This window comes from Rhea pennata, chromosome 20 (genome assembly GCF_028389875.1).
Source record: "Rhea pennata isolate bPtePen1 chromosome 20, bPtePen1.pri, whole genome shotgun sequence".
NCBI classification, from domain to species: domain Eukaryota; kingdom Metazoa; phylum Chordata; class Aves; order Rheiformes; family Rheidae; genus Rhea; species Rhea pennata.
This window is the reverse complement of record NC_084682.1, coordinates 237,786-307,715: the sequence shown is the minus strand read 5'-3', so window position 1 is coordinate 307,715 and position 69,930 is coordinate 237,786. Positions and strand designations below refer to the sequence as shown.

General features: G+C 40.4%; 5 protein-coding genes across 12 annotated transcripts in view; 3 read left to right on the top strand and 2 right to left on the bottom strand.

Annotated features, from left to right (window-relative positions):
* Positions 1-34, bottom strand: part of XAF1 (XIAP associated factor 1) — a 7,905-nt gene extending 7,871 nt beyond the window's left edge. For all 3 annotated transcript variants that reach the window (XM_062592528.1, XM_062592527.1, XM_062592526.1), the window contains exon 1: positions 1-34. This exon is cut by the window's left edge and continues 29 nt beyond it. In XM_062592528.1, the coding sequence (XP_062448512.1) occupies positions 1-3 (3 nt within the window). In that variant the 5' untranslated portion in view covers positions 4-34.
* A 5,115-nt stretch (positions 35-5,149) lies between these two features.
* Positions 5,150-20,675, top strand: SLC13A5 (solute carrier family 13 member 5). Its single transcript, XM_062592804.1, has 14 exons — positions 5,150-5,217; positions 5,949-6,033; positions 6,288-6,395; positions 8,835-8,963; positions 9,895-10,031; positions 11,300-11,508; positions 13,452-13,623; positions 14,856-14,978; positions 15,535-15,747; positions 16,542-16,663; positions 16,926-17,044; positions 18,312-18,473; positions 19,745-19,882; positions 20,541-20,675. The coding sequence occupies exons 1-14, from the start codon at positions 5,150-5,152 to the stop codon at positions 20,673-20,675; spliced, it is 1,920 nt and encodes a 639-aa protein (XP_062448788.1).
* Positions 20,676-41,841: 21,166 nt separating this feature from the next.
* Positions 41,842-46,684, top strand: MED31 (mediator complex subunit 31). The gene is made up of 4 exons (XM_062592697.1): positions 41,842-41,971; positions 43,733-43,810; positions 44,461-44,557; positions 45,206-46,684. The coding sequence occupies exons 1-4, from the start codon at positions 41,962-41,964 to the stop codon at positions 45,396-45,398; spliced, it is 378 nt and encodes a 125-aa protein (XP_062448681.1). The 5' UTR covers positions 41,842-41,961; the 3' UTR covers positions 45,399-46,684.
* A 426-nt stretch (positions 46,685-47,110) lies between these two features.
* Positions 47,111-49,403, bottom strand: TXNDC17 (thioredoxin domain containing 17). Its single transcript, XM_062592698.1, has 4 exons — positions 49,208-49,403; positions 48,413-48,494; positions 48,041-48,116; positions 47,111-47,397 (listed from the first exon to the last, which is right to left on the bottom strand). Exons 1-4 carry the CDS (start codon positions 49,347-49,349, stop codon positions 47,329-47,331), a joined length of 369 nt encoding a protein of 122 aa, XP_062448682.1. The 5' UTR covers positions 49,350-49,403; the 3' UTR covers positions 47,111-47,328.
* A 202-nt stretch (positions 49,404-49,605) lies between these two features.
* On the top strand, positions 49,606-69,371 carry KIAA0753 (KIAA0753 ortholog). Of its 6 annotated transcripts, none has more exons than XM_062592504.1 (17): positions 49,606-49,750; positions 49,975-50,116; positions 50,863-51,475; positions 52,208-52,311; positions 52,598-52,660; positions 53,523-53,738; positions 54,871-55,081; positions 56,442-56,665; positions 57,714-57,883; positions 59,246-59,359; positions 61,142-61,229; positions 61,631-61,711; positions 62,040-62,210; positions 63,273-63,354; positions 65,857-65,977; positions 66,146-66,373; positions 69,125-69,371. In XM_062592504.1, exons 2-17 carry the CDS (start codon positions 50,024-50,026, stop codon positions 69,237-69,239), a joined length of 2,694 nt encoding a protein of 897 aa, XP_062448488.1. In that variant the 5' UTR covers positions 49,606-49,750; positions 49,975-50,023; the 3' UTR covers positions 69,240-69,371. The 6 variants fall into 6 exon arrangements, with proteins under 6 accessions (XP_062448488.1, XP_062448489.1, XP_062448487.1 ...); XM_062592505.1 differs by having other exon boundaries at positions 61,628-61,711; positions 62,040-62,147; XM_062592503.1 differs by having other exon boundaries at positions 61,628-61,711.
* Positions 69,372-69,930: the final 559 nt, after the last annotated feature.

Here is a 69,930-nt window from a genome sequence, read left to right as displayed (position 1 = left end):
CATAATTTTTCTCTTTATCCTTCTCAGTTCCCTTTCTTCAAGAACTGTGAAGAAAAAAAAATAAATGAAACTGAAAGTATCTGTGGCAATAAGCCCATCCCAAACAGCTGCTTAGCCAAAAGATTTTTAAAGGAGACATAGCAGCATTGCCAGACAAGTACTAGTTATTTCTGTGAGTTTAGGTACAGCCACGTGCAGATTAGTTCCCTCGTCCTCCGAGGTCTTGGGGAGGTCTCCTTCCTTCTTTCCCAATAGTTTAATTGCAGTAACTGCCTTGTTGGGCAGAGAGGCAGTTTTGCCCCCGGGCCTGCCCATGAAGGAAGGTGTCTGGAGGCCGGCTGGGGTCAGCCAGCACTGTGCCCCATGGGGGATGCCGGCCCCGGCCCGTGGGGGAACCGCCCGACCGCACGCCACCCCGCCGGCCAGCCGCCTCGAGGCCCTCTCCCACGCCGATCCTCGGCGAGGCCGCAGGGAGCCTCCGGGCCTTGGCCTGCCCTTCCCGCCAGCGCCCGCGCCGTCCGCCGAGGAGCCTCCCGGACTGCGGCCGGCTGCTGCAGCGCGCTCACCGCGGATACCGCTCCGCTTGCCGCTGTGACATTGCCCGCAGCAGGCCTGAGCCGAGGTGCCAGCGCCCTGGGACACCAAGGAGCGAGGCGGCCCGTGCCGGGCGCTGCGGGAGCGAGGGGCCCGGCGCCAGGCGCTGCCGTGCGGAGGCTCCCGGGGCCATTGTTGTCTCGCCGCCCTTTGTTGCGCGGCCGGTTTGCCGGGGGGATGGAGAGCAGGGGCGCGCGGCGACCACCTCTGCTGCAGCAGCCACGGCGGCACCCGGCCTCCCAAGCCCGCTGTGGCCCCCGGCGTGCCGAGGGCCATCCCACGTCGTGAGGAAAGCGAGCTACAGCAGAGAGGGCACGGTTGCCCACTGCCGCCGCTGGGGAGAAGCCAGCCTTCATCCTCTATCTCACCTCACTGCGCCCCACTGCGTGGCTGCTCAGCCTTGCCCCAGGGGACTCCCCGCTGTTTCCCCTAGTGACCCTCAAACCGCTTCAGGATATTTGAGCAGGAGCAAGGTGACACCTCCAGCCTGCAGTAACCAGCTCTGTCTTTCCTGCCTGCAGAGATCTGGCCGTGGTTGGGACTGACTGACATACCTCCAGAGGCCACCGGTGCAGGAGGCGCTGCCTGTCGCTGGATCTCAGGTGGGTCTCCAGATGTCATCCCTCAGCCCAGCACAAAGCCAGAGGCTGCGAGTTCCCCATGGCTGTGGGAGAGGGGCTGTGTCACATGCTGGCTTCGTTGCTTAGGGATAGAGAAGCTATGCAGCCCCTTTTTTTAGAGTTTAGAAAGTTTTGCAAGCTGGGGAGAAAGAGGAACAGAATTTCATGTCTTTGTTTCAATGCCAGTATCATTATATTCGGGATTCTCTGACAGAAGGGCTAGAAATTCCTATATCTGCTACTGCAGCAGATCTCTTACATCAGTGCCAAGTGATGAGCTCTTCTTTGATGTACTAGACCTTGCAAGGTGGGGTATAATGAGATACAGGAGGTGAACTGACCTCAGTCTGTAGAATGGGGACAATAATACTGGTTCTTTTACTTTGCAGAGCTATTGGGAGAAATCATTCAGTAGGATTTGCATAATGTATTGTAATACCATATACTATAGATGTCCCAGATGTTGCTCAGAATTTGGCTGTCAATTCAGCATGCTCATTCTCCAACCATAAAGCCCCTTCTGGCCCCTGTTTTTCTCCGGGAAAAATAAAAGGAGAAAAAAAAAAAGAAGCCACATAACCCATCTAGACCCGGGAATAATTGGTGGTATTTTTTTTTTTTTTTTTTTTTTTTTTTTGATTTTGTAACACAAATTATGTAATGAAGCAGAGAAAAGGCTTTTGAACAAATATGTTAATGAGATGGCAGCTAAAGGAGAGGATTATAGAGTTGCCAATTACAAATCAAAATTTTAATGTGATTTTGTTTTGGTTTTGCTTTTGTAGTCATTAGCCTGCACAGTATTTGAATGTGCTTTAGGGATTCATGCAATCTATATGGGAAATACCAATTCTAGGGCAAGAAAGCTTGATCACAGGCTGACTGAGAAAACCCCACAGACTCAAAATTCATAATGAGGGCTTTCATGTAGAAAGTTGTAGTGCACCAGGACTGTACTGAAAGAATGCTCGTTCAGAGTTTCAAAAGCTTTTCTTGGAAAAATATCAGATGCTCCACTGGGAACTTAGTTGAAGGATACTCCTAAAGCGACACAGTAGACCAGCAGCAGCTGTGAAAGTACTGACTGGAGGGAAAACAGCAGGTAACAAAACAATGTTGTTCACTGAATGCCAGTAATAACTCTTTCTATTTACATCCCATGTAAACCTTCCAGTGCATAACATACTGTACAAGACTCTTTTAGGCATCTTTTCAAGTCAAGCATCACACAGAGGTAAGTTCTGAACTTCAAAAGGCTGAGTAGAAGAATGGTCTTTTTCCACTAAATCCTAGCGCGTCTCAGGATCAGTTGTTTGGTTTTTGTTTCTCATTGTCAAGTATCAGAGTACTTATAGTCTGTCATTAACAAAATTTTGTTAAAATTTTGTATCTCTGGGTGCTGCATGAAGTCTGCAACACTGTAATAACTTAAAGAATGTGAGAAGGATTTTTGTCTTGATGGGAGATTGCAGTTATCTAGGTCAAACAGATTGCTTTTACACAGGCAAACAAGTTTGTAATTGTGTGGTTGGCCAGCATTTGAATTAGAGGTGGAAAATATTTATGTTTGTAACTAAATTAATCAACTGCTACCTGTAAAGCCTTCTTGCCACTGAACATTCCTATCCAGAGATAACAGCAGCAAGTGGGGTTGTTGGCTTGTAGTGGATGAGATGCATCAAAAAAGAAAGCAATTTTGTGGGAATGAGATGCATCCAGAAAAACAATTTTGTGGGAACGAGACAGACTCTACTAAAATCTTTCTGATTTTTCCACCTAGCCTGACAATCCTGGAATCCCTGCTTACCCAAGGGACTTCTAGTCCCTGTCCACTAACCCAGACAATACATGTCAGCATTTGTTAACTAGTCTCTGGTAGTGTCCTACTTCTGAGTGCTTGTATTGTATGGGAATGACATTTATTCTGGTATCTCTTGTACAAGAGGGAAGATCGCAAGGCTCCGTGTGTGGTTTCATAGCTCTGCTAAGCTCATCTACAAACTTGCTGCCTCTGAAAGGAGCAGCCATGACCATCTCACCCATCACTACTCCCACCTCAGGCATAACTGGCCCAGCCTCCTCTGCTGGCTTTGGTGCTCGCTGGACACTTCATTGCACCTATTCAGCTCACTAACTCAGCCAAAAACATTCTGCTTCCTTCATGAGTGAGTTTTCTACCAGTTCAGTCAGTTGAGGGAGGACTCCAGTAACCACCAGAGCCAGTGGCTGGGAAGCTACAAGATGTCCAGGGCAAGTTCGCGGGCATGGTACCTCCCCTGGTGAGTAGCAGCAAGCTGCTAGGTGGGCTCAGCTCTGGTGCTGCATCACACCCTTTGGAAACCTGAATTCTTCTCCCATCTCTGCTGCATTTTATGCGATCTTGAGAAAAGACTGTCGGCACACCCTCAGGCTCTAGTGTAACGATCTATGGAATGGGAACAGAAGTCGTAAGTTATTTCTGAAACTCACTGGTTACTGTTCCTGAAATGCTTGTGTTTATTAGGGTGGAAAACAGTACACACAGCAGCAAATGGGAGCTGGAGGGCTGGTAACTGGTGAAAGGGTTTGAGATACAAGAGACTTGACTCAGCTCCCAGTTCCACTCCATGTCACTGCCCCGTGCCTAAGTCTCCTCATAACACAAAGATTTGACATTCTTTGTAATGCAATTTGAAAATTACTACCGAGAAGAACTCTGTAAGAGCAAGATACTATTCAGCAACGGGGTATCAGAATTTAGCCCAAAGGCTGCCACAAGTTTCAGCTTTCAAATGGTGTCTGCAACCAAAAGCCGTTTTCAGCTCCTGCCTTTAAAGCAGTAGTTAAAGGCTGTGAAACCACCTATCTCAGTCTTGTAAATACTGCTCTGGTCTCTGCTATATTCAGAGCAGTACCGACTAGAGAGAAGGATTTTTCTCTTGAAGGCCTGCAGTTAGTGTTCAATTACCGTGAGCTGAATTTCAGACTGTGGGAGATTTTTGTTTTAATGCTCTTTTTGAACCCTCTAAAACTTCTCCTGCTGAAGGCTTTATAAGCATGATGGTCTCTGCAGCTTCCTTTTGCCTGCCTGTCAGACTAGTTCCGGAAAGCAAGCGACCAAAGCTTTGTCCTCCTTTCAGCCCCTTGGCACACCAATGAGGAAGTTCATGGGCAAGTTACGTGAAAAAGTTGCTGTTTCTGTAGTACACTCTGATCCAGGCAGCACCAAATGTATCTGAGCTGTATGCACAGATTTGAGGGGGACAGAGAACTGCTGAAAGACTTGCCAAATCGAACACAGTCCTCTGTAGAGGAGGGTGTGCTGGAGCATGCTGAAACCTTCGAGAGCAGTGCCCAGCCTCAGCCTGCATTGTCACTGGTCTCCTCCCCCATTTCATCCAGTCTTGCTCTCCCCTTCCTCTACCTCAACTATGCTCTGCACAACTTTTCCGCCTCCTCTTCTGAATGTAGACATCTTCTTTCTCATTCTCACCTAATACTCTTTTTTCCACCTATGTGGTTGCCCTGCATGACAAAGAAGAGGGCACTTCAGGATCTTTCACACTGATTTCCTAGTATGCACTCGCTTGCTCTTTTTGTGAAGCCTTTTTTTGGTTTGTTCCGTATCACAGAATGTACTTCAGATGGCACAGTGAAGGCAAGCTTCAAATAGGCTCTGCACAATAAAGAAGTATTGATTCCCTTGTCTGCGTTTGACAAAGAGGGAAACTGAGATATGGACTAGCTAACTGACTTGCCACACGATTGTTTATTTACTGCACTGCATCTCTTTAACAAGACAGCAGATCACATTTGCACTGGTCTTTTAGATAAAGTTAGCCTTAGTACCTCCTTTAGAGTTAACTCTTTGCATTTTCTGATTCAAGAGTTTGTAGTGAGTTTTTATTGTTGTTGTTCAATAGGGAGCATTTCTTCATTGGAGATTGGCCACAGGAATGCAAGTTTTGGCTGGTTCCCCACTTTCTGCTAGGCTCTACACGGGCGTGAGGTTTCTTCGGTGTTGGTAAGTTACCCAGAGGGACTGCTGTTAAAGGGTTGAAGATTTGGAATCTGTACAGATCCGGTTGGCTACTATATTTCTGAGTGGACATTCATTGCTTTTACAAACAGAACAGCCACACTGAAGTGTCTTGTTTTGAACTGTCGCTCAAGTCCCTCTGGTCAGGAGAGGACAAATAGTGAAAGCTGTAGTCAGAGCTCCTTCATTACTTAGTGGGGGATCTGCAATTCTTTATTTCTGCAAGTAACCCCTTGGTAAGACCTTATTCAGAGTTTGCAGGATCAAATTGTCAAGATGATTCCTGCCTCCATCAGTTTCAGGGGGCTGCTGACAAAAGCAAGGCACAAAATGTCAAACAATTCTTTGTCCTTGATCCAGCTTTCAGTCCCTCCCTCAGTGCCACGAGCTGTCCCTTTCTGCCCTTCTGATCAGGCTTGCTGCCCTTTCAGTCGCCCCACCACATCTGATTGTGTGGCTGTGCTATAGACCAAATCACTGAAATTTTGAGCTGGATTAAAGATAACCTTTGAGTTAACTTTTTTGGGTTATCTTTAACCCAGATTATGGACACAGAAGCCCTCACAAAATAACAGGCCGTGAAGCACAGCCATGCGTGCCTGCCCAGACCGTCCTTGTGGGGAGAACCCCACTGTGGTTTTAACTCTCCAGCTCCCCAGAGTAGCTCCTTCCCTCCTCACCACTGCCTCAATGAGTGCAAGATCCTCCCTTGACAGGAGGACAACCATAGTCCAAGCGTGGCAGGAGCCTTGTGGCAGCCCGCTAGTCCCCCCAGTGAATATGCAGCATGAGGATCTGCCGGTAGTAGCAGCTTCCCATAAGCACTGACAACGGGGAGGACTATCTCAAAACACCCCGGCGACTGGAGCTGTAGAGGGGGGCAGAGGGGCTCGTGCTGGCCCCGAGGGGCCGCACCTGCGGGGCAGAGGGCGGCCCGGTGTCCCCGAGGGCCGGGCCGGGGCCGGGCGGGCCCCCGAGGGCCGGGCGGGCCGCGTCGCCCCCGCCGCCCCGTACTTAAGGCGGCGGCGGCGGCGCCCTGACCGCGTGTCCCGCAGAGGATGGCCCCGACGTGCCTGCGGTGCCTGCTGCGCTACCGCGCCGCCATGCTCCTGCTGCTGCCGCCGCTGCTGCTGCTGCCGCTGCCGCTCGCCGTGCCCACCTCGGTAAGTGCCCGGCGCCCCCCGCCCGCCCCGTCCGGGGAGCTGCCCCGGCGCCCCCCGCCCGCCCCGTCCGGGGAAGCTGCCCCGGCGGCGCCCCTCCCACCCAGCTCCGGGGAAGCTGCCCCGGCGCCCCCCGCCCGCCCCGTCCGGGGAGCTGCCCCGGCGCCCCCCCCCGCCCGCCCCGTCCGGGGAAGCTGCCCCGGCGGCGCCCCTCCCACCCAGCTCCGGGGAAGCTGCCCCGGCGCCCCCCGCCCGCCCCGTCCGGGGAGCTGCCCCGGAGCCCCCCGCCCGCCCCGTCCGGGGAGCTGCCCCGGCGCCCCCCCCCGCCCGCCCCGTCCGGGGAGCTGCCCCGGCGGCGCCCCTCCCACCCAGCTCCGGGGAAGCTGCCCCGGCGCCCCCCGCCCGCCCCGTCCGGGGAGCTGCCCCGGAGCCCCTCGCCTGCCTCGACCCGCCCAGGTGCCCTGGGACGGGAGCGGGCAGGGTCTGGCACGCTGCATTGGCCGTGGGGCATCGGTACCCCCACATGGTGCCCCCCCCCGCGGTGCCCCCGACGACTGCTTCGTGACCCCTCGCTGCCTTCCAGCAGAGCGTGAAACCTCACTTGGCAGTATTACAGCCCAAGAGAGTCAATTCCAATAATACTAATGCTAAAACCAAACTTTCTTCTGAAGGACCTGTGGTGTTCAGCGTGTTTTAAAGTAGCAAAAAGCCTCGTGCCTGTGTGCAAACAGCGTTGCTACTCCTTCAAATTTCCGTGGTGGAATAATGTCACCCTGCCTTTCGGCTGAACGCAGGTGCTTCACAGAAAGATTGATTTCTCACTGTTAGGGACTGCTGTGATCAGTACTAGGAAAGCTTTCCCTGAAGCTTTCCCTGAATCTGGGAAATCCCCAGATTCTCCTGAAGAATAAGCTTCTCTTCAGTTTTCCAATATTTGTGGGAATATTGTGTCACCACTCTAATCTGGGAAATTACTGTATTTCACAATGGGAGCGTAACGTTTCCATCAGCAACCACTTTTTCTGCTCACAGGGAGAGGGCAGATCACTGTGTTTCCTAAGAACTGTCCAGAGATGCCAAAGAAACACTCTGTGACTGTCTGGCTGTCTCTATATATATAAAATCACAGTTATACATATATTTTTAATCATAGAATTTTGGTTGTTTGAATTGGCTGCAGTTGTTGTAGTTTATTTATAAGCATAGTTGTATTTTTGAACTTTATGGAAATTATTTATTCTCCACTTTACCAAACAAGTATTTCTTTTGTGTTCTGTTTTATTCAAAAATAGTGTTCTCTTTTAGGCACTTAGAATTGTTTTGTCTTTCCTAGTGGCAACAGATGAACCATCATCAGTTCTAGCATTTAATTACTGTTGTACAGTTTAAAATTGTATCATAAGCTCATCTCACATTTATTATGGGAAGAAACATATAAATTCTGTCAGATATCTTCTAGTCTATGAAGAAATATTCCTTTCAAAACATGTCCTGTAATTAATTTCCTCTAAACCTGAAAAGAAATCATATTACTTACCATATTTTCTATTTCCTTAAAAAGCTTCTCAACAAAAGAAAGGAAGACAACACTCCTCTTTATAAATGTCACCTTAGAGCAGCTTAAAAGTCACTTTACCACTATTTATTGTTGCAATAAAGTCTCATTTGCTGCATTAGAGTAAGATCCTATAAACACATACTCTAAATATGAGCAAGTTGTGAAATAAAGTACACTTGGACTTGAGCTCTAAAACTCTGTTTACTCTTAGTTGATGAATGCTTGCTTCTCCTAACAATTTTAAAAGTATAAGCCAAGGAGGGCTAGGTAACAGAAATAGCTGATCAACTTGTGTTGAATAAGGGAATTCCCTTATTCAATAAGCGCAATGTCATTTGGGAAAGTAATTTAATACTAAAATGTGCTTAGCCATGAAGAAAAGGTAAGAGAGTTCCCCAAGTGCTTCAGATGTCTGACCAGATTCACCACAAGGACTCATGAATTTCAGACAGTCTAATCATCCACATGGGTGAATTTAGCCATCCATTTTAAAATAAATACTCAAAAGAGAAATGCCCAAATCCATAAATGCTATTAAAAGTTCTTAGCTCCTAGGACTCTGCTGCTTACACCAGCTGTCAAGGGGCAGCTTAAAACTCAGCAGTGTACTTACCTGCCTGTGGAAGGTGTGTTTCCTTCACACCCAGCATTCCATATGGGTGCATTAGAACAACCAGTGAGGCCAAACAGATCTTTTTAAGCATGTGATTTCATAACAAGACTTAGAATATAACAGTTTAAATCCTCATGTCCCTACTGCCTATTTCTGCGTACCCTGTTAAGCTGCAGACAACAGAAAGTTTGGTCCCTTTATAAGAGATAGGAGTGTGTTTCTTACGTTTAAGAACAGTCTATGCTTAAATGTGTCTTCCATTGTATTGCAGGAAGCCAAATGTGCATATATCATCATCATCATGGCTGTGTACTGGTGCACTGAAGTTATCCCGCTGGCTGTTACTTCCCTCATGCCTGTTGTATTTTTCCCTCTACTTGGAGTTCAGGACTCTAAAACTGTAAGGATTAATTCAGATCCAGTACAGGGTAGCTATTGCTCTGATCCCCCAGCTAATGTGCAGCAAATAAGTTTAATAGTGAAGTCTTCCACTTCTGTGGCACTGTTCTTGAAAGTATTAAGCAGTATTCAGCATTCGTGTGTGTGAATATGCTGAACTAAATGATCTTTTGCCAGAAAGTAAAGGGTGTGGGGCTTGGGGTGATGGCGGAGAAAGTCCATCTCTTAAGTGTGGATCCTGCTGACGAACATCCCTCTAATGCCAGCAGCTTGTGGAGTTACTCTTGATGCAGTAGGAGAGGTCTGATGCTGAAGCTTGTGTGTTCATACCTATCTTATGAGATGTGTGCAGATGTGTCCTATGGGAGATTTCAAAATGCATGAGACAAACTTCCTCTGAAAGGGTAGACAGCGTGCTGCCAGCAAGCCCACTGTCCCCTCTAAAGCTCATTCTACTAAAAGATGCCTGGCTGGGAGTGCCAGTGGCAGGGTAGTGCTCTAGTCCAAGGGAAGGAAGCTGTTCTTAGGTACTGTATCTCAGGCTTACGACTGGCCAAGAAGGCAGTAAGGAAGGGTATGAGTGCTAAGGGTGCTGAGAAATCTGTTTTGGAGCTTAGGATCCCTGGTACCTACGCAATACTTTAAACCCCTAATAATCTTTTAGAAAACTGCTGTCACTTTGTACTTTATTAACTCCTAGTGATTCCAAAAAGAATGTGTATGCTGTAGTAAATCTTTGTACTAGCCAGTTCAACACCTAAACAAAGAATCAAGAGTTTGGGAAATTGGAAGTAGCTCTGAGGCTCCTGCTGCTGATGCTGGTATGGGGCCTGGTGTGGTGAATGGCTTTAGGAGTGTAGAAGGCAACATGTGCTGGTGAGGCCACCAAGAGGCTACGTTGAGGCCCCTGACCTACCTTTTCTGTGTTTCAGGTGTGCTTGCAGTACCTAAAGGAAACAAATATGCTTTTCATTGGGGGGCTGATCGTCGCAATTTCTGTTGAACAGTGGAATCTCCACAAAAGGATTGCGCTGAAGGTCCTGCTGATGCTTGGGGTGAAACCTGCACTGTAAGAGCATTACATGACCTCTTTCTATCCTGCACCAACTCAGCTGAGGCCCAGGGAGAGTGTGCAATGGTTGGCACAAAAAGGAAGCTCCAATAACTTTTTTTGTTGCCCTTACACAAAGTTACCAGGGATGAAATCTGTCTGCAGGAACAGTTTATTGTCTTGTAGCCAAGAACAACATTACAGGAGAACACTTGTGAGTAAAGCATGGCCAGGTGTTAGCTCTGCCCTAAGTTGAGGAGCATTTCCACAGATTCAATGTGAACTGGTTCAAGCTTGGAGTTTCTCAGTTGTCTTGAACGGATTTAAAATATTTTTATATTAATTTCAGCCCCTAACTGTAGTCTCCTACATTTTCCACTGAGTTCATGGTTTGATCCCTAGATGAGAGTGTTCAGATGGAATTCAGTTTTCTAAACACAAGCATTCACTTCTGATTCAAATAGCTAGTCTGTGCAGTCATCAAAAAGGGACAGGTGTTTCCAGAGATGAGGTTTATCTCACCTGAAGCCTGATATCTAAATAGGGCAGATGATTCATGCTCAAAAAGTGCCCATCAACTGCAAAGCAGTACGTAGAATCAAGGTACCTGTGTTTTTCATGTCTGAAGTCAGCTGAGATAAATCCTACCGGTGCTCTCTGTTTCAGGCAGAATCTCTGTAAAACTATGTTAACTGCACTATTGTTACCCAGCTGACCTATTACTGAATGTGCTGGCTCTCACTGTTTAGGTGAATGCCCTCAATCAAGGCCCCAAGCCATCAGTGATGCAGGGTCCTCCTCACCATCTCTGTGAATGGAGATACAGTCAGCACCTGGGGGATGATTAAGTGGTGCCAGCTCTGTGACTAGAGTTCAGTCTAGCAAAGATGGTGGTGGTGAAGAGCATCCAGTATCCATTATTTTGCATTTAGAGACAAAAGCCAAATTTGCAAGATCCTAGTGTCATTTTCTATCTTAATGATAATCATCAGAGAAATAGTGTTGTTTTGTGGTTTATTCTTACAGAGCTACCATTTTATTTTATTTTAATCTGGCTAAAATCTAGGTGCTTGCCATTGGGCATTAATCACGTGCAGACCAAGGAATCAAATGCCTTTCTGGGATTCCTTCAGTAAAGGCAGCAGAGCTGTCCTGGGGGGAGTCTTCTCCTGCTTCGCATTGCTGGAGGCTACACACATCCCTGTCTGGGCTCTGCTTTTCTAGGCCATAAAGCCTAGCCGGGTGTTTTTTTCTCCTTTCTCCTCTGCCTGTTTCTTTCTTTTCAGCCTCATGCTGGGATTCATGGGAGTCACTGCTTTCCTCTCCATGTGGATAAGTAACACAGCCACCACTGCTATGATGGTTCCCATTGTCCAGGCTGTCTTGGATCAAATGGACAACACAGATCAGGATCAGACAGAAGAAGCAAGCGGGCAAACTAATGCAGTGATTGAGCTGGAGGAAAAGGACACATCTGATCCCACTTCAGTGCAGGGTAAGGGACGGCTAAGGAGACCTTTCCCAAGGAGAGAGAATGGTAATTTGAATGAAAACCCTGAAATGCATCACATTTAGGTTTTCCAAAATGGCTTCCAATTTTGGTGGCTGTCATTTTGTTGTGCTTAGTTCTAGATCCAACACAGATTATTATGTTCTTTCCCGCAAGCTAAGCTCATCCCCTCACAATTTCCTTGCAATTAACTCCCTGCTTAGGGGTGTGAAAAGCATATCCTGTGAGAAACGCCCCCCAGCACCTCGCTTTCTGAATCTTGTGATTATTGGTGGGGATTGAGCTCCTAAATCATGTAAGAATGTTTGAAAACCTATGTGCAATCTCAATCTATTTTGTTCCTGATGTAATAAATATTCCTGTATTGACCAGATTGTTTGTGAAGATGCAGGGAAGAAGGAGAAATACTTCAAAAGCTATGTATAAGAGAGGATCCAGTGTAATTTGGCCGAAAGCTTTCTCTTCTCTTGGTAGATAAACTAGTCTTTGGAAAACTTTAAAATATGATCTTACCCTTATGCTTGACACCTGTCTGTGCTCTGACTCTGCAGTAAGTTTCACTTGTCTTGAACCACACACACATTTGTTCCCTCTGATCTTGCTGGTTTGCTGTGCTGGCACAGAGGGCTGTGTTGTATCACTGATAAACAGAGCTATGGTGCTTTTTTTCTTTCAGAGGAGGAAGGATTGTCCTGGGAATTTTCAAGGAGATGTGATTTCACTGAACTAGCAAGTTAATCAGCCATGATTCCCTGTGTGACTGCGCAAGAATGAGTGCAAATGCTGGCAGTGCATACTATGTCCCATAATTCAAGCCTGGGACATACCATTCCCTCTTGTGGCTCACATGTCCATTGAAGACAAGTGCGGGAGAATGGCGCTCGTGTGTGGCCAGATACTGCCCTATTATGAGGCTGTCACAACTGCCATATGCATTTGGTCCTTGAAGCATAGTTTAGATATGACCTTGATCTTCTCTGAATTCATTTCTTACCTCACTTGTGGAAGCAGAATGCACTATGATTATGGGAAGCTCAGGCATCTTACTTATGTGAGATGTGTGAGTCTACAAAGATGCAAGTTGGTCACAGAGTGCTCTGTAAGGTTGCTAGCTTCTAGCTTCTGAACAGTTGTATTGAAAATAAGTTCTCGTTTTTGCAAATGCTCTTTTTAGTGCTGATTCTTGACTCCCCAAAACAGACTTCTACTGTCAGACCAATAATAATAATTTTGTTGGATTTCTGTCCACTTAGAAGTAACTGCTTGGCTTTGCTGACTAGTTTATCCCTAATTTATAGTAAAGGTAACCTGTGTGTGTAAAAAATGCTCTTTAGCATTGTTGAGTTAGTTGTAATTGCCAGAACTGAATTGTCCTGCACAGTTAGTCCAGTCAGATTGTTAACCTCAGAGAACAATGGACATAGCAGCAAAATTCATATTTGATGTAAACGGGCATACCATACCGACTTTAACAGTTATGTCAGACAATTTTTTTCTGTTTGTTTGTTTGTTTTTTCTGCCATCTCTACAGTTGTTAAAGCTAGTTGGATTCTTACTCTGGTATTGAAAGAGTTCCGGTAACTGCAAAATCTGCACAATGTTAAGCTGCTCTGTGAAACAGGAAATTGCTGCTGCTGGGGAGCTGTGGCACAGTATCCTTGAGTCATGTAGACCAAGGCCATCAATCTTGCACTAGCACTTTAATGTTTAGACAATCTCTGTTTTCAGCTCCTCATGAATGTGATCTAAAGCATGTAGGGATATTATTTTGGGTTTTTTTTGTTTGGTTTGGTTTGGTTTGGAGAGGTTTTTTATTAATTAAAATAAATGACAGACAAACCAGAAACACTGAGCCTGTAAGATCCTGTCTTGAACTCTCTGCTTCCCTTGCTTTTCCTAAGACAAATTTTTTGTGTGTGTTCGTATAGTCATAAGCAATGGACAAGTCCCTGATGATTCCACATCTCCTGAGGAAAAGGAAAGGAGGAAACGTATATGCAAGGGAATGACACTTTGCATATGCTATGCTGCCAGCATTGGAGGAACTGCAACGCTCACTGGAACAGGGCCAAACTTGGTGTTGAAAGGCCAAATGAATCAGTAAGTTGTTCTTGCTTTTTCTCCTGCTTACACTATCTCACTGTTTCTCAGACCAACAGACTAAAGTCTTAGTTGACAGCTTCAGTTGCAAACTCTAAGCAATAACCAGCTGATGAAGTGAGAGTGAGGAATGTGTATGAAGTGATGGGCCTCATTTTTCTGTTGCAGCCTTTCTTAGGCAGCTAGGTGCTGGTATTGTAGGTCTCCTGAGGAGCTTGGAAATACTTGCTAGTAATCTGCAGAGAGCTGGTTGATCATGAGGTATCTTCTGCCTCATCTTTCCCAATTAAAATGCAGCACATCAGCAGAGGAACTGCAGTGAGGAGCATGAGAAGAATGTATGATTAACTTTTCTCGTAAGCACACCAGAGAGAGCTAAAAATAACATGGAAACTCCTGTAACGTTATTCCTCCATGCTGTGGCTGTGGAAATTGCATGGATCCTGTTGTAAATGAAAGTAGGTATGCACAAAATACTCTCTTGCTAAGATGAGCTTGAGAATTGAATTAAATGCAATCATCTCTGCAGTAGAAATTCTACAGACTCCACCAATCCCTCAACATTGCTTTCTTCTGGGGGACTCGAGTCTCAGCAGCCACATTGGTTTTAACCAATTGGTTAACCAATTTTAACCATTGGTTTTAACACCTAGCTCGCCAAAATGGAACTTTTAAGACCCAGCTGAAAAATTGCTAGTGATATTTTTCCTCCAGATTTTATTGGATGTAGGGAGGAATTAAAAGCTGCTGCTGCTAAAACCCTGCTACTTTGTCTTAAAAGAATGAAGCCATCTTTGGCTCCTGTTGAAGTTAGCAGTAGTGCAGTTATTAATTTCAGGAGGAGAAAATTCTTGCCCTTCTTTGAGGGTTACAAACAGGGAGGAGGAAAACAACATACTGTCAGAGAAAAAATGAGTAGATGTGTTGGAAGTAAGAGGTACCTAGAAGGTGTAGGAGATCTTTCAGCAGTGTTTGCCTAACCAAGACCTAAAATACCAACAATGAGCTGCTATATGCATCAGAGTAAAATGCAATGAAAATTAACTGAGGATGATTTAAGATGTGCTCTGAAATCCAGGGCAGTCTTCCTATTGACTTCAGTAGGCTATGGATGTCTGTGATTATTTGTAATGATTGTCCTGGATTACCTAATTCTCACTAGCACATGTTAAAGAGAGGCTAGATTCCTAAACATTTTGACAGTAGAGAAAGCATTGTTCTGTTCTTTCCAGGTTGTTCCCCAACAATAATGATGTCGTGAATTTTGCTTCCTGGTTTGGGTTTGCATTCCCAAACATGCTTCTGATGTTGACACTAGCTTGGCTTTGGCTACAGTGCTCTTTCATGGGCCTCAAGTAAGTATGAACTACATGATATTGGGTAGATCAGCTCAATGAGAACAAGTTTCTGGATAAAACAAACCCAGTGACAAGTTATTCACATTATTCATTTTACAGCAGACAGCAGTTCCATTTCACAGCAACTTTTGAGGTTTGGAAACCTGTTTTCATTCAGGAGGCTGTTACACTAAGACAAAATGTTTAGGTATTCTTAATTTTCAGACAGAATCACCTTTTTTTTTTTTTCAACTCTGTGCATGAGATCTTTGACCTGAAGAGGGGGCTGAGGAAAACTAGCACATCTGTTTTGCAGCTGTTGATTCAAAACTTGACTTTTTCATCCCAGATTACTCCAAATTTGATAGAGACTTACATACATTCACAAATCCCATCCTTTTGTGAGAACTGCATATCCCCATGAAATACTGTGATGCTGTGTTCATTTCTCTGTTCCTGACCTCTGCTCTGGTTGGTGTCTGCGCCCAGGAGGAACAACTTCAGAGTGGCAAGCCTGTTAAATCCCTCTAATATCTAAATACTTACAGTATTTTCTCCTTCCATTTTCTTAAAGCTTTAAAAAAAGCTGGGGCTGCGGGACAGAGAAAACTGCTAAAGAAAAAGCTGCATACAGCATGCTGAAGGCAGAAATGAAGAAATTAGGCCCAATCTCTTATGCTGAATTCAATATCATCGCGATATTTGTTTTGCTGGTTCTGTTGTGGTTTAGCAGACACCCAGGCTTTGTAACAGGCTGGGCCATGAGACTCTTCCCAAGAGGAGATAAGTAAGTTTTTTTTTGTTGTTTTTGTTGTTTTTTTGTTTTTTTTTTTTGTTTGTTTTTTTCATCTTGTACCATCTTAGCAATGAACACATTCCCTCTCTCTTACACTCCCCTTTGACTTATGGGGCCATTTATCCCAAACTTTTCTGAATTCATATGTTTGCTGGGCATGTTCCTACCTCTCACGTGTGAGATCAGCCAATGATCCTTGACAGTTCATGCTATAATGAAGCCTAGAGACTGAGACATGGTGCAAGCTGAACCTTCAAAAGGAAGAGAAAATTCTGCAATGCTAGTCTCAGTCACACTGATGTACTCATGAACATTTGATTTGTATGATCTCTAATCAGTTGTGGTGTCACTAAACATTTGGTAGTACCATCTCTAAAAAATATAGTATATAGAGAGCCTACTGGAAAATTAGTTCAGTGATTTGAATGTCTTCTTTACCTAACATCTGTGCCCTGTTAAGAACATAACAGGTGTAATAGGAAAATCATTCAGGCTCTTTCTTTCCGCATCATTGTTTGGGCTATAACCTTTGAATCTTTGGCTTCCCCACAGAGAAGGAAGGCATCATGACCTCTATCTTTGGTTATTAATGTGTATTATAGCTGGTTTCATTTATTACTGGCTTGTGTAGTGGCAGGTCTGAGAGACCTCAGTCATGAACTAATGACCCATTGTGCTAAGTGCTGTACAAACCCCAAGCTGGATGACATAGAACAGTGCTTGTAGTGCTGGAAGGCAGCCAACAGGGTCCTGTTTTCTAACCTACCTCCTTTTTTCTTCTTTAGGTTTGTCAGTGATGCCACTGTTGCTGTTTTTATTGCCCTGCTACTGTTTATCCTTCCTGCCAGTAAACCCAAATTCATGAAATGGAATCAAAGCAGTTCTGACCCTGAGGAGACTGAAGAAGGTATTTGAAAGGGAACTGTGAAACAGTTGCCAGGCTCTAGCTAATGGTATTGGCAGAAACACGTGCTGGAATTGCATGCCTCTTCCCTCATCCCTCATTTCTTGGTCAGGGCTGGCACACGGTCCCCACTCACCACCACTACCCTGAGATGTATGAGTCTCTCAATACCATGCCCCTGCCCTCTCTCTAGTGTCTTGTAGCACAGGAGCCAAAGTCTATTCATTCCCCCAACAAGTGTTCTCCTTTTCACTTCTTGCTTCAGATTTGACAAAGCCATTTTTATCAGCCCCGCTGCTAGAGTGGAACGCAGTTCAGAGGAAGATGCCCTGGAGTATTGTGCTGCTGCTGGGAGGAGGCTTCGCTTTGGCTGATGCAAGCACAGTATGTTCTGACACACATGGGTCTCTGACTCAAAGGCAGACTTCCCTCATTTGTTATATTGTCCCATATTACTGGGCATGCATCCAAATTCAGACCCAGTAAAGATCTAAAACTGTTTGTGCCTACTTCTCAGGAATTTGTATTCTATGACCAAATTTCTTCACTGTGTCTGAGCTCTTGGAGTCTACCAAGTAGTTTGGGTCTTTATTGGCTGAACAAACCAGAAGAGCAGCCTTTCTTATTTGTGTTATTGCCCGGGTCCCAGCTTGGTCTAGGAAAATAGAAGTATAGATAACACACATGAAAATTTCAGAACCATTTGAGGTACATTTAATGGATATAAATCTTCAAATTTAAACCAATACAGAAGTAGTTAGGAAGAAATGCCTGGTAGGTAGATATTTTCCATAATTTTTTACAGTGGGGTTTCTTGAATCTTTTGTCAGTGGCTGCTGTTGGACAATGTACTGCATTCTGTAAGCCCATAGTTTGATCCAATGTTCATGAATTCACAGAAAAAGGCAGCTGAGTTCCTGAAACAGGAAAGAATCTTGAGGCCAACCATGTTGTTTCCTTCATCACTGCTATGTTGGGCCTAAATCAAAGTTTTAGGTTTCAACAGTGCCAGGCTTTTGGAAAAATTCCTATCGAAGTCTAAATTTTGTCTAGTAAGTTTTTAAAATCGTAGGATAAATGAAAGCTCTGGAGTGCACCATTTATCAGTGTGTTCAGATCTGGAGGCCACAGCCTGTGGTCCTGTCCATTCGGTCTCAATAGCAGAAGGCTTTTTAAGCTATTTGAGTCGATTTCTGTTAAAAATAGAGCACTCATACAAAGTCAGGATCTTCAGAAACCTTAGAAACTTATACTGGGAATCTTGTGAAATGTTCATTAAGTATTTGCAGTAGTCTCAGCAATAATGTCATGTTTCTGTTTAGCAAAAAACATAACTTTGGGGTTTTTTTTTACACTTTTTACACTTTGTAATCGAAGTTTGAGCAAGTATTTGAGTTCCAGGAAAATCGGGAAAGTGGGACTGAGTATCATGTTAGTTGACAAGGAATTTCCTTTAGTGTTTAGGAAAGATCATTTTACTTTCATGAATGTTGTTTCTTCAATTTGTGCGTGATCTAGCTGTGCCTTTCACATATCTGATTTCAGGCATCATTTAGGATTATTTACCAGGAATGTTATACACAGTGAGAGTTCTCTGTTCCTAAGCCAAGGGTTCTAAGCCTCACTGAAACACACTTTTTGTTCTTGTCAGGACTCTGGGCTCTCAGCTTGGCTGGGTCGGCAGATGACTCCACTAGAATCTGCTCCACCGTGGGCCATTGCTGTAATAATTTCACTTGCTATAGCTGTCTTCACTGAATGCACCAGTAATGTTGCCACAGCCACTCTCTTCCTACCTGTCTTTTCGTCCTTGGTAAGATTAAAATTACTTCCATCCTATTAGCCTATCAACTGGAAGAACAGAGATAAAGTGACAGTCTAGTGGCAAAGCAATATCAGATTTCCTGTCTTGTATGCTGCTGTGATGTTACTTGGAAGGCAAGCAATGAAGCAGTCCATCTGACAGCATAGCTTAATGGATTGCATCTTTAGCTGGTATTAGCAGAGTCAGATTTTCTATCCCTGGCATCACTGTCATATTTATAGCCACATAAGTAGAGAGATAGTGGGAATGCCAGCTTTCTCCAAACTGCCCTATCTGTATGCCTGAACCCTGAGCAACCAGCTTCTCAGAGGAAGGAACTAATCAAAGATGCCTGTCCCATTTCACCCTCTCCAAAAACGAAGTCAGTTCAAGCCCACTGCAATGCTCATCTGTATGGTGTACCCCTTGGTGCTGGAGAAAGTGAAGTGAGACTCACTTCTTTTACACAGGTCACCAAACATCAGTTACTTCTAGTCCTTTTCTATTTGAACCAGCAACTGAAAATTGAGGGAAAAAAAAATCCAGGACTTTCTATTCATTCCTTTGGATATTACTTTCATCATGTTTTTATGCTAGCATATGGAAAAGGGTAGACCCAATTATTAAAAATGTGTCATTTTCACAAAATGTCAGAGCAATTTTAAACTTTAAGGAGGGAAACCTGATAAGTTTTGCTCTAGAAGCAGATGTAATTTCTGCGTTTTCTGAGCAGAATTGACATTGAAGCACAAGGGAGAAAAACAGGTTATTTTGTTCTTTAATTTGGAAAATAGAACCAATTTATTCTGGATCATTTCATTCAGGTAAAATTACCCAGTCAAGGGTGCTGAGCTATCAGTGACTTAAATTGGCACTTAAGTTCTGAATCCCACTAAGTTTGTGTCTACAGGTGTTACTCTACAGGTGTTACTCCACATGCCTAGTAATTATAATCACATCCCTATGTTAACCTGGCAAACCCTCTGAAAAAATGGTCTGAGGTCGAACAAAAGATCACTAGATAAATTTGACCAGAACTCTAAATTATACGATGCAGCAAACAAACATCAGGAAAGGATCAAGCAGTGCTTTTAAGTATTGTGGGATAGTGAACAAGAGCAAAGTTATCTTTAACCACATGCAGATTCCACTATAAAATGCTCAAAACAGACTCTGGTGATGTAATGCTCGGGAAGGAGCTAAGCCCATGTGTCTAGAAGTTCTCTTAGCTTTCCTTGTGAAATGCCTCCAGTATGATGATCCTCTCCCTTTCACTGCAGGCCACATCTATCAAGATCAATCCTTTGTATGTTATGCTGCCTGGTACTCTCAGTGCCTCCTTTGCCTTCATGTTACCTGTTGCAACACCTCCAAATGCGATAGTGTTCTCCTATGGCCACATCCGTGTGTTGGATATGGTAAGATGATAATTGCCTCATTTTTTATCTGAAAGTCTCCATTGCACTTATCCTGAAATAAGATGTAAGTTTAATTTTCTTAGATTATCTTAGTACTTTCAAAGTACTAGGGGGCTCTTATGGGCAGTAACCAACATCAGATGTCCCTCTCTTGTAAGCCATTAATATCAGAATAAAGATTTGCATCCCTGAAGTGTTGACTGCAGACAATGCCTTCCAGTGTTTTCTGGGGAACTGGTGAGTGTAACTGAAGGCTTAACTATGATCTCTCTGGAGCTGAAAGCAGAAGGTATCAGTCAGTTGCCTTAGGTTCTGGTCATCTAATTGCCTGCCAGACCACAGTGCCAGGTTCTGTGCTCGCATGTTGCCAGTTTTCTAACTAGAGACTTGCAGGGGACAGAAGCTGTTCTTTAATAAAAGCAACTTGTACATTTCTTAAAGTTCCTGCACTAATTATACAGCAAAGTGTTCAAAGGCTTTGCACAGTGCATTCCCTGGTGTTTCCACCTAAGCAAGAACATAGGGCAGTGGCTATTTCTGTGCATTAATTTGACCATGTTTCTTTCTTATGTATGTACAAGTAGGCCTAGCAAATCTTCTGTTATTTGCTCTTCTGGTGTTTGGTTATTGTTGTTGGTTTGGATTTTCCTCCTCACAGGTTAAATCTGGCATAGTGATGAACATCATTGGAGTCTTCTGTGTCACGCTGGCCATCAACACATGGGGAAGACCTATGTTTGACCTGGACACATTCCCAACCTGGGCAAACAACACACTAAGCAGTGAGCAGTGAAGAATGCACCTGTTAAACAAGGAAAGGACTCTTCATACTAATCCCCATTGCCCCAAGTCCTAAATAGAGTCTTGTCACCATTTCAGATCCAAGGTTAGGTGTCTGCTGCCTTTTGGGAGTCAAACATCAGATACGGCATGACCAGATTCAAACTTACTGGAGCCATGCTGGAGCCAAAAGTGCTGTTTAATTTATCACCCCAAGGATCTGTGTCTGGATCACAGGCATGATCAAGTGATCCAATGTGTCTCCAATCAAGGTGGAGATTTAGAATTTATCTAGCTCTAAATAAAGTGAAGGCAGGCCGTTGTATCAAATGGGCTGAACTATTGTATGACTAGTTCATTAACACAGAACACTGGATTCATGGAAGGGCTGACAATTCATTAATTAATTCTTACATCCACAAGTCAGCAGCTGCACAGAGAAATACCTGCTGTGACTTGTCTAATGTAAGAAGGGGTTCAGTTATGTTATGTGATAGTTTAGTCTGGCCTCAGCTATGTGGTGGAATCCTTTCAAGTCAACCTCCAGTGATGTTTTCCACTGGCCTGCTTTCACTCCCAAGTCTCACTGCATTTAGATACCTTTGTTGAGGCCTGCGGTAACTTAATTCCATGCTGGCCATGATTCTGCTCCTGTCTTGGGCAATGAAGAGGTAAGGATGGCTTTATTTTTCTTGCACTGTGGCACTGGCAAGACCATGAGCCAATCTGTCTCTTGGCCTCAGGTACACGTGTATTCACATTCCAACTAGTGCTTTGTTAATGCCAACTTGGAAGTGATAGGTGACCCATAGGACTTCACATCCCGTATGTAAGTACCTTAATTAGCCTCTGAAGTGCTTTATCAATTAACTGTAGAATTCTGGAGTGGAGACAAGGCCTGAAAAAGGCTTGAATTCAAGTGGAAACAGCCTTGTAATTTTTAGGGACCCAGATCTTAGGTCTTGGGCTAGCTAACAGCAATGGGAGTTGTCTCATGTACTTTGGAGATCAAGTCCTGTGAGAAAAGTGTTTTGTGGCACCTATTTACAACTGGAGTAGCAGCTATTATTTCTGAAGCTGCAGAGGTCTGCACAAAGACTCATGCTAGGCTGGGTGCATTTTGCCAGTAATACTTGGATGCTTTTGATTTAACCCTGTAGACAAAGTCAGAGGGAGGTAAGGTAAGGTAATGTGTTACAGTGGAGAGATGTGCAGGTGTGACCTGAATTCTGCTCCCAAATTTGCTGTGCAGCTTCAGGCAAGTCAATTCACCTCTGTTCACCTCAGTTTCCTCTTCTGAAAAACAAGTTAATGGTACCTACCTACTTCACAAGACTGTGGTGGGGACATAAGGGCCAAATTCTGCATCCTTAGTAATCCCCCACCTCAAGATAAAGGGTGCAGGGTCTGGCATCTAACATGGTAATGTGCGTGAGATATCTAATAGTTTTGTTATTAACTTGACTGTTCTTTATAGAGCTGGAAAAATAATTCACATTTTTGCCTTTCAAAGTGAGGAAAGTATGTATCCACGAAATCACCAGGTGCTTTTCTGAGCAGAAAACAACTTCAATAATGATTTGATGTTTGTGCCTGTATCTTTTTTTGCTCTTTCAAGGTGCTGGGCACCATAAACTCTCCACTTACTGTTGCTTCTGGTGCCTCCAAAAAAAGTATTTTTGTCTAGCTGTAGCTGGGTGCCTGTGGTGCAGCCTGTTACTTCTTCCATGAACTGGCAGGGCCAGGGCAAAGCAAGTTAGTGACAGGGTTTTGTGGTGGATAAACACCATTCCTCATGCAGAGTCTGTCTAAGGAAGAGACCAGTTCTAGTGCCAAGAAGTGGCTTGGTGACAGATAACAGTCACCAGCTGAAGCTTATCACAATATTTGTTTGAAGGAAATGAAACTAGGGACAGTTGGGCAGTTTCTGTGTTTTGGAAAGCACCATTCAATATCTATTTACATCTGTAGGTACTTAAGTAAATTTGAGAAAGAGGCCTTTTCTGGCTTCTGTTGTCACTCATGGACTTTGCAATATGAGGACATTTCACCACTGCATGGTAATTCATGGTGCTTCCTCTTTGCCACTGCAAGCAACGTGTATGGAACATGCATTGCAGGGCTATCATTGAACTTGCCTGAGTCAGTACACACAGATCAAATCTGCTCTAAAAACTGTAAAAGTTGTAGAATAGGCACTTCCCTGCCTCATGTGCAGAAGGGAATGTTCTGAAAGTTTCTTGAAGAGGAGAAAGTGCCCTCATCTCAGCTAAGGAATAGCTTCTCTGTGTTGCTATGCAAGTAGAAACCAAATGTTATTTCACTGAATAGGCACACACAGAGATGTACTGATAGGAATGGCAGGGAAGGAGGAATGTGCATATGTGGAATAAAGAACTCTGGTTGTATTGTAACTGTTGTGCAGTCACCTCTCGGTCCTCCAAATAGCAAATCTTTCTTTCTGAGACACTTTTATGACATCCTCTGTATTTAATTTAAATGGGTGAGTTGAAGAATCAGAGTCTGGCAAATAAAAAGTGAGTAGAACTGTCTTCTCTCTGACATGGATTGTTTCCTGTGGGACACAGTGGGACACTTATTTCTGTGTTATCTTTCACTGTAGTATGGTGGTGGCTCCACCATAAGCCAAATAAGATCTGGGAGGGTACACACCACAGAGAATCAGAGCTGACCAGAGATTTGGACAACTGTTTTAAGTACTTTCAGACCTACATATCTATGGTTCATCCTCTTTCTCCAGCTGGCTGATAACTCGAGTTTGCATCTTTGAAAATGATCACAGGGGAACAAATCACATTCCAAAAGCAATCTCATTCACTTCAGGGGGAAAGATTATATAAAAAAGAAAAAAAAACATGTTTAAAAATTAATCTTGTACAAAATTTTCAGTATAATAGGCACAAACAGGCTTTTCTTCAGGATCAAGCATGCGTGTCGTCCTGTTCCCGTGCCCTGCTATTTACCTTGGGTGATGCAAGGCCCAGTCTGCTTTGTTACTGGAGCTAGGTTACATTCCTTCCCAGCATTGCAGGGTAAGAATCATGACAGATACTCATCTTGGATGGCTTTTTTTTCCTCTTCCTCAAAAGGTCTTGGTTTTAGATACAAACATTTTGGTGGTGTAAAGGCATGAAAGAATCCATTTTCCCTGGCTTCAAAACAAGCATCACTGAAGCCAACAGAGAAGGTGGGAGGATCTTGAGCGTGGGCTTTGTCCGGATGGTTGCTCTCAGCTATGCTGAATCAGCAAGCAGTTCCTGTTCTATCATATGCGAGCAGAGCATGACTTTCAGTGGCTCGTGGCCATGCCAACAGCTGGTGTAACAGTAAGCAGTGCCACCTCTAAGGAGCTAATTTAATGCTTTCCTATTTTCTGTTCATACTACAGAATATCGTTGACTTTTCCTTGCTACTCTCAGGATACCAAGTTGCTAATGCAGTTCTTACAAATGTTGGAAGTAACATGAATATCTCAAACCTGCAGAATCATGGTATGGTCCGCTGTTATACAGGGTTTGCTCATGCTAATATTTAGGACTGTGTGCAGACCTATTCCCACATACTATCTGCTAGATAGGAATGGTTACAAATGAGTTTGTGAATGCCCGAACCACAGGAAAATCTAAAAAGGGAGGACAAATGGTTTTCCAGTCTCTGTATGGAACTTACAGAGCTATGAAAGGGGGAACAAAACCTTTCAGCATTTCCCTATGCAATTTAGAAGTCACCAAGCTGAAAAAGTCATTCAGAGAGACCCAGATTCACTGTGGATGAAGAACTAATCTCCTTTTCTTTTAAGTATGAATGTGTTCTTTGGCCTCTGATCAACATCTGCCTGAGCCCTAAGTTCAAAATAGGGCTGTGTTATACAAGTCTCCTCCTGGGCTGGTGCCATCCACTGAATTCAAAGTTACAGCAGTTGATTCTACCTGCGTTCTGATCTTGGTCACACTTAGGCTTTGGTTTATTCAGATCTTGTTTTCCAGCTCAGGTCTGTTACCACGTGAAAGAGAAATAACCTTGTACCCAAAAACATTTGCTGACAATGTATTGGGATTGGACGGTGGATGGAGTCCAGCCTGGAAAAATAGATCACTAAACAGTCCTTGTTCAAAATTCAGTTGAGATTTCTTAGTTCAAATGCCCCTCATCCCTTTGTAATGATAGATCTTATACTTTTTTGACATATTTGACTTCTTTTTTTCTAAATGTGTCTGCAATATGTAAAGTGTGTAGTAATGAATTCTGAACACTCAAATCAAATGACAGGTTGTTTTCACAATGTTTTCCTGGTGTGGGTGACATGACTTCCATACAGTTCGCAGTCCACTTGTGTCACTGCGAGGTCCCCAGCACTTTTGTGCATCTGAGCAAAATGCCAACGACTCATTCTTGGACAGTTGTTGGGCTTGGAATTCTCTCCATGATTTAATGTGAATGGGCTGTTCTTCCTCTGTTGGGAAGAACTATGCCAGTGGCAGCTCTTCTTTCACATTAGAGCAGACCTCCTCTTTTATGTATCTTTGCTGGCCCCTTTGTGTATATTATGTGGTGTAAGATGACTCTGACATGCGCTACAGACTGCATCTGCATTGCCACATCTAGCTAAAACGGTTCCTGTCCTGAGCAGAGCACCTGAATCTGCCTGGGCCTGCTGATAACACACAGCTGTCTACACCACAGAAGTATTTGAAGAATACCACAACTTGATAGTGCAGCTAGCTGCACAATAAATATTAAAGACTAAACCAGCAACAATGGATAATAATGTTGTTATCCAAACCCTAAAACCAGTTTCTTAGGAAACCTAGTCTTATAATGCAGTTTCACTTAAATAACTCTGACAGAAAAGAGCATAAATTTGTCAAAAATAGGTATTTTAGAGGGGAGGTGCTAGTTTTTCTCCATCATTCTAGATAATGATTATTTAGAGATGGTTCAGAGTTCCTGAACTTGGCATTTTACAGCAGTGTGCTGTAGCTAATGAACTACAACATGAAATGACCCTTTTTTGGACTCTTGGTGATATAGTTTGTTTCACAGGAAGGCATACTTTGTAAGGCTTTCTTCTTGTTTGTGCCCATAACTGTTCCATTTTAATGATAATCCATTCCCTTTATTTTTCAGATTGAGGACTGTTGAAATCCTCACACCTAGGAACTCATCAGCAGGGTTTCTCTGACTCCATCCAGCTCCTAGTCATTTTGTTCAGGCTATTAAGGCCAGCTCCTCTTCTAATGCCAGCAAATTCTCACTGTGCTAGGCTTTGTTTATAGATACGTACACATTTATGTGGGAGGAGGTTATTCTGAGTGTTTCATGTGAGTCTAGGTTGCTGTAGGATTACTCAGATGTACTTAAGAACAAGTGTATAAGGAAGTGGGGAAAACTGTGTGAAAAGATTTGTGAAAGTGTGTATTAAAGGAAGGCAATACAATCTTAAAGCAAGGAACCAGAAACTGATATATTAATGCTTTTTTTTGGGGGGGGGGGGGAAGGGGGAGAGGGAGGAGGACTTTAAGTGTACCTTTGTACCTTAAGCAAGCTGCTTAGCTCCTCTGTCTTCATATTAAATGCTATATTTAATGCTTGTTGTCTTGTAAAGCTATTAGAAATATGTCCTGCTAATTCCTAAGTGAAGAAAGAAAAAGATTAAGTGATTTGTCCAACTAATGAATAGATCATGTTGCTAAAGTCTGTGGTTTAAATCAAATTTTATGAATTTTGCTGTGATTCTTAAAGCTCCTCTCTGAGACATGTGGGAATCCCAGTTTTTGTCTGAAGCAATATGTAAGCCTGAAGTTGTGACAGCAGGGGAGGAAACCCTTTGAATATGAATGCTAAAGCCTCAAAAACCAAAAGGCAAGTAAAAGGAACTCACTGTTTCAGTTTTTAATTACTTGGTTTTAAATGCAGACATGCAATTTTGAGGGTTTGGCTTGTGATTTTTTGCAGTGATTTGCAGTGCTTAGCAATACTGACTCCATGCTAACAGAACATGGCTTTCCTAGTCCATGACTTCCATTGATCTATGCTTTTCCCCTTGTTAAGTCCCTATCTCTTTTTTTTTTAATACATATATTTGCCCTTTAATGTAAGCCTAATACAAAAATAAAATCTATTTATCCACAGATACTTCTCTTTTTTCAATTATTTTTTGTAGAAAAATTTCCTTAAATGCTTAGTTATTTTATCTGTGATTTATCATTCCAGTGCAGTAACTATGAATTGGATGTACTAAAAATAAAATATGTATCTTGTGATTTTGCACTGCTAGTCAATAACTGCAGCTTTTTATGGTGAAGGAGAACTTGTTTCTTCTAGAAGGAAATTCTAAGGAATTGCTCTGTACTGTACAGAATAGAGGTAGCTACAGCCCTGGTCGTTACGAAGCATAGAGCAGAAAGTAGGAATACCATGCTGCTCAGAGGTGAGCAGGGAATAGGAGAGATTTGCAAGAAGAGTACGAAGCCCCAAGGTAGTGTATGGAACTGGTTTTCAGGCATGAATACAGCCTGATTGTAGAGAAATGAAAATGAACCTAGCAATTAGTAAGAAGGAGCATGCATATTTGAGACTTTCAAAGGACTGGCAAATAGCAGACCAGACCTGCTGGGTCAGGAAGTTGGAAATGGAAGTGACAAGGACTATTGGAGTTCTGTGAAACTCATTAATTGTAGAAATGAGTATATGCATAGATGGACCTACCTGGACACACTATTTCCAGTGGGAGAGTTGGGGCAGGGATTTGTCATTCTAGTCACTGTATTGCTAGTTTGGTTCAAAATGGGTAAGAAGAACGTGCAGCTGCTCAGAGAGCGTTAACTCAAGACAATGACGTTCCTTCTGTGGTGATGATACCACAATGGTTTCTTTGGGGAAGCCTGGGAGAGCTGAAGTGTATGTACCCACCCTGCTACGAAGAGCCTAAAGGTTTGGACTTACGGGAATTTTAAGCAAAGTCTATCTAAGCCAACTACCGAACAGCTTAAAGCGTGGGTTCATTTTCACTGAGGATTTCGCTCTGAAGCCACTGTCAACACTCTAGCCTAATATAGCCTAGCTTATACATAGGGATGGGATTTGTTTCTTTCCTGCTTGTGTCTACTATTTTTCTGTTTGTTGCTTTGAATAAAATAACATACAAAGCTGAATCTTCTACTTAAGCTATCTGATTCTAGGAATCATTCCCCACAACATGACCCTCAGGAAAAAATCAAGTTGATCATCCAAAGAAAGCAAAGAGTATTTACCTGAACGAAGCTAAGGATATAAAATTATAATGGGGACAGTTCTGGGTGTTGTGAAAGATTTGGGGGAGGGAGAGGAAAATGATATCCGTTTCAGAACCAATTACAATTTTTGGTGTCTTCTGTTTATGGTGTCTTGAACTCTGCACTGGTCTGAAATGTCACAGTGACTCTGGTAGCTTTCTCTTCTTTGTTTTGGGCTTGAACTTCACAGGCTGAATAGGGTAGATGTAACTAGTGAATGAAGGGATGGTCACAATCACCCTTTTCAGTATATAAGTTATAAATATGAAATGCATAGTGCTCACTTACAAGAAGTCTCCCTATCCAGTCATGACAATCTTTGCAGAGGTGACTCAGTAAAGTGAGTTTTGCATGTCCTTTCTTCCATTTACCATCTGCACAGCAAAGGTGAATGCAGGGAAGTTGTGTGCTGTGTTTAATCCCACGTGGCAGTAGTAGGGTGAAGATACTGCAGTATCCTGACGCTGCAGCTTCTCCTCTAGCTCTAGAACCGCACATGGGCTGAGGACATTATAAATGAGGAGTAAGTTATTCAGCTCCACGGAAAAGGTTAGCTCTAATGTTTCTTGAGAGTTTATCCTTGATATACAGGGGTTGGTGGCCTGTTCTCTGCCCTGCAGCATGCCACCCCTTGGTTGTCCTGGCACCAGCATTAGCACAGTTGCACGCAGATCTGGGTCACTAGGTGAAAAATAACCCACAAACTATTGTAATGTCACTGAGGAGAGGAAATGAACAGAAAAGGTACAGGAGAAGCAGGGGTAGGATTTACATCATCTTCGTCGCAGGGACACCATCAGGCACATGCTCCTCAGGCGCCCTGAGCCGCAGAGCAGGGTGAGCAGTGTGTGTGAACTGCCAGGTGTCCTTCAGTGGACAGAGAACTTTAGCCTCCAAACAATGGCAGGAGAGCCACGATTAATGCAGAGTAGGGGCAGGGAGGAGCTAAGTTTATTCTTTTGACAGGTATAGTATCTAAACGCTCACATTTCTGTATGCATCCAAATACTTAACAAGATGTTTAGTAGCTCTTCAAAAATAGAGCAGATTACACTGAATTCCGGTACTACAACTATTTTTTACCCATTTAGTTTTTTCTGGAGCACTAAGTCAGTAGCTGACCATTCATTATCGTGTAAATATGGATTGTAGGTTCTGGTCATAAGGAAGAGATTGTTTCTTCTCTAAGAAAAAAGGTGTTATCCTTCCCATGTTTACCTAGGTACTTTATTTACCCATATGAAATTACTGTCTAGCCTTCTTTGGTACACAGGCTTTCAATGAGTTTTCATAAACCATTTCAGGTCAGAATGTGAGCTTCACTACAGTCTTCATAAAACATGATTTTTTTTTTTTTTTTTTTTTAGACAAACCATATTCTTAACTGAACTAAATGATCCAGATATTAGAATAAGCTACATGTGTGAACTATTCTTTGTGAACAATAACATGAGTTGGGTTTTAGCAAATATTTTAACAGGCTAGCTGAATATCAAATTTTCCACCAGAAACAAAGTTAACAAAAATCTTTCAATTAAGCAAGGATTATTTCTGGAGCAAACACCTGTTTTTCCTCAATATTTTGTCTCATTTATGCAATTAAACAGAAACCACATTTATTTTGTGTATGTCACTAAGAATGTTCATCCTTCAGTAACTGAAAAGAGAGCTTCCTCTGAAAAAGTGTTTTTTGTTTTTTGTTTTTTTTTTTTTTTTTTTTTTTTGCTCCTCTTTGAAAAACAGAAGCTAGGAAAAAAAATTAACTTCCCTAGGAGCATCTCTCTCTGGCCTTTTCTAAAGCTGACTTAGTTCAGAGCTCAGATATGACTGTTTTCATTCATATCTCTCTAATGACATGATTCAGATCAATGCAGAGTAGATCTGAGTATGTCACTCTAGGATACTCAAAAATGCACTGCAAGTTAAAATTCACCCTCTATGGATTCATATCAAGAACTAGCTTTGCCCTTGTCTGAAGGGTGATCAAATAAATAAACAGGGAATTCTTTGGCAAGTGGTCTGGGCCAAGTTCTTTGCAGTTTCATTTTGAGGTGACTGTTAAAATATTGGTGGTACTCTCATTTAGGAGAGTAATTAATTAGGTGTAAGTGCCCTTCATGAAGCACCTCTCAGGTCTTTGCTAGCTTCTGTATCTCCCTGCAGCAGCCAGCTTGGTTCTGCAGAGTCCCTCCACTGTGCTACATTTGAACTGATCCATCAGCAGGTTGGAGGGCCAGGGAGAAGGTTGGGATTCTCTGTCTCCCGAGCAACATTCAAGGAATGGAAATGACAAAGGCTGACCCAGCTTTTCTCTGCTGTAGGTTGAAGGACTGTGACAGCAGGAGACAAAAGATCAGAAAAAGACCCTAATACAGTACTGGGTGGCATGAATGCACCTGCACTTATTAGCTTTACGCAGATGAGAGCTTCAAGTTCATATACTTTGTAAAACATTTATAAAGGCTGCCTGAGTCATTCTGTAACTAGAATACTGCACAATATAGCAACTTTTGCAGCATGAAAGTGCTGGAGGATGGAGCTCATGGAGAGCAGTTGCGGGAAAGTTGAACCAGAAAGAGCCTGCGATAATGGAAACTGGCAGCCCGTTAAATGGATAAGAGATTAACCAGAGATGTACATGGTTGTTGGACCTCTTTAGAACATCAGCTTACTGCTGAAACTCTTGTACTTAAAAGGAGAATGCACAAGATTATAAGAATCAGACTGTTCTGACCATTCTCTTGAAACTAGGAATAGTTTCCAGGAATCCTACCATCCCAAATGTGGAGAGGACATGTATTCCTCTCCTTTCTTATCACTTCTGAATGTTGCTAATAAATGAGCTGCCTATTCCTGAATGAAAAAAAAAATCTGCGAATAACATTTTCCCTCTGCTGTGCCCTTCTGCACTGGAGCCATTAAAGCCTCAGCTGGATTGTTTGGCTGCACTTGATAACTGTAGGCAAAAGACACTAGGAAAAATTGTTGCTGAAGGGCTATTATATCCTGCAAGCAAATTGCAGAGAGGCTACCATGAGAATGCTGTGATTTAAGACAAAGTTTGGGAAAGATTTCATCTTCTTCCTTTCTCTTTTTCAAAGTCCTAAAACAAGCCTTTCTGTGCAAGGAAGGCTCTCAAGGGAAGGAGATGACATTGTGATTTCCTGCAAAAGAAAAAAAATCTCTTTGACTATTGTTTTATTATTCCCCAAATTGTCATCTTATTCTGGAATATGACTCTTTCCCTCAGGAAACTTAGCACGTGAGAAACAGCAACAGGATTCAAAGGTGAATTGTAGGGAGGTTCAAGCTATGTCTCCAGTTAATCCAGTGGATTTGTTAAATGTTGCTGAGGGGCAGCTCAGCTCCTGAAAGCTCAGGAATGAAGTTAGGCTGAGGAGCAGGAAGGTCTGGGGCTATGTCTTACCTCTTTCTCTTAGTTTCAGGAGGAAAAAAAAAAAAAAAAAAAAAAAAAAAAAAAAAAAAACACTAATGGACTTCGTTTTTTTTCCCCTCTGTGGAATTTGAGCTCTGAATCCTGAAATGACCATTGAAGATCAACTGCAAGGGACAAACAGTTTGGAGAGAGAGGTGGGCCCACTGTATCTAAAGTAGATACATGAGGGTATGGCAATGCCTTGAGCAGCAATAAGGGAAGAAGTATCCTCTATCCTGCTGGCACACTTCTGCCTACCTGTATAAATCCATATGGGTTAAAAGTAGGATTCATTACTGCAAGACCCTGTAGATAATGGTAATGTTGCAATGGCTGATAGATAAGAAAAGGTTTGTGAGAAAATAAAATTCACTTTTGAAGACGTCAGAGGGAAAAAATAAAAGCCAGAATTCTTTCTACTCATTTTCAATCTTCTGTAGGGTTTTCTCATCTTTATGACAAAGCCAAGGTACTTCAACTTTTTCCTGGGAGTGGCTTTGAATAGCCTTCCCTATTTCTTTCCATCTGTACTTGCATTGGCAGCAAACCTAGCCCTGCCACAAAACCTGAGGTCTGAATATTTCTTGAACACTGGAAATGTTACATCTGCAGCTACATCTCCCAAGATCTCTTCCATTTGACAAAAAGGGGTGATTTTCTCTGCCCTCTGTATTTTTATGTCAGCTCTGAGGAAATAATTAAAAGACCTAAAACGTTTGAAAATATGAGGTTAAAACCTGGGATGACCATCTGCCTTGTAGTTAGCGTGTGTATATTACGTGGTTTGTGGTTAAAGATTCACATAAAAGAATGGTTGGTAGAAGCAGTTAGAATTTATTTTTCTTTCTTTTTTTTTAAATATTCCCTTTCTAAACATGTTTGTGGGATCATGGAAAATGTGGATTTTGATTTGTAGTAATTATTTTAATTCTGGAATAGATTTTGATCTCTGCCCACTTTCTAAGAGGCAATCTCTTATTATCACATGTAATAAGAGATTGAGGTACAGGAGTGCTGGGAAGGGAAAAAAAGGATCTTATGTGCTAAGTCTCTATCAGATGACAAGGTCAAGGTGACAAAAGTCACATAAAAGGGTCAGTGTCACAACTGCTAGTAGTAACCTTACATCTGAGCACAATCAACTGATTCTTTGGGTATTTTTATTAAGGTTCTCCCAGGCTCCCCTGCCTGGTAGCTGAGGGATCAGAAAAAAGGGTCCCTCAGATCCCAGCTGTGGCTTTGATGGAAAGCTGAGCCAAAATGTTTTAAATCTGATGTCTTAGGCTCATTGAACTGGCAATCTGTGACAGATCAGTACATCTTAATTGGCCTGTAGACATCTGAATTCCACAAGTTTTTATGAGGTCTCTACCAGTGCAAAGTTAAGGAATTTGTCTCAAGGTCCTGAGGTGAGGTTAACTGGGACTGCTCTTGGCTTCAGGCTGCAATCATATGGGGCCTGTAGGTCAAGCTGGTCCCTTAGATGACAAAGAGGAAACTGGAAACAGCGATAACAAGGCAGCATCAACTCCACGATCACTTATGTCCCTCTCTGGTCCCTACCACAGACTCTGTGGAAATACAGTTTTTGTAATTATCCTGTCCATGTGTGTGTCCAAATATTTCCAGGACCCACTGGCTGATTTCAGGCCAGATCGCTGGATGAGGAGAGAGTCCTGGAAAAATATTTATCTGGTTAGAAGAGAGACCTGGTTATGTCCTAACCACGACAAATGTCACAAGGGAACTTCAGGAGACAACTTTGATTACAGAGAAATTGTCACTAGAAATTTTGCTCATAGCAAAGCAGGCTTTCTTAGTTCTACTACTCCTAGAATGATATTGTAGATAACTTTCTTGCTATTTACCTTTCAAAATGCTAGTCTTCAGAGAAGATGCATGGATAATGTAGGTGCAAAGCACCCAGGAAAAATTCTGTGAAAAGACTAGATGGCTGGGGAGCCATTTCTAGAAAAGCAGGAGCTATAACAACAGTACACTGAGGTATCTTAGTATATTTACCTTTGTGCGGGTATAAGAAGAAAGAAAAGTAAGCAATGACCTGCAAGATCACCAACACATTCAGCTGAATGTAAAGTCAAGATGTCTGTCTCCAATGAAATGAATATTGCTCCATAAGTATCTTTAACCTGCTGATGTCTGTAAGCCTCAACCATTTAGAAGCTCCACGTTAGGAATAAGGGGTAGGCCCAAGAGCTCTTCTCACAGCTCATCTTCCTCATCAATCAAACACCAGTACAATTTGCCTCGAGTGAACAGTTGGTTGTCTTTAACATGGTTCAATTAGCTTTCCCTGTATTCCGTCTCAGGAATCTAAATACTTACTTGTCTGTGGTTAGTCACAAAAATGTGATTCAATCTAGTTAGCACTCACCTTGCACTAAAATTTCCAGCCTTCTCATGTGTTCCTAAAGTGAATCTTATAGCTGATGTGATGATTGACCCAAAACCCAGTTAAGAAAATGGAAAGGATTATACTGATTTTAACATGCTTAAGAGAAAGCAAAAATAACCAAGAAAAATATAATAACTAAAAAAAAAAGGGATCTGACCTTGAGACTTTTTTCCTTTTCTTTTTGCCAGGGTTAAACTGGAGAACTGCAAAGTCAGGCATCTCAGAAATTATAATTATAGTGATAGTTATAGTTTCACATTTCTCTTAGTTGTAATGTTCTATATAAAACTGTACATAAAAATCTTCTTTTTTTTAAAAATAAAATGGTCTAGGAAAAGGCATAGATTCAAACAGCAGTAGGCTGCTCTCACCAAGCCAGAAGAAACAGCTAACCAGCTGAGACATATTATTAATTATCAGACATGAAGAAGGAACAAAGGGACTGTAAAGAACCCAGCCCAGAGAAACTGTGCTTTTATGCCAATTAGTCTCAACATATTTTAATTAAGATTTTAAACTCTGCAATAGAGCAAGAAAATAAAGTTGAATGTAATGCAAATAACATGTCAAGATGTGCTTTATCAGTATAATTCTGTAATAATTCATAAACTCTAGATTACCTGAAGCTGCTTAAGTTTATATGCTAGACATAATTCAAGCATATTCTACTACAGTCCTGAAGTTCAAAGGTCACAGTCATTCCTTACAATAGTTATATTTAAATTTGCTTCATAAGGAATTCAATACTTTTGTTTGCCTGACTGCTGTATAATCTCAACTATAAATTGGCTAGCATGCAGCTAAAGAAAGGGTTTATATTCTTGCCAAATATTTACGTAGGCATGCATGAAACTGTAACAATTTGTGCACCACCTTTACAATGACCAAGAATTAAAGTTATTTTCATCATGTGTGGGTGAGCTTGTGGGTGAGTTTGTGCAGGATACTTAGAGTTTTACTTGCCAGCAGGAAGGAATCCCACTAATCATAACATTTTTATTACTAGTGATCATGCATTTTGAACTCTCTTTCCTTTACCTATAAAAGTAGCTGTAGTGTTATTTCTAGTACAATTAAATGTCCCTGTACAAGGTGAGGGGACAGTCTCTTAAGTCAGACAGCTGAGATGAGGGTTTAAAAGCTGGAAATAAATTGTTCTGTTTTTCTATTTAGCCCCAATGATTTCATTCGCATGACTCATTTTTTTTAGAATGTTAATACTTATGGTTAGCAGCATGATGGGCCTGGTGGCAGACAGAAATGCTTCCTGAAACGGAAGTCCCCATTCTGTTCTGGAATAAGAGGACAGGCAGGCCAATATAGAACAATGGAAATGCTTCTCTTGCTTATACTCCATATGCTCAACACTGCATTTGGTTTAGCATTTGTCCTACAGTTTGCAGTGAAACTATAGGCCTGGGACTTTATTGTTTTGATCCTCAACTGACTTCAGCTGGCAGATCTGTATGAACTTCAGCTGCTATTTTAGTTTATACCTGGGGAAAGACAGTCTTGGGGTATGAACAAGTACATCAGTATGCATTTTCATTCTCTGTTATCACTAACCTTAAAGTAGCAGCTACAGGCCCAACATCTTAAAGTCTGGCTTAGCATTACTATTTGGTTTAAGGGCTGGGATTTACCAGGAGCCCCAGTTAAGTCTAAATATCCCTCAGATCTGAGCTTGCAGCTCAGGTTCCAGCAGTTTGGCCCATTCAGTGTTGTAGGGGTGAACAAGATGTGTTGAACACTCTTGCTTGTCTACCATCTTCTTTCCTTCTCTGGCCCATTTTGCCAACCCCCCTTTTGCATTATAAATCTTCAGAAAAGGTTTGAGTTTTTGGCCACGTTCACTAGACAAGAACTCATTCAGGCTCTGAGCTGTCCGGGAAGCTCTATATCCCACAGTGCAATAGCAAACTACACATTTCTGTTGTTCATGTTCTGAAACAGAAAAAAAAAAAAAAAGTAACTGGCGGTGTAATTAGAATTTATTTACCAACTACAAAAATCTATAAAAACACCCTACTTGCTAGTCAGGTGTAGCCAAATCCAAACAATCTAAACCTAAACATCCAAAATTTACAACATTTCACAGTGTCCCTGTGTGTATGGTGAAGGAAGTCTTACTTGGCTCTTCAGCTTTCAGGCTATAGTAGGGGAAGGAAGGTGTCACCTCTGTTCTCAGCTGTGGTGCTAGGAAACTTCCTTACTTTTTAAAAACAAAAACTTATATTCTCAAGTAAGGAAAATGTTTGTTACTATGCCAGCTGGCAGAACTGCCTGTCTGTTGTTGTGATTATTAAGAATAATGCCCTCATCTGTAGTTTGTGTGAGGATCTCTATTAGCTTAAGCACTAAGTTAACCATTTGTTTCTTACTTGCTGAACACAGCCAAAACATAATATAAAATAGAGAGAATGTAGTTTTCATGAATTTCAAATGCATGCCAATGATTTCCTTAGTTTGATGCAAAACTCTTTATGATGTGTTCCATGCACCCTTCAGCTGAGTGCCACAGTAGAAAAACATAAAAATGCAATCGCTTAAAAGTGGATCAATCTAAGTCATTATTAGACTATTATTCAAAAAAATGAAATAACTATAATGGTAATCCAAAACAGATAATGGAAAATAAGAGAAAATGTTCATATTTGCAACCATTATAAAATAGATAATAATATCTTCAGTATATTGTTCTGTAAGATTGGAGAAGGATCTCAGACAGGACGTTTTGCATTCCTTCATTACTGGGAAAAAAATGTTTTTTCTGGCATATTTGATACTCAACAGGCTAATACTTCCTGCAAAACAGATCCCACTTCCCTGGTTCAGTTCAGCAATATTCCTTCATAGCATCTTTAAAAGGGCTTCAAATGAAAAACAATACCTTTCTGAAGATGCTCCTGCAGAATTTCTTGTATATTGTTACTCTCAGGGTCGATCCATATTGCTCCTGGCAAATGGCTGACTTCAAATTCATCTGCCTTCCGGATGTCCTAAGAATAGAATACTGATGTATTTTTAACCAGCTCATTAAAGTAAAATATAAAATACTTTCTGACCATGCGAAATATACAACTTGACATTTAAACTTCAAGGTATCTTTGTTCTTAATTTTTGTCCAGAGCTGGAGGAATACTGTAGTCGTATGTGTGGACAAGTCTCTGTCTGCAACAAGCAAGACTTGCAAGCCTTTGGATCACCAAATTTACAACTTCCTTTAACAGTCTTCAGATTAAGATTATTCTACCTAGGCCATCATAGGATGGCTTTTGAAATGTGCATTATCTGCCATTTTCTGAACCTCAAAAATAGAACTCAGTGAACTGTTAAGCCTTTAATTAAATATGTTCTAACAATTGTTTCAGTCAGTGATAACTATGATCTTGCTTCTATTGAGTTACAATTATAGCATTGGAGTAAAAAAATTGCAGACTTTGTACTGACTTGTTAAAAATATAACAAAATGTGTACTCCATTCTCTGTTATTTAACCATATTTAACATAGGATACTCTTCAGGCTGCAAAAATCTGTTCAACATTTTATGGATAAAATCCTTTGAGATGTATTGATATGAATAATGACAAGTTTGCTTTCTGTGAAAAAGCAGATGGTTAAACATACGAGCCAAAGGGGATGGCTTGGGGTCCAAGCATTGGGTATCAAATACTTTTTGTTCCACAAGATCACTGCTTTCAACCATAAAGCCTTGCTGTATCTTCTTTTCTTTCTGATGCCAATGCCCTGTGCTATGATTTCATAGACGGACTCTTGGCAACATCCCACTTTCTCAGTATCCACCTTCAAGATCTAATAGCCCTTCAGATAAGATATGACTGTATTTTCTCCAATGTATAATGGAATCTTGCTGCTTTCAGGTCTCAGAAGTGGCAACTCGAATGGTTGTGTCTCTATGTCAGGACAGATTTGGGAACTTCTACTGATGATTTATTATAACTTACTCTATACACTATTCCATTTTCTAAAAAGGAATTATTGCCAGTGCAGTACTCTTCAATAAAACTAAAAATGCCAGAATCTAGCCGCTAGCTTGTCATATTCTCCAAAACTCATCAGTGTAAGTTTGGCACTTAAGTAAGTGGAAAACATATTCAGCTAGAAATTGTATTATTGTTGGTTAAAACTATCCAGTGCAAAAATCAGCACAATTGACTGGGATAGATAACTTAAATTACAGGATAATAGTTTCCATCTCTAAACCCTCAAGAGGCACTTTAAATTAAGTCACAGTGATGAGCATGCGAGATCTCATTCTAGCTACAGGAAACACTTGTTATCAATTTAAAATTGAATGATGGAGCCCTGCAAAGAAAGAAATACATTAATAGCATCTCAAATATTAAAGGAGAGACATTTTTCTGCAAGATGGTGGATATTTCATTTAACAGTAGAAGAGTCTAAAGTTAATATGGCAGTTCGAAAGACAGGATAAGTCCACACATCAAAATCAAACTACTGATATTAGTAGACACATTGTGATACCTCACGGACCTGGAAAGACCTTTGGTATCTGCTATCTAGGATTTTCCTAAATACAACACTTATAAAGACATGTCACAAGACTGATTTTATCGTCACTTAGCTACCATCTGTAATTACCACTGCAGCCATGTGTCCCTTCTTGAATGCAGTTTTCAACTTTTAATAGCTAATTTACTTAATGTAGAAGGCAGTATCTCATCTGCTTGTGTTTATTAAGTAATACATCTCTATTTAACATGTATATCCATCATAATTCACAGCCAACTTTAATTTTAGCATATTCTGTCAAAATGCTTCAGAAAAAATAAAGGCCTGGCAATAGTGTTCAGATACAGCCAATAACAGCGATTGCAGTTTAATTCCTACAGAGGGATAAACTGAGGCAGGGATGTTGTCACTGTCTCACAATAATAATAAGGAAAATTCCTGGCTCACAGTCATGTTAACACCTTTCCCTGGAAGTTTGACTGAACTGGGGGGGAAAAAAAACATCTTTTCCTAGAGAATGCTCTTGGCTGTTATAGTATGACCCTGACTTTCAATTTTGTTCCTAGTTTTGATGGTCAAAAATTGAGATGTTTGACTTAATTCTAGCAAACTACATAGTAATTTAGTTCCTGTGACCTACCCTTTCATAGGATCCTCTCCTCTGAAATCAGTGTTGGGAGAGAAATCACATTTCAGAATAGCAATGCAGACACGTGGGATCTGTTTGATCTCTGCTTTTAGCCCAAAGTCTGTGTTTACTGGGGAGTGACTTGGTATGTTTTGATATAGCAATGGTTGTATTCCATAACCACTAAAACCTCGTCTGAAAAAAGCAATGCTATTTTATTAAGAAAAAATAAGTACAAATCCTTTCTGGATATTTTTGTAACCTAATTCGCGGGGGGGGGGGGTGGGGGGGGGAAGCACACTACATAGAAAAAGATAGTATTATGGAAAATTGCTAACCAAGACACCAAGAAACTAAGATAGTTTAACAAGTGAAAATAGCAATCATTTTCTTAAAAATAACCTGTTAGGTTTCAGGTAACCCTGTAAGCCTATACACAGTACACTGTGGCACAAGTGCCTAATGATACAGCTGCACTGAAGCTAAGCTAGGTTGACAGTGCTAAACCATAGAGGTTTATTTTAGCCAAGGTCTGAAAAAGCTAGTATCTAACATAAGGCAGAATTGCAGTTTCTGGAATAAATTTACAACCTCAGAAGCTGGGCTCCTCTCCAGGGTGCTGATGCAACTGAGCAGCTCCACTCCACACTCCTGGAGTGTGTATTTATTAACTGGTTTCACTCTGCACCAACCTTTTAAGCTGATAAACAATTAACAACAGAGGTTGACTGAAATTTCCTTGGCTCGTTAGGAAGTTGCTGTTACAAACAAAACAAAGTCCAGTCCCAAATCTCTCTTCAGTACCCGGAAAAAAAGTGTATTTTAGGACTGATCCCTACTTTCCAATTTTGTTTTGCTCTGGACCTGATCAACAGTGGCTGATCTACTACAAAGTTAAAATGAATGTTCCGCAAATACAAATACAAGGCCATTTTCTTTTATCCTTCTTGGCTAAATTATATGTTGATCTGGAAAAAAAATGGCATGTCTAAAACATTGCCCCCAAAGGTATTTCCTAACGGAATAGGAACAGAATTGCCTATCTGGTAAAAGCTCCCTTTCAGGACAGAACAAACCATTATTCCAACATTAATTTTCTCTACAAGGTTGTTTAGCCACATTGTACACCAAATTGGTGATGCTAAAGCATGAAAAGTTCAGATGTGGAACATGGGACCTTCCTAAGAAACCCGGAGTATTGACGATTGACTAACGCTAGCAATGACTGAAACAGAAATGCAAAGATTCTGGCAAAACTCCATGGCACACCAGGTCATGTCAGTGCCCCCCAAAAAGAGTAATGATAGTGACAGGGGAGTAGTATGAAAAATCCTGGTGTGGAGATACTCATTATGGGTTCAAGGCCATCTGGCTGAAGATACAGACGCGGCCTAGGGACAGACCCTCCTACAGCTTCCACCAAGGGGAGGCAATCGCTGAAGCGCAGCTAGCGTTTTAGACACCGTAACACCCCCACAGAAGGAAGTCACAGGAAACCTGATTTCCTGAGTTCTACTGTTCATAGAATTCCTTGGTTTTCATTTCATTTCTCTTGGAGCACCCCAGCTCAAGTAACACAATTTTAAAAACCAATTCTATTAAATTCTATCTTAAAGTATTTTGTAGAGTTAGAAAAGTAGTAACCTCTTAATGTGGATTATAAAGAGATTAGAATGGTAAATAATCATTTCTGCCTGATTTTAAGTATAATTTGCATTAATTCATAAGCACCAAATTACTTACTAAAATAAGTAGTTCTTCTGGCTTTTCCTCCAACCAACTTTGCAATGTCTCTGTAGAAACTGATTCCACATTTGGAAAAGACTTCTGCACCCATTTGATAGCCAAGTCCATCATTTCTGCAGGGTCAGTCACATTTAGTTTACGGATCTCCTCCAGAAATTCAGTTGCCATTGCTTTTGAGGCAGTACAGAACTATTACAGAACCCTCAAAATGCATGCTTAAAATGTCCTCTTATCTACTTGATGATAGGTCACATGGCTGATTTGTTATATTTGGATAACAGCCATATTACTGTTAGAAGAAATACATTTTTCCCCAAAAAAAACAAGCCTAGAAAATTCAGACAGAAGGATGATACATTTACGCCTATACTAGACCACAATGGAACTAACATTTCATACATGACTTGTTTTTCCAGAAAGTAAAAGCTTGCGAATTTTTGGTGACTGGTACACAAAGGTGGCCAGTAAAGGTTCCAGAGATCAGTTTGCTTTGTTCTCAAGGGATTGATATAAAACTGACCTTTGACTGTTGGAAAGACACCCTGGAGCCTGTACTTTGATTTTCACAGTCTCTGCCACTATATAAAATGAACTGGGCTGCAGGATAGCACAGGCTGGCCAAGCAGTTTGAAGGAGAGGTTTCTCAGGACTGCCATCAGCCCTGGTTCGCCTGTGGATAGCGAAGCCTCCAGATGCATGTCATTATGCTGCCCCAAGCGCAGGAGGGGTGCCCCCTCACAGTGAGGAAGGGAAGCGTACCACACTTAAAATTCAAGTTCCTGTCAATGTTATCTGGGCTCTTCTGTGTGGTATGATTATGAGACAAGTACTCCAGCTGTGCACCGTGTACTTTCTTCATAACTAGAAAACAAATAATTAAAATGATCCATCATTTTTCCAAGGGATGTGATATAAGTACGTAAACATACAACGCTGAAGTAGGAGCCCTATCATCGTATGTTTGAGACTGCGAATGACAAACGCCGCTTGCTACACTCTTTCACCACAGGAAAATGGCGCCAAACCAGCCACCCTCTCCCCTAGCAACGCGCCTAACTACGACGTTAGCCTGCTGTCGTGTCTTCCGCGAGCTAGGAGCCGAGCCGAGCCCCGCCCCGCCCCGCCCCGCGCTCCGAGGCCCCGCCTCCGCCGCTGTTGCCCGGGGACCGCGGCCGCCTTCCCGTCTTGCCTTGGTGCCGCTGGCCGTTGGCTTTCCGTCCGGGCGCGCGGGGTGTGGTGGTCGCCATCTTGCGCCGGCTTGCTGCGCTTCGCGAGGCGCCGCCATGGAGACAGGTGAGGGCGAGCGGTGGCCGCTGCGCGCGAGGCGCTCGCGGCGCGGGGCCGCGCGGCCAGGGGCGCCGGCGGGTGCGGCCCGGGGAGGCCGCTCCCGCAGGGCGAGCTGGGGCCGGGCGGTGCTGAGCCCCGCGCCTCGGACCGGCGCCGCTTTCCCTGGGCGCCCCCGCGGCGCGCGGCTTTGCCGCCTTTTCCGCGGGTGCCGACCGGCCTCATTTTTGACATTTCTCTTGGCTCAAGACTTGGAGCTGCAAGTCTGGGACCGCACGTCCTTCAGCCTGGCTCGTCCCCTGGCCCTGATCTTTCTGTAGAAAGCACTGGTTCTCACCTTCCTCTGGCTCTGGGCCCTATGCTCGGATAACTTTTTAGAAAGAGAAGTGTGTTTAGATTCAGCTGCTTTACGAACATGTATAGCCTGATGTTAAAGTTCGTTGATGTTTTCAGCTGGGAACTGAAGATCATTCTTACAGGCCTGTGAATGAGTGGTCTCTAGTGGTGACAGCAGGCTACAGAGAACTGAGAGCCCTTTAGTCAGGATAGGTTTGCTATTTGCTCATTATACTTGAGATCTATGAATTCTTTTCACTCGGCTTTTCTTTTTCTATGTTCTTGACTTGCACCAGTGTCACATTCTCTATTCAAGTTTCTTATTTTTTATAAGAACTTAGGCATTCCTCTGTAGTATGGAAACGCTCTTAGCTTTTAGCAAATCAATTTCATATAATTTTTATTTCATAAATTTTATAAGTATCATACCAATAACACTTCAATCCATTAGTATCCCTTTGCTGGACTTGCTCCAGTATGTCCATGACTCTTTCATACGGCGGAGCCCAGAACTGGACACAGCACTCCTGATGTGGCCTCACCAGTGTGGAGCAGAGGTGAAGGATCACCTCCACCAGCTGCTAGCAATGCTCCCCGTAATGCAGCCCGGGATGCTCTTGGCCACCATTGTTGCAAGCGTACATTGCTGGCTCGTAGTCAACTTGTTGTCCAGGTCTCTGCAGAGTTGCTTTCCAGCCAGATGACTCTCAGCCTGTACTGATGCAAGGGATTATTTCTCCCCAGGTGCAAGATTTTGCATTTCCATTTGAACTTCATGAGATTCCTGTTGGCCCATTTCTCCAGCCTGTTGAGGTCCTGCTGAATGGTGGCACAGACACCTGATGTGTCAGCCACCACTCCCAATTTTGTGTTGTCAGCAAACTTGCTGTGTCCCATCATCAAGGTCACAAATGAAGATGTTAAATGATACTGGACTCAGCATCAATGCCTTGGGAGTCACCAGTAGGGCCTGGTGTATATCGCAGTGTGAGAACATTGCTATGTTCACTCATGTACCGTATGAAGACATCATCTTTCTGCAAAAAAGTTGCCTTGCACTACTTCTACAGTTATGTAAAACTAGGATCAGTGGGTTATTTGAAGTTCCCTCTTCTCACCTTCTTAAATTTTCCCTGTAAAAACATCCCAGGCTCCTTGCTCTTTCCTGTTCCTTCACTTTAAACAAGTGTCATTGTGTTTTCCTCCATTTCTTGCATCTTGCTTTGCTGTAACCACCAAATTTATTAATGCAGGCCCAACACTGATTCATGTAATGAAGAACCTTTTGCTAAATGAATCCATGTTGATTATGGGGAGTTACTGCTTTGTCTATTCCTTTTTAAACATACTGTCTATATACTGTTCAAACTGAGAAATTGACTTTCAGATCTATTGTATGAGTTCAGTTCTTACTATTTTTCTCATCTATATCAGATGATACAGGAAATCGACTGCGGTTCCAGCTGGAGTTGGAATTTGTTCAATGTCTAGCTAATCCAAATTACCTTAACTGTAAGTACTTCGAAGTAAATGTCAGTATCCTGAGAAATGAATATCGGTCTTAATTACTTTTGGTAATGCTAAAAAGGGAAAAGCAAATAGAACTTTCACAGGATAAAGGTAGTCTGTAAATACTTCTGTTTGTCCAGATTTATAACAGGTGGGGGGTTTTAAATGCAAAATGTTTTATTTGTTGAAATAAAATTAAATACATCTATATGTATTTAATTAAAGAGAATAAGAAGCTAAAGCCTGTAATAAATGAATACTGTTATCTTGAAATTATTTTTATCTAAAACCAGCATTTTATAAGTGTTAATAATAGTTTCAGATACTGTACTTATTTCCCTTGAATTTACCTGCCAATTTTGATGCTACAGTTAAAAATTTTCTGTTCTAAAATGCTGTTCTTTGTTGCTGTATAAAAGACACATACCATAAAGGAGATGAGACTAGCTTATTTTGTTTACAGTGCTGACAAAAATATACATTTTCTCCCTGTGTATTTATTTCATCTTGAATTGATCAAAATTGGATTGTAATCTTAAAGTTCTGACTCAAGTGTTCCTTTGTATAGTTTTTGAATATATATTCTTCAAGTTTGGCAGACTTTTCTTTCTGCATCTGTAACTGACAGTTCCTTATTTGTCATCTTATTTCAGTCCTTGCGCAGAGAGGCTACTTCAAAGATAAAGCTTTTGTGAATTATCTTAAATATTTACTTTATTGGAAGGAACCTGAATATGCAAAATACCTAAAGTAAGTGTTAAAATTACTTAGTATTCTAAATTTTAATGGTATGATATTCACCTTTTGTTACATGCTGTGTAGCAGTGTATCAGTATTTGATTTCTGCCTGCAACCCTGCTTCTGCCTTCCCCACTGTGTTTTGCTATTTCCAACAGTCCAGCTGTAACAGGAATAGACAAAATGATATAACTTGTCTTTCATCAGTTGAACAGTGAATCTTCCTGTTACAAACTATATCTGCAGTTTATCATTTGTTTAAAATATCAATATTGAACATGGTGGTACAAAACTGCTTCAGTTAGGCACAGTAGCCATATTTTGAGAGCGATTTTTGCAGTCTGAAGTTTTCATTTTTCTTAGTCTTACAGCTCTCCTTCACATTTTGGGAAAACAGTAGATATTTTAATCAAATCCAATTATTAGAAAAATTACCCTATGCAAGCATATATGTTTTTGGACTCCTTGTTTCCTAGCATAAAACTGAAGTTATTAAGGTATGTATTAACATCTGGAATATTGTAGTTTTAAATGGGTTGATACTTGAGTAAAGCATGTACATGAAAAATGCAAATAATGGGCTGCAAAATTTTCAGAGAAACCAGGCTTAGTGTACCTTGTAAACAGATGCTTTAATAAAAGGTTTTATTTTTAATGCAGGTATCCTCAGTGTCTGCATATGTTAGAGCTGCTCCAATATGAACATTTCCGCAAAGAACTGGTAAATGCTCAGTGTGCTAAATTTATTGATGAGCAACAGATTCTTCACTGGCAACACTATTCACGGAAAAGAATGCGCCTCCAGCAAGCACTGGCAGAGCAGCAGCAACAGAACAACACCTCAGTAAAATGAAAAACGTTCTCCAGAGTGACAAGGTTGTACTTTGTATCACTTCAAGTACTTACAACAGAGGACTCTTGGTAGGTTTGGCTGTGTGTACATAAAATATATAATTTTGCCTCATTATTTCTATTGCTAAGGTCTTCCTGATTTATAAAGTCACTAGGCTTTTTTTCTTGTAACTTGTACCAATGTTTTAAAGATGTAAGACTAACAACTTCATACTTCTGTAATTTATTCTGTAGCATGAACAATCTCAAAAGAGTGTTATTACATGTCTTTGTTGCTCTTGAAAATAAAATGTAGGGTTTTTTAGGGCACTGCCATTTAAGTATCTAATGAAAAAAGCATAGTTTAAAAGTCTGGTTTTAAGAGGCATGTCTCAAGGTGTTGCTAAGAACCCCCTTGTGTACTGCTTTTTACAACTGCAAGATGAGCAAAGTTAAAGTGAAGATACACAAAATCTACAATGTGGATGTTTGCCTTGAAACAGCTGAGGTATAACTTGCCATTTCTGTTTACCTGGTAATCATTGTTGCAATGAGTCTTGCAGAGTTTTGCTTATAGTATATTTTAGAGACAGAAATCAAAGTGTGAAGACACAAGGACTGCAGGACTGGAGCAGAGTTCAGTCATATAAACCTTGCAAACAGATATTAGGGAAATACTAAACAATGTAGAGAGAGAGGCTGTAGCTGTATTTATTTCATTAAAGTCAGTGTATTTTAATGGAATACACGTTTTACTTTCTGCTAGTGAAATACTAGATGCTTCTAAGCAATTTTTTTCCTTCTTAAGATACATGGATCTTAGCAATGACAGGGATTTATTTTTCTTGCTTTCAGATTGCATTCAAATGAGTTTAGTTTTGTGTAATGAAGAATAAAATGTAGCATCAAGAAGTAGCAGAACTTCTAGGCTTTAGGGACTTTTACATAATGTGACTTGTCAGTTAAAAATACAGTTTATTGAACTAAGTTAAAAATACAGTATAACTTGAATATTCTGCATTTAAAGTTTAGACAATTTGCTCTACCTTTCTAGGACTATTTTTTCTTTTCTAGATATATTCAGATAATACCCCTTCGTGCTATATTTTATATTATTCTAAGAGCAGCTACTGTAACCATTAAATTTCAGTGTGTGACCAGTAATACCAAGACTGTTAACCTTCAGGTCACCATACTTAGTTAATGGCTTATGTGTTTAGTCTATCTTAGGTGTTGAAAATCTGTCTTAATGCCTTTAGTAGCTATGTAAAGTCTGCTTTAGGAAGAATAAACAGATTCTTCTCTTTCTCCTGTTCTTCCCAAATAATTGCTCAGCTACACTTTTAATAGTAAGTCGGTCATATTCTTCAGTAACTCTAGGCTGAACATAGAACAGTTGCTGCTGATCTGGTAGGAAATTGATTTAGGGACACTAAATGAGTTTGCCTTCACTTTGTTTTCTAGTAACTGTAGTTTGGCCTCCATTCTTGTACAAAATGGTAGTACATGCCTTCCCTCTGCTTACATTCCTTTTGGTTGAAAGAATGCAATAATGATTTGTGTCAATATGCATATGCTACACTAGCACCTCCACTAGCATTAGTAGATTTCCTTAACTATTTAAAAGAATAGTTGCTTGTACTTTAACAGAGTATCTACTTTAGCTTTGCACTGTTGAGGGAAAGAAGAAAGTATAAATGAAGTGTTTCATAATGAGTTCCTTTGAAAAGAGACTGTTTGTTGCAAATACAAGTTTATTTCAACAAGAAAGGCAAGATACAATTTTGCAGTTTGAGATTTTAGTGGAAGGTTTGGACCTAGAATTTATGACACTTATTCTGACTAGTGAGAAGTTGTAATTAACCAATGTTAGTCTGAAAACATAAAAATCGCTAGAAAGGACAGAGCAAATTGAGATGAGTATCTTACTAAATGATTGACTACTGGAAGATTTAATCTTCAGTAAACAACATACGCACAAGCTCTGCCTTAAAACATTCTTCTTCAACCAGCTTCTGAGGCTGAAAGAAAAGTTAAGACATTTTAGTGGCAATTCAAAATCCAGTTCAAGACTAGAGCTATTTGTATATGATAACATTAGCCTTGCTTCAGCAATTATTTTCATATATAGCAAGTGGGAGTTGAGGGAAGCAAGCAGTGAGGTGTAACTGAAAAATGCCTGAGCGTTTTCTGTTCTGAGTCATTACTTAGAAAGTAACTACCACTTTAATTAACTTGTACAAGTTAAAATGTGGTGTGACAGGTTTAGTGTCTTCAACTAAAAAGCAGGAGAATTTGTGGGAGTTAGAAGTGTACTGCGCTAATACTGTTTCACTCCCATAATTCAACTTTTGGATTTTCTAAAGCTGGAGGAGCTGCAAGTCAGGAAGCCAACAAGATGTTACTAAGAATTTTCTCTCCTCCTTCAACTACTATTATACTACATGTTTATTACACAGAAAATTCTACAGAAAACAGATCAGTTGTCTCTTTGAGCTAGGAAGTGGGGGGGGGAGGGCAGAAGAGATGTTCGTAATTGTCTCTTCTTTTTAAGTAAGAGGGCATAAGACAACATGGATGGCCAATACAAATTTGTAGCCGCAAGCTCCTACCAGTTTCTCACTCAAATGCACGTAGACCCAAAATATGTAATAAATCACTTACTGTTCCATATTTAAGCAGTGTAGGCACTCCTGTTAGTTTCAGATTCTTTCTGAATTCGTTGTTGGGATCTTTCCAGCTGTTCAGAAAGAAGGTGAATAACAGCTTATACAGATACACTTCGAAGTCCGCTTGTTAAAATTCTTTCACAAGGATGATTCAAAGGGCCTCACCCCCCCCCATCTTCCTAACCCAGTTCTCAGCCCAAATATACAGAGAGTTTGCATTAAGGGATGGTGTACCCCTCAAAAGTCACAAAATGATTCATTCCTTACAGAAAAGGGGAGTTTGGTCAGTAGTTTCAACAGATTAGTTCACCACCAGTCCAAGAATAACAGTTACATCAGCCATTGACATTAAAACATTTTTACTTACTAGGCTCTGTCTCCTACTAGGCAGTAGATGAATACAGACCCATCAGGCATGTTATGAAGTTCGTTCCTCACAATGGGTTCAGCTAGAGAGTAATTTATTAATCAGTTAGTAGTTAATACTTTTACTGTGCTACAGAATCACATGGATCTGTTTGGACAAACAAGGTTGCTAGTGCTGATGTTCTGCCTCAGGCAGAGGTCCAGGAAGCTTTGCAGAACTTACCATTGGTGTTAAAGGGACCGGCCTTTGAGCAAAGACCACTTTCTACAAGTAACCACAGTAACTGTTGTTGGCTGTCTTTATGTGAGAGAACAAGAGTTCTCTCCCATCTGAGCAGGAATAAGCTGTTGCCCTATGTAATTGGCCATATATGATGCAGCAAAGTTCAGTGATGTATTGGGAGGAGCCACCAAGTTAACGTCACGTTCCACTGCCAGACGCTAAGTCACTGCTACCCCTTGATGTATAAAGCAGTGGTGAATTAACTAATCACGAGATTCACATCTAATTGTTTGCGGAGCCAGATGGAAATGTTAGCCTTTGCTGAGCAGCATATTGCATTACGGGCTATCGGTGGGATGTGGTTGGTGAAACAGAGCAGCATAGAAGCAGCAGCTTCGCTAGCGTCAGCTCCCAGTCACATCAGCCCGATCGCCCCTGGGATTCATGCGCTCGGCGACGACGGCCGAAGCCCGAATGAGGCCCCGCGGCTCGCGGCGGAGGTGGGGCTGCTGCCGCCGCAGTGTGCCGCTGCGGCGGCAGCAGCGGAGCGGGGCCCTGGGGGCCGGGGCTCACCCGTCACGCAGTCCGGGCACCAGCTGCGGCCCGCGGCATCCTTGTCGCCGCAGAAGAGCGCGAAGATGGGCCGCCCGTGGCAGCTCTGCGCCGTCTCCGCGAACTCGCCGTACCCGCGCGCCTCTTTCTCCTCCCAGCCCATGGCGCGTGCCGCCACCGCCCGCTCGCCCGCCGCCGCTGCTGCCCGCCCGCGCCGGCTGCCGTAGCCCCGCCCGCCACTTCCCGGCGGCCTCCGCGGCGGCGGTTGCCAGGGGCAGGTTTGAACCGCCTCTCCGGGGGGGGTGGGCCGCGAGGCAGGCCGGACAGGGCGAGCGGGAGCGGGGAGGGCCGCCGCCGCCGCACGTCTCCGCTCTGCGGGAAGCGGCAGGGAGGGAGGCAGAGCCCTTTTCATGAGAGACGAGCCGTGAGTGGCCCTTGCTGGGGAGAAACGGAGCATCTGGCCGCGCGGAGGGGAAGCCTGAGGTGCGCTCGCGAAGGAAGCGAGCTGCAGCGTTACGTGCTGGATCTTGCTCGCTTTTACTCCCTGGAGCCGAGTGAAGAAGCGTGAGTTCACTGGCACACCCTCATGCACCGCTTCTGCTTTACCCTCTCTTCTGTGAAGTTAGGCACGAGTGCTCCCGGGTTCTGGTTTTTTGATACTGACGTATTTTGTACAGGCCCTGCTCTCTTGAGCACTGCCTTAATCTAGCTTGCCACCCTATTTTCTTTTTCTTTCTTTCTTTTTTTTTTTTTTTTTGTATGTTTGCCATATATCATTTCATTTTTAGGTTTGTAATAGCAAAGGGCAAATGACTGGATTTTCAGCATCTAGCTGATATGATGGGACCGAGCAAGCCATCTACATCTGATGTTAAATTTGCGTCTGATACCCCACTATACAGGAATGAAGCAACAACCTTACGAACACAGGTATTATTTGCCTTCTGTAGTGATGCTGAATTAGTTTTCCTCTATGACCAGTACAGAAATATGATTATGACCCACTTTGTGAGATAGCCCACTGGTGGGTGTCAAATCTTTGCACTTGCTTTCATGACAGTGTGGTACAAGGAATGATACTTTTCTTCTATAAGAAGATAGATCAGAAATTGTACAAGTAAATGTTATTTGCGTGTCTAAGCCACTTACTACTTTTTACTGTGTGGAAACTGAACATAAAAACTTTATTCTGGTACTATGTTTCAGCCTTGCGTTTCTCCTTCATCATGCATACCTTATCTTCCTGTTATCTTTATGAGTTTACTAATGACTTAGTCTATATGATGTAATTATGTTAATTCCTATTACTAATGTTATGTTATTTCTATAACTCATTATTTGCACTTTTGCAATACTTAAAAACCTTTATAATGTCATTGTATATTGCCTAGTCACTTTGGGCCATTTTTTTCAATGTATATACCTACTCTAAGATGCAAAGAAGCGCCTAATGGTATTTACAAAAAGATCTACATGCTTAAATCAAAATAACTTTGAATACTGGTATTTTTTTGAGTAGGGAAAGGATGTCTTATGTGCATTGAAGACATGCTATCGTGACAGAATACGTTCTGATATGAAAGGAGATCCATTTTCACTGCTCTTTTGTGCTAGAGATGCATCATCTGTAAAATGTGCTCTGTGTAACATCAGCCTCTTTTTAAACTTTGGAACAGCTCCAGTTTAATAGGAATGTTCCTGCCATTCCAGAGAATTTGCCTGTCAGATTCTTTAGCCCTTCTCCAATTATAATTGAAAAGCTGAAGCCATCAAATGATCAGAGAAATCTAGCTGGCAGTGAAGGTTCCAGCATAAGCAGCTCTGGCATGTTTTCAGTGGTATCTGAAGAGAAACTAAAATTTGCTGTTCAGCTAGCCAAAAGGGACGTAAAACGAAGACATTGTGAAGAGCAACTGAAACAGCAGGTTTTTGGAGTTGTTGCTGATAAACAGTTGTTGGCCAAGAAGTCACAACAACACAAAAATGAACTATTCCAAAATCTGGAAGAGAAAAATGCACTGAAGTCTTGGACTCCCTTGAAATATCAGCAGAAACTTGGTCAGCCTTCCAAAGTGGAGACCGCCAGCTCTGGTGCTAAAGTTTATCTTTATACATCAAATGAGGGAAAGCTAATACCGTTTGTTTTAGACTCTCCACCCACCCATGACCCTGGACCAGGCTCCAGGACAAATGTCAGAAAAAAAGAAGATGAAAATATACAGGAAGTCCGACGTCTGCAAAAGGAATTGAGGAGTTGTATCCAGAAAATTGAAGAACTGGCTAAAAAAGGTGTAAGACTAAACAAAAATTACTTTATATAAATGTACAATAGTTTGTTTCGTTCTTTTTTCTTTTGTTTGGCTTGAATTAGAATCAGTATTTCATTTTGTATTTTTAAGGACTGGTTTTCAAAAATGAATGAAAGGTAGAATGGCTGGCTATTTTAGGCAATAAATACCTCCAATGACAGTAAATTAAAGATAGGCTAACTAACACCTTGTGCGAAAAACATTGGTGCTTGTAGCCCTATTGGCTAGATCTTCAAACTGCAAAAAATTATCATCATAATCATCTACTTCATTAGTAGTAATAAGAAAAAGGACAAGAGTTGATAACATCTAGTAAGTCTGACTCGTCTAATTTATAGCTGTGCAGTGGTATATTGAATGTGCTTTCTGACACTGCATTGGTCCTCTTGTAATCATTAGCCAGAGGCTTAAGTATTTCTGACTTTGAATGTTCTGTCTGCAACTTTGTGAAATGATTGGGGGGGTCACAGGTGATTTTGTAAACTACATCTGATAAGCTATGTTAGATAAGAATACATAGTCAAGCTGTAAGCAGAAACATGGTTTAGAGTCAAAATAACTGTCTTATATTACTGCTGAAGAGGGCCCTGCAAAATTCATGATACGCCTACATACATATTGGTTCTGCATGAACGAGGCTTCTTGCCTTGACTTAATCTAACCTGTGAAAAACTCGATAAAGATATGAAACTCTGCATTTTATCCTCTTCAGAGAGAAGTGAAATTTTGGATCCTGGTGAAGAGCAACGAATTCGCATTAGGAGACAGGAACAAGCTGCACGGTCAGCTCGGAGATTGTATGTTCTCCAACAACAAGTAAGAACTAATCCTTTAAAATTGGGATGTACAGTAGCTAGTTTATTTTGATGATTTTGACAGAAATGAAATAGAACAAGAACTTGATCAAGGTGCTTCTGACAGTGTCTTTGTTTTGGATCTGAATGATGCAACTCATTTCTCATCACTGGATAGAGATGTGAGCATCACTGTTGGAAGAACTGAACTTTCACTCAGATGTTACAGTGCAGATTTATTTTTCATCTATACACATGGAGCTAATTCTGACTGACTTTTCCCCTCTCTCTGCTTTCTTGATAAACAGGTAAAAGAAATTCAGGATGATTTAGAGAAACTGAGTCCTCATAAAATCAAACATACTAAAAAGGTAGGAAGTAATTATCATTCAGGATGCCACTCATTTATTGACAGAAATTTTCTCAGTAAATTGAGTTTGTCTGATTCCAAGTTATTCTTGGTACATATGACCCCTCTCCAGAAGGGAGTAAGGGTCTTTGTTTGTTTTGTATCTTGCACCTTTCACTTAATTGTCACAGAAATACGGCTTGCTTGATCTGGTACTGCCTTTGCTGCTTCCCTCTTTTCCTCAGTTCTTATCTCTCTAGTGTAAACTGGAGAGGAAAAGGCTGCTGTTCTTTACTTCTATGCTTCTTCTAATTCCTCCTTCATTCCTCTTTCATTTTTGAATAAAATTGTTTTCTACTATTCACTACTTTCTTAACTTGCTGTTGATGTCAATTAGTCTTATTGGTCATCCTTTCTGATATTGTTGTCTGTTTATTCTCTTTTGCAAAGTTAATGCTGTGATCATGCCTACTGTCTGGCCAGTATTGTCTTGTTCTCTGTGCTTTTTCAACATTTCTGGATTTTTTTCAGTAATGAAAACTCTCGGTGATGAAGACTGTTCCATGATTGTACAATGATTGTCACACTGGAGTTAGGCTTTGACTAACCTCTCTAGGTGTAGAGAGTATAAAGATCAGAAAATGTTATAACTGTGCTAGTTTAGCTGAAGTTAACACAATAGTCGATATTCGGACTGTCATGTAGTATCTTTAGTGGGCTGCTTAAATACCTGTTGTGTTTTACATCCCAAGTGGCCTCATCTTCATCAGAACTATCACAATTCTGAGTATTTTGTCATGAAATTCTAGCAAAATTTTTTTGAGTAGTAGCGTCATTTGTAGAAACTATAGTTATTCAAGCATGTGGCTTTTTTTCTGTCCCAGTCTCAAGCAGTATCCAGATTGGCTGCAGCACACAGAGGAGCTATACGAGCCTTGCAAACGTTTGCCAATCAGTTTACTGATCAAACAGAGCAACAGGTTCCTACCCACTACAAGGAACTGGGCAGTCTCATTCGACAACTGTCTCTCTGCTCTGCCAAACTAGAAATGGATTCTTCCCTTTCTGACACTATCATAGATATCCTGCTACAAGTTGAGGTAGGAAAAATCTGTTAAGATGGAAAGGACATGGTGAAATATTTGAGCGTAAACTATATTGTGTTCATGTGCTCACAGATTGGCAAAATTTCTTACGGATCTAAAAGTCACCATCTTTTCTAATGTATACAATGCACTGTTTTTCCTAAGTTTAGATGGTCTAAAATCTTACACACCAAAGCTATCTGTTGCATTTTCTGTTGATGCTGTTTCTGTCTTTATTGGCTCTCTTGGTAGAATTAGGACTGGTAGTTATAGTGGTAATAGAGCACCAATGTCTGGTTCATTTGTCATTTTCAGGCATGAAAGGAGTGCATTTTATACATCCATGCAATTCATGTATGTATTCTGTGTAGTGGTGCATGTTTTCATCATAAGGATTAGTGATGAGTGTCTGCCTCCTGCTTGGTGGGTACAGGAGAAGTATCTAGGCAGAAGGTGTAACTACAAAAATTAATTAAGCTCTGTGCACTTCAAATGATCTGTTAACAATATTCAATGCTTTAAAAACATTGGTATAAGAAAAAACCTCTGATTCATATTTCCTGCTGCAGTTTCTAAATTAGAGGGCTTTTTTAAAAAAGGACCTTGTAACCTAAACTATTATGAAACCAGTATTTAATTAAACAAGCATACAATAGTCATGAGATTTTCTGCATCTTAAAATATTTTTCTAGTTTTCAGAGCTGTGCGTTTATTTCTTTTGTACTGAACGGCTTATAAAAACAGTAATAGTTATAATTGACCTGGAACAGAAAGGGAGGTAGAGCTGTTTAAGATTGTGCTTGTTATTGAAGAAAGTCCATAGTCATCCCATAGTCATATGGGGATTTTTTTTCTTTTGTTTGTAGCCTTTGTATCAATTTTTCTTTGAAGATACCATAAGCAGATAATTTGCTAGAGTCATTTGTAAATACAAAAATGCAAGCCTTTTCTGTAAGATTAATTATATGAAGAAGCTTCTGGATGAATCAACTATCAGGAAGAGTCACTACAAAAAAAAAAAAGGAAAAGAAAAAAACAAAACAGCAAAAAGTACTGCACTGCTTAGAATCCTTTAATCCTTTAATGTTTCTCATTATTACATCAGATTTAATTAGAGAGTAATTTAATTTATAAATATTTGGTACAGGATCTGGATTCGTTGCTGGAAAAGAAGCAAACACCAAAAAAAGCAAAGAAATGTCTTTCAGCATCTCAGGGCAAATCTCCAGGAAACAATGAGATATTTCCAGCCAGCGCGCAGCTTACATCTCCGAAAGGAGAAAATAAACCTCTCATCTTAAAGGAAGAGCTTGGACAGGAACCTAGAAAACCTTCAGCCGCCAGGAGGCTCTTGATTGGTTTGTATTCTGAATTATTAAATATTTATCAGGTAACTTACCAGCTGCAGTTCAATCTGTAGTATGTTACATATTGCTCCCAAAGGTGTAATATAGTCCATGTGTAATAATCAGATTCTTGTAGCCTTGCTATGCAGCTTTTTCAGCTGTTCCTCTGAGCTAAACCTGCAGGTTTTTATGTGTTTTTATGACTATATTGTTATTACTTAAATCATACTCTTGTTATTTTTGCCTTTTTTTTTTACGCTAGACTACATTAAGATTATTTTTCTACAGTGTATACCTAAATGACAGTTACAAGTTAGCTTTAATGGTGTATACAGAATACTTCCAAATATCTACCTAGGTAATACTGTATAAATATATTTTGCTGGAATACAGAATCACCAACTTAGCAAGTCTCCAACAAAGCTATCATGGTGGTTTATAAAATTGTGTTCAGTGAAAAGATGTACTCAAGCCTTGGCTCAGAATTTCCTTGGATTTTTTTTTATTATACTTTTGAGAGAGGTTTTGAGAGGTGTAGCTTTGTTTTATTTTTGCCAGTCCGTTAATACTAGTCTTCTTTGCACTGTAATCCCAGTTTCAGTACGTAGCAACGCAATAGCTAATTGTTGGAAATGGAATTCTTGCTTTTTTTTTTTTATTTGTTTTATTTTTTTTAATACTGGAGATTACTTTGCAACCTTTTGGGATTGCTTTATTGTTCATTTATCTCATATATGAAATGAAGAGGGCTTTACTCTGTGTTGTGATTTAAATCTCATAACTGAAATACGTTGACACTTCCTGAAAGACATTATAGCTTATTACATTACTATATAACATATATTAGTTTACCGTACTATTCTTGTTTGTAGTGTTTTTCTCATACTGCTTTTTATTAGACTAGTACCTACTCCTTTCTATGCTTGGGTAAGCAGAAGGAGATTTTTATGAAATGAATTCATCTTCAATTATGCAAAGAGAGAAGGTATATTGCTAAGTATCTCCTGGTTTTCATGATTCTTGCTGCCTAAAAGATACGATGTTATCACTCCCTAGACTTCATGTGCCCATAGCTACTAAAAGGCTTTCATATTATTTACATAGGTATCTGTGTGTGTGTGTGTGTGTGTGTGTGTGTGTGTGTGAAACGACTCCGTTCAACAGAACGGTGTAAGAAAGCCGGCTGATGTAACGCTTACCAGGAAATACAAATACCTTTAAAATTTCATTTATTTGTATTATAGTAGAGCTTTACAGTTCATGATTAGTTATGCCTAGCACAACAAAAATCTCAAATAAAATCTCAGAAATAAAGATGATTTTTGCCCCTTTGAGCTTACAGGTGAAGGACTATTTTTTGTTTTTTAAACAGACAAACGTGAGCTTGCTGCAAATATTTCAACAATTCCAAACAGTTGTGCTCATATATCACGCAGTGAATTCCAAGAAGAAAAAGTCCCATCTACTCTAGAGAAAAATGCCATTTTACAAGGAAGGTTAGATGCACTATCAAGAGCTGGAGCTGTAAAAAAAGGTCCTGTGCTTGAAAGTGACCCTTTGAGGAAGAAAGGAGTATTACTACCTGCAAAATCAAAGGTATGGATATGATAAAGTAAAGAATTATGCTTTCCTCTGTTTGTCCTTTGGGTTTTTTTAAGGCACTGCCAAGCTTTGCGCTTCCTCAGAAATTTCTTGATTATGAACAGGGGAGGAGTAAGGAAGAAAGTCTTGTGTTATGACTACTGAAAGTAATGTTATTGTTCATCGGAAACATTCTCTTCAATTAGAAACAATGAATAACAGGATCAACATGGAAAACTAATTGTCTGAAAGTGGGCTTGAAATTAGCATGATAACTTTCCAACTGGGCTTTACAGCTGCAATCTTTTCTTTCTTTTCCTGATGTTAATATGAGCATATAAATGAGGCAAATTTTGCCTCATTTATTACAGAAATTATACATCACAAGACAAATCTCATTTTTTGATAAATTTCTCCTGTAACCAGCAAGAGACTTCTGATGCAAACAAACAATTTTTAAAAATTTCCAAATACAAAATATTTATAGATGCATTCTTTTAAATGTTTTTTTTCTCTTCCTTAGAATACTGCCTTCTGTCTGAAAAATCAGATTTTGTATAGTAACATACATGCGTACATATGTATGTATTTTACTGCTTCCTGTATTAGTATGAATGAGAACTGTGAGCAGTGAGATTAAGCATTTCAACAATTCATACTGAAGGAGCTAGTCCGTGTGTCTTTGTAGCAAACATAAGTAATCTTATAGTCTCGTGGCTGTAAATAAGTTGTCTTGGAAAGCTGCTATTTTGATCTGTTCAGAGTTAAGAGTCTAATTCTGAAAATCTCGAAAGAACTTTTTCCCTGTGAAGAGCAATATCAAAAGGCCAGAACTATTTGCAGAAATCACAGTTGTGGGATTAAGCACATGTTCTGTTGGGGCACAGTCATATCCTCTTTCATATCAGTTGTAAAACCTCTGCATATGTCAGCTATGCAATGAAGCCATCAGGCATGACTTTAAGACGGATTCTGAAATGGAATACAAAATACTTAAGGGAGGGGGAAAAAAGAAAATATCAACAGAGATGTATGTTTTTAATGTCATTGTGTTAATTTTAAGGGAGTGCCTAAAGCTCTAAAATCAAGACACGTACAACCTCAGGGAAAGCATGCCCGATTTCAAGACACAACTGTAGCTTTCCAGTTAAAAGAGAGCAAACGACCAATTAAGGAGAGCAGAATACCCTGGGTACCTCCAAACCCTACATCTCCTCCTGCTTCACTAAAACGGTATGTCCACAATCTAGTGGAACCAGTGCTTACCCTACTTCCCTGTGGAAATGCTACTGCATCTGTATTAGTAAATAAGATGAGCTTCTCTGATCATGAAGGCAAGCAGCACAGCACTGTTCAGATCCAGACAGCTGAATTCTTTTCCCAGCTCAAGTTGGCCTCTTTCATATAGCTTGGGAAGAGCTATTGGCCTTTTCCTGAATCAGGTTAGTGTATAGTCTGAGACTGGCTGAACCCTGACAAAGTGCACAGTATGCAGAAGGGGTTGATCATGTGCTAGCCTATGGCCTGGCCCAATTTAATTTTTTAGCGTAGAACAAACTGATTGTTGTGTTGTGTCTGTCAGTCCTAATACAATAATTTTCAAGCCCATCAGCTAATTTCAGTGAAAATTGACAGAGTGGTAGAAGTAACAAAAATACGTTCCCTCAAGTGTCTTGAAATCATCCATCCAAATGAAGAGCTCCTATCAATGCCTTCTCTGAAGGGAAAATGTAGTCATCAAAATGTGTTGCAAGACAGAGGAATATATGAAGCCTGTGAGCCTTTTGTGAATGCTCCCACTACAAAAAGGCTTTGTTTTTTTGTTTGTTTGTTAGTTGGTTGATTGATAGTTTTTTTGACGTCAAGAAATTCAAACACAAATCTCTAGTCTTCCCTAAGTCAACCTTATTAGTCCTGCTGTTCAGACAAGTATGTATTTGTATTTGATAAGCACATTGACTATTACTTGTAGTAATACTTTCAGGAGTTATTTCTTTGTGGGAAAATGCTCAAAGATAAATGCTAAAATAATTGGATCAATGTAGAAAAAAATCTCAATATTAGTTGAATGTGTCTTTTAAAACTGATCTTAACTTCATTCACTAAAAAGCTATCTGAAGCGCTTATACTTAATACTGAGTTATTAGTGGAAGGCTTTTCCAATGAATTCTGATATGCTAGAGGAAGTCTCTTTACAGTAATATGATTGTTATCATTTGCCCTTTTTCTTCCTAGATCTTTTAAAACAAACAAAGCATAGACAATGTAATAATTAAAACATGCAGATAGCTAGGGCCTACATCCTGCCATGAACACCTGTTAGGAGGATCCCTTCCAGGATCAAGGAGGAAATTCAGGGTGAACATTACCAAATTTGTTGTATTGATCTCCTCTTTTTGTCTCCACTATTACATTTACATGGACTCAATTTCATATATTTAATTTAGCCTATTAAGTTCATAAGAGTTATACATTGAAACCTAAATACAGGGGCAACATTTGTTCAAATTTTAATACAATAATATTTGCTATAATAGACTTTTTTTGAGCTATAACAGGGAAAGGAGTACCATTAATATTTTCCCCTATTTATAGTACTGTCAAGATACCCAGGAATGCAAGATCCAAGGAACCCATTGGTAACTCAGCTTCACAGAAAAGGAAGGCAGAAGAAAAAAGACTAGGTCTTGTGGGAAAAGAAGCTGTCAGGTTGGCATGGATATTCTGATTGAAAATACTATATATATATTCAGTAATATATATATATATATATATATATATATATATATATATTACTGAATGTTTCTTTAAAATATGTTTTTTCTTATATGAGATTGATTAGGTAAAGGTAGAAGGTTTTATTGTTTTTTTGAATCTTTCCTTAAAGTAAGAGGAAATACAGTTGATTTTTCTTATTTTTTTATTGCAGTCTTTATAATCCTGTCAATTCTCACTTCAGAACTTTTTCTGATTGTCAAGGGATACTTCCCTTTCATTTCCATTCCATTTTTTTTTTTCTTTTTAAAAAGAGTCTTTCAACCCTGGAATACTTGCATGACCTGTCCAACATCTGGGACAATTCATCCCCTTGGGACTTGGTTCACTTTGACATAAAAATATAAGCAATGAATTAGCAGGATAAACAGCAAATGATGGAAGATCTTTTGACAGAAGTGAAATAGATCACCCTGGCTAAAACTTGACAAATTGCTATATTCATAATGTATTTCCTTGTCTTGTTTTACGCTATTTCCTTATATTTAATTTCTAGTTAATTTTACTTCTGTCCCTTCACTCCTGTTCTCCTTGATAAGTAAAGACATGGTTAGTTCTTGTTGTTAAACAGGTGGGTCTTTGGTATATTTTGCAAATCTCTTTCTGTGTTTTTCTTGACCTAAAGGGATCTAAGTCTGCTCGGTAATGAGTAGCAATTATTAATGTGCAGTCACTGAAATGAATGTTTCATCTGTTCAGCTGAGGCTAATAAAGCAGGAATGGGTCTAGGTGGAAGCTGCCAAAAGCATTTGACACAAGGATTTTTTTCTAGACTTACTCAGAAATGTTACCTAGTGGACAGATTTCTGAGAGTTGTTCTGTAAATGAGTGTTGAAGGAATCTGAGAGGAGAGCTGAATTTTACACCAATTTCCTAACAAGGTTAAAACCATGATGTGAATATATATTTGGGTACTGCAGTATGGAAGATAGAGCCAAGATTTTTTTCAAAAAGACTAGTCATTTTGTGTGCACAAAACTCTTGTGTATTTCCAGCTAAACATTTTCTATTTTCTAAACATAATTGAGTGAGTATCACAACACTGCATTGAGAAGGTAAATATTATCTATCTATTCCAGAAGGACAAAATAGCACCAAAGGCAGGTATCATTTTCCCAATCCTGATTATAGTCCGGATTTGTTTATTTTAAATTATATCCAACATCCTCTAGACCTCACAAAATAAAAAAGCTGAGGTAGTTTGAAGTTTCATTTTGAAGAGCTGAAAAATGCGAATCTATCTTATCAATGTCTGTAAGTACCTGAAGGGAGGGTGTCAAGGGGATGGGGACAAACTCTTTTCAGTTGTCTCATTCAACAGGACAAGAGGCAACAGGCACAAACTGAACCACAGGAAGTTCTGCCTGAATATGAGAAGGAATTTCTTCACTGTGAGAGTGAGGGAGCACTGGAACAGGTTGCGCCTAGAGGTTGTGGAGTCTCCTTCTCTGGAGATACTCAAAGCCTGCCTGGATGCAACCCTGTCTTACATGCTCTTGGTGACCTTGCTTGAGCAGGGGGTTTGGACTAGATGATCTCCAGAGGTCCCTTCCAACCTTACTGATTCTATGATTCTATAAAATTTTTTTGGTATCAGATCTGATAGGGCCTCCCATCCCCTTCCACGCGCACACACTCCCAACAAAGTGGATTTATGATTATTTGTTGTCATACAGGATTTCAGAATGACATTGTCGTTTACTCTTTTTTGAATAGATCACAGGGTGCTTCTCCAACCCAGCTTACAGACAAAGTTGAAAGCGTAGTACAGGAGCACTTAAAACCTCTTTTGGACAAGGCACAGGTAATACAGTCAAAGCTCATGCCACCAAAGGCTTAATTTAGAGCTGTAAACATTTATGAAAGGGCAACACATCTGTTTATTTTCAACTTAATGCAAGTAAGCAGTTTTTGGTTATGTAGTCAACACAGTTTTGGACATGTTGAGAGTACATTTTCTTTTCAGTGTGTGGACCTTGAATTATTATAATAAAATTTTGCAAAGCTACCTTAAGGTTTTTTTGATTACTTTCTGATCAAGTAGATGCATTTTAAATTGTTTTTGATTGGTCATAACAATTCCATATTGAACATGACTGGACTTGATAAGAGTATTTAAAATTTCATATTTAATGACTAAATATAATTTGTACTAGTAATACAGCAAATGTGATTATCATGAGAGGACTTATGTTTTATTAGAAGGTCAGTCTCTCCATGGAAACAAGCAGTCATTTGAAGGATTCTTCATTTATAAACAAGCTCTCAACTCATACGGCTAAAAAGGTATAGTCTGTCTGTATGCCAGAGAATATAGTTACTTGAAATTTATGATGAATTTTTGTTTGCCATGTAACAGAATGCATCTGGGAAAGTAGTAATAAGCTTTTTCCATATCCATTGATTTTAGTGGTAGACATACACTAAGCTGTTTTTATTAATTTGGCTTACTATATGAGTGGAAGAAAACCAGGAAATTATTTGGATTTTCATTGAAGGAAGATGCTGAATGACAATTGGGTTATTACAGTGAGCAGTTTCTTTTAAAAATATTTAATTTATAAGCATTTTTTTCCCACCAAAATATATTTTTTTTTCTTCTTTTAATTAGCAGATTGCAGCAAATGCAGATACCCTGAGCGAAAAGCTACTGGATGATCTTTTGCAAGATACTGCTCAGGAGCTCTGGAGCATGGAGTGGCAGGAGAGACTCCAGTCCCAGGTACTGGCCATGGCTGACAGTCCTCGTTTGGAAACAATGTTGCAAAGAATGGAAGATATTGAAGTAAGCCTTTATCTCTTGGTTGGTCTCAGTATTGACAGGTTGCACTCCTTAAGTTGTGGATACCACTCATGTTCTACATTCTTAGGTGAAGCAAGGTCTGACTGGATCAGTGTATGAACTGGAAGAGCTGGAAGGAGTTTCCACTTCCAGCAGAAAGTAGAGTGAGAACAGAAGGATGTTTGGCCTAAGGACTGTATTGCTAGCTTTAGAGTTGGCACACCTCAGTTTGCTTCCCACCTCAAAGCTCTGTGGCATATATCATTATTTGTGAAGAAGGTCAATTTGGTAATTGCTACACAGTTGATTGTCTCACTGATTAGGAAATGTTTGAGTATTTGTGAAATTTTTGAGTGTTTTTGATACTGGATCTTCATGTTCCAGTAGCATGAGCACCTCAAGGAGGCATGCCATGATAATCCAAAGTATATTACAGGGAAATGTGGGGAAGTTAAACAAATTGTGTTAGTTAACTGGGCTCCTATTTATCCATCTTGCTAGGTAAATTTTCATGAGGTTGTCACATGGTTGCCTTGATCTTTCTCATATGCTACTTTTTCAAATTTTCTTTAATCAGCTTTTCCATAGTTCTTTTGTTCTAGTCTCATTTCTACCTTCCTGCTTAGAAATTTGTCCTAACCTAAAACTACTGAATTTATTGCCATTTACTTCTAAGCTGGAGGCAGAAAGCTTACATTATGCAGTGTCTTTATCCGTATGAGACTGAACATTTAACTATACGTTAGAATTCACTATTGTTTGTGATAGAGCAGGACAGGCACATGGGCCATTCCTTTCTCAGTTACTTGACTAATTGCTGTTGATCAGAGGCATTTGACCAAGATTGTCTGTGACTTCGCGCACACGCGCGCGCACACACACACACACCCTCCTTTTCTGTATTAAGTTAACTGGAGAAAACAATCCTACTTCGACTGGAGAGAATTGTGGCCTGCTTTTGCAGGAGGTGATCACCAGCTCAGCTAAACTGTTAAATATTTGCTGATTAATCTCTCTCTTTTGTGTATTTTATAAAAAAAAAAAAAAAAAAAAAAAAAAAAAAAGAAATACCAGGAAGCTGTGCGCAGGAGACTTACCCAGATTGTGTACAGTGATTTGGAGTTCTGGGCCCAGGAAGAGAAAAGAGGTAAGCGTCTTTTTAATGCTGTTTATTTTTCCGGTAGTCTCTATCTTTAAGTTCTGCTTTTTCAAAACCAAAATTATTGGATTATGTATGATTACCATCCAAACACATTTTTGATGCAGGTACAACTTTGAGAGAAATATTACTGAAATCTGATTCTAAAATGACTATTTAAAAGAAGGAGGGGTCTCTTCTGAGAAAAGGCTCTAATTTTATACTTCCAGTCATCAAATGTTAAGTCTGAACATTGTTGTCCTTTTTCCAGGTATTTCTCATGACTTAGCTTAGATATTTTATGTTTTTCCAAAGTATAAGTAAATGAGGGTTTTTTTTGCAATGAAGATGATATTCCATCAGTAAATACACTCCAATTCATCTGTAAGTTTATTTAACTTTACTCCAGAAGAAAGCTAGTTTGCTTTTTTAAAACGTATTCTTAAAAGTTGAGTAACTTATCTCTTCACTTCTATCACTGTAATTTCAGACAAGGGGCAGGAAAATAAAGTGAAAATCTGATGTATGTGAGATTATGCAAATAGCTCTTTGACTTGAACAAACAGTTTATTTCCTCCAAAACAGTTCAGTTTGAGTTCAAGTATGGTTTCTGTCTTGTTTTAGATTACCAATCTTTTTATGCTTAGCACAGACCTCTAATACAGTCCTTTCAAAAGTATTTGTACTTAAGAATAAGACTCCAGGAACCCCGCACAATGAGGTACAGAAACAAAAAGGATTCTTGTGATAATGGCAGCAATCAACAGAGGATCCAGTGGCAGGAGAACTATAGGGGAAGAAGAGGCAAAAGTTTTTCTTATTGGTTCTGCATGCATGTAACTTGCAAAGCTTTTGAGTTGTAGTTGTCTTGTTTTCTTCTGGATAGCTCATGAGTATACGCGTGAAAATACAAAAGATAAGCTGTGTGGGATTCGGATAAGAAAAATTACCTTTGGCAAGAGTATTTTGTTGAAGATGTCTTTATTTTCTCTAAATGCTTCCTATTCTTAGTCTGACATCTCCTAAAGTCATCTCATTCATTCTTGTTAAGCTCTTCAGGTCTCATCTGTTTTCAGTTTTTGAGATATGGATTGACAAATTTGTTAATCTCTGTCTTGAAGAGAGTATTTAGTGTATTTTTATTTCACTTGATTCCTCTGCAACAGCTTAGCAGTAATCTTTTTCACAATGATGAATTCAAAATTATTCTTAGACTTCACAGGCAGAGGTAAGGTATTATGAAATACTCTCACTTTATATTCCTGCTGTTGGTCTTTTTAATTATTTCTATTTAGGCAGGAGCAGGCAGATACTTATCATCTGGTTTGCTTCTCCCATTTTCTTCCCTTTATTTTAATAAACAACTTAAATGGCTGAGTTCAAGAGTAAATGTTAGGTAAATATTACTGTAGCAGTGAATCTCTCAAAGTTTGTTTTTTCCGTCAGCATACAGAAGATAATATTAAATTACTTAATTAAGCGTAGAAGATTTTTGTCTCTTCTCTTATTCCTTTGAAGTGATGATGACGTAAAACTGAAGAAGCTTGGGGGTTTTTTGTTTGTTTTTTGTTTTTTCCTGTAGAAAGACCTGCTTTTTGATTTTGCAGTACGCATGCAGGTTAAATTCTTCTGACCTCAAAAAAATCTAGATTTTCTGTACCCTGGAAATTATTATCCAGTGTGTTTCAGCAATTAGTATTTAATTGTTGAAAAAATGCAGCTTATAATATTTTTTCTGATTGTTTTTCATTGGATAGAAAATAAATAAAGGAGTATTAAATCCACCAGATTTAAAGATAAAACTTTTCACATGGGGGGGGGAGGGGGGAGAGAGAGAGAGAGAGAGAGAGAGAAGGACACACACCTGAATAATGTTAGTTGGAAGCTGTTCACTAACAAAAGTTAGTATTCCAAACAATATTCTAATGTATCCTGCATGTAAGTGGACATATTTTAACATTGTTTGCCACTGTAGCATGCTTAATAAGTATGGCTTTTGCTTGTTGTTATTTTTCCCCTTGGTTCTTTATCCTACTATTTAACTTAATACCACAATGAAGTTACACTGATTTACCAAGGTGAGGATCTAATCATACCCTGACTTTAATGGAGCTATTTTACACCTTTTGGAAAGTCTCACATTAGGGCAGGTAAAGATTTGGCCCAAATTTTGTTGTTGGTGAGTTTCTTTCTCCTCCTCCCCCTCCCCCCGCCCTGTATTCTGTATTTACTGCCAAGCTTAATAGACTAGTTTTAGAATAGTATTTTCTATCTCTTCTGTAGAAGTATCCACAAATATGACAAACTCTACAGAGCATGGGATTTCTGAAATGCTCATCTTTAGCACACTGAGCTCTTAGAAATTCCAGCTTGAATTTACATTTTAGGGGCTTTTCTTTATTTATCTCGGCCTTAAAAGGAGCAACACTTTCTGAGGGCGTGCATGCATTAAATTTAGGGTTTTCTTCTCTTCCAACAAAATAATTTTTAATGTTGTTTTCTTCATTTTAGAGCAGCAAAATACTTCAATAGCTAAAAGACCTTCCTCTCCACATCCAATTCAGATAACTAAATTAGTTGGACAGAAAGAGCCAGAAATAGACATTATTTTTGAAAAACCTTTTGATGGCAAGTAAGTAGAATATTCTGCCCTACATTAAGCTGAGATGCATTTGAGCTTGTGCACCTTCATTATAGTGTTTTCATTAAAGAAAATTGGTTGCTATTTGATGAGATTTTTGTACTTCAAAAAAGTTTTTGAAAAACGGTTTCTGACTTATTGGCTATTTTCCATTTTCAGTGGTGTTGATGAAAACAGAGAATCAGAGGAGAAATTGCAGCCTGGCAGTGACATTCTGCAGCCCTTGAATCAGAGCATGTCTCTGCAGAATAAGTGCTATGTTTCTCTCTCTGTTCCAAAGCATATGTTCCAGAACATCTTGGATTATAACAACAGATACAAGCATCACCTAAAGCTCATTTCCCATGAGGCAGTGGGCAGTTTCAATCCATGGCAAATTGCTGAGAGGTACATGAACTATCTTTGTGTTTGTGAAGTGAGTGTATCAGCAGATGAACAGATTTTTCTGACTTTTTTTAGAGAAGGAGTGGGGAGGGGACAGTTCTTATCAAAGCCAGACAGTCAGCTATTGGACTGTTTTTCAGCTGGTACTTGATGTGTATGGATTTTTAAGGTTTTTGAAGAGACTGAAAGGATATGGGAGTAGAATGTTCTGGAGAAGTGGTTATTTTTAACATATTGCGGTGTTCCACAAAAACAGCTGTGTGAAATAGCTTATAGTATTATCTTATAAATAGCTTATAATATTATCAAAAGACTACATCAGTAGAAGTGAAATTTTTCATTTTTAACTTGACCTTATTTTGTATAAATTGGCTTTCTGTTGCTGTATAAAGCTGCAGGAAGAAATGCCCACCCTAAGCTTTCCTCATCCATTTCTGCAGTAAATGGGTGAATGAGTCTATTGGGAGTCTCCATAGAAAATGTAGTTATTTAGCATGCTCTGGAAAAGCCTTTAACGCTGCATTTTCAGTGTTTAACTCAGCATAATATTCTGCCTAGAGATAAAAAGAAATGGTTGCAATTTCCATCCATGAATTCAGTAGTATCATCAACAGGTAAATTGAAGGAAAACAAAATTTACTTTTTTGTTGAGTGAAGAAGAAATAAATAAGGTTGCCCAGAGAGGTTGTGAAGTGTCCATCCTTGGAGGTATTCAAATCCTGACCGAACATAGAATCATAGAATCAGTAAGGTTGGAAGGGACCTCTGGAGATCATCTAGTCCAACCTCCCTGCTCAACAGGGTCACCGAGAGCATGTTAGACAGGGTTGCATCCAGGCAGGCTTTGAGTATCTCCAGAGAGGGAGACTCCACAACCTCTAGGGGCAACCTGTTCCAGTGCTCCCTCACTCTCACAGTAAAGAAATTCCTCCTCATATTCAGGCAGAACTTCCTGTGGTTCAGTTTGTGCCTGTTGCCTCTTGTCCTGTTGAATGGGACAACTGAAAAGAGTTTGTCCCCATCCCCTTGACACCCTCCCTTCAGGTACTTATAGACATTGATAAGATCACCTGACATTGATAAGATCACCCCTCGGTCTTCTCTTCTCCAGGCTACATAGACCCAGCTCTCACAGCCATTCCTCATGGTCCTGAGCAACCTGCTCTAGGGTAACTCTGCTTGAGCAGGGGAGTTAGACTAGGTGATCTACACATGTCCCTTCCCATTCTATCTATTCTGTGATTCTATGAAAGCACTGGAAATAGCAGAGAACATATCTGCAATCTTTACCTCTCATGGTGGAAGATTGTGCAATTACTGTTTTATGGAACAACAGTAGGTATTCTTAAAGTGACAGCTGGACTTAGTGCAGATTTCAGTACTTGTTTGCAAATTTTTTTGCACTGTCAGGGATTTCACTATGGGAACTGTGACATACCTGGCCTGTCATCCCTCAGTACAAATAGAAGAAGTAAAGAAGCAGAAAATAACATTTCCTCCACTGTGCACTTTGTAGGAAAGAAGAAATCTTTATCACACAGTCAATATTTGCTAAGTAAGCAGGGCAGTGAAAGCTGAAATATCCATAAATATTTTGATTGCTCGGTAACAGGTGTGGCAAGTAGATGATGTTATTGGTCATCATGTTCTTGCACTTCCCTTCAGTGATTGTCTAGAATTGCCTATAATTCATTCTCAATTTTTGTGATGTTTAAGACACCTATTGACATTGTAAGGTCCCAGGCCAGCAGAACATGTAACTACAGTCTGAACTTGAATCCTCTCTGGAGGATCTGGAAAGAATTACAAAATCAAGCTTCAGTAGTTATAAAAAGTAACGATTTGCTTTAATTGTCCATATTGGATTATTGTAACTGGTGTGAGGCTGGGCGGTTCAAAGGCTGACATCTTGATTGGCAGATGGATTGAATGGAAGTGAATCTCTCTCCCTCTGCCAGTTGAATTCCACTGCTGCAGTTTGCCTATGATACATGTTACGTAAAATCAAACTACAAATGTCATCTGATATCCAGGACACTTCATTGAATTATTCTTACCACCAGAGGGCATTACAAATCTTTTTAGGTAAAATATGTATCAAAGTATGTATGTCTATATATTAAGAAAAAGCTCTCCCATGTTATGCTATAAGGTCTTGGATACACTAACTCTGTGATGCTTTTAGATTATATATAAAACTGAAGAGAATTTTTGAAGACACCAGTAAAACAATTGTGTTTTTAAATGCTAGAATAATTTTTCCTTCTGTGACATCTGCTTTGACACAGAGATCTATGAAAATGGAAATTTCTGATCTCACTTCTCCTTAAATTTTGTTGCTTTCAGTAAGGCCTGATTCAGTGACCACTAAAATCAGTAAGATGCTTCCCAATGACTTCAATGGCTTCAAAAGCACCATAGTATTAAGTCTTATTCCCAAAGCAGGATCAGTATCTAAGAGTTTGCAAAAGAAAGTGACAGAGATCCCTCGACACCTCTAAGCATGAAGTATTTGTCCTTCACTAGGAACCACACTGAGACAAGAATTTCCAATATCTTATACAACATATATGAGAACATACCTTTTCTGTGGTAGTGGAATCTTTTTGCAGCTGAACAGTAGAAAAAAGAAAGATATATGAATATTAGTCTTCTAAAATCAGAGCATTAATATCAATAGAAGGAATGATTAGAATTAGAAATTTGACCTTCTGAAACTTTTCCTTTTCTTTTTTTTCCCTCTCTCTCTCTCAGTCTTGCAGATGAACTGACCAAAGAAGCCCTATGTGATGTGGCAGCAGAGTTGCAGGATATTTGTGAGGATTATGCAGAAGCTGTGTTCACCTCAGAGTTTTTGCAGCCAACATAGTAAATGCTTTTAATTTTACCCCATTAATGCAGTGTCCAGCCTCAGTCTAACAATTTTATCAGGTGATCTTATTTTTCATGTTTTTTGAAGTCTGTTTGAGATTCTACTCACTGAATGAATTAAATCCAACAAGGATTTATCTCAAGTTTTCTAAAACCATGATGATGTTTTTCTCTTCAAACTTTATTATACTGGGTTTATCAGGACTTTTTTTTTTTTAGTGTTTCAGTAGAATGATGTAAATTGTTACAGGTAAAGTTTACATGTTCTGGTGGGGCTACTAATCTATTTGTACACCTGTGGTTACTTCGTCTATGTCTGTGTGCGATCTACCTGGTTACAAGAAAATACTGGGAGGTAGACCTTGGATTCCAAGTGTGCCATGGACTTTACTGTGCTTCAGTTTTCTTCTTTAAAATTGAAAGAGTCTGACTGAAAGAATACCTCACAAGGGTGCTATAGTTTTAGTTTATTTAGTTTATTGTTAGTAAAAAGTGTTGAATATATCTGAAAATTGTGTTGGGAAAAAACGAGCTATTCTTGAGATGAGTCTAAAGCCCCGGTGGAAAAGTCAAGAGTAAAAGCCATCAAGTTTCTTGTTTAAAGCTATCATGAAAGAAGGATGTTGTCTGACTACCACAGCTAACAGATACAGTTGTTTTGCATGCATGCAAAAACCCTACATTCTAGG

Coding starts and splice junctions, on each gene's coding strand:
- MED31 (XM_062592697.1), top strand. Junction 43,811..44,460: donor TAATCCAAATTACCTTAACT/GTAAGTACTTCG, acceptor ATCTTATTTCAG/TCCTTGCGCAGAGAGGCTAC. Junction 44,558..45,205: donor GAATATGCAAAATACCTAAA/GTAAGTGTTAAA, acceptor TTTTTAATGCAG/GTATCCTCAGTGTCTGCATA.
- KIAA0753 (XM_062592503.1), top strand. CDS start 50,024: ATGATGGGACCGAGCAAGCCATCTACATCTGATGTTAAATTTGCGTCT. Junction 59,360..61,141: donor GTGGGAAAAGAAGCTGTCAG/GTTGGCATGGAT, acceptor TTTTTTGAATAG/ATCACAGGGTGCTTCTCCAA. Junction 63,355..65,856: donor GGCCCAGGAAGAGAAAAGAG/GTAAGCGTCTTT, acceptor TCTTCATTTTAG/AGCAGCAAAATACTTCAATA.
- SLC13A5 (XM_062592804.1), top strand. CDS start 5,150: ATGCAAGTTTTGGCTGGTTCCCCACTTTCTGCTAGGCTCTACACGGGC. Junction 15,748..16,541: donor CTCTTCCCAAGAGGAGATAA/GTAAGTTTTTTT, acceptor TTTCTTCTTTAG/GTTTGTCAGTGATGCCACTG. Junction 16,664..16,925: donor CCCTGAGGAGACTGAAGAAG/GTATTTGAAAGG, acceptor TTCTTGCTTCAG/ATTTGACAAAGCCATTTTTA.
- TXNDC17 (XM_062592698.1), bottom strand. CDS start 49,349: ATGGGCTGGGAGGAGAAAGAGGCGCGCGGGTACGGCGAGTTCGCGGAG. Junction 48,495..49,207: donor GTGCCCGGACTGCGTGACGG/GTGAGCCCCGGC, acceptor ATTACTCTCTAG/CTGAACCCATTGTGAGGAAC. Junction 48,117..48,412: donor CTAGTAGGAGACAGAGCCTA/GTAAGTAAAAAT, acceptor CTTTCTGAACAG/CTGGAAAGATCCCAACAACG.